Consider the following 70,740-nt stretch of genomic DNA (forward strand, 5'->3'; position numbering starts at 1 on the left):
TTACGCACAATGTGGGTTTTCAGTAGTGTGAGTAAAAGAGAAGCAGCTTACAGGGTTTCTGTACATTGGAAGTACGGAGAAGCAGTTTACAGGAGTTCTGCATCCTGAGTGTAGGAAACACTTTACGGGAGTTCTGTAGCATGGGAGTAGTCTTACGCACTATGCGTGTTTTCAGTAGTCTGAGTAAAAGAGAAGCAGCTTACAGGATTTCTGTACATTGGAAGTAGGGAGACACAGTTCACAGGAGTTCTGCATCCTGAGTGTAGGAAACACTTTACGGGAGTTCTGTAGCATGGGAGTAGTCTTACGCACTATGCGGGTTTTCAGTAGTCTGAGTAAAAGAGAAGCAGCTTACAGGATTTCTGTACATTGGAAGTAGTGAGAGGCAGTTTACAGGAGTTCTGCATCCTGAGTGTAGGAAACACTTTATGGGAGTTCTGTAGCATGAGAGTACTCTTACGCACCATGCGGGTTTTCAGTAGTCTGAGTAAAACAGAAGCAGCTTACAGGATTTCTGTACAATGGAAGTAGTGAGAGGCAGTTTACAGGAGTTCTGCATCCTGAGTGTAGGAAACACTTTACGGGAGTTCTGTAGCATGGGAGTAGTCTTACGCACCATGCGGGTTTTCAGTAGTCTGAGTAAAACAGAAGCAGCTTACAGGATTTCTGTACAATGGAAGTAGGGAGAGGCAGTTTACAGGAGTTCTGCATCCTGAGTGTAGGAAACACTTTACGGGAGTTCTGTAGCATGGGAGTAGTCTTACACACTATGCGGGTTTTCAGTAGTGTGAGTAAAAGAGAAGCAGCTTACAGGATTTCTGTACATTGGAAGTAGTGAGAGGCAGTTTACAGGAGTTCTGCATCCTGAGTGTAGGAAACACTTTACGGGAGTTCTGTAGCATGGGAGTAGTCTTACGCACTATGCGGGTTTTCAGTAGTCTGAGTGAAAGAGAAGCAGCTTACAGGATTTCTGTACAATGGAAGTAGTGAGAGGCAGTTTACAGGAGTTCTGCATCCTGAGTGTAGGAAACACTTTACGGGAGTTCTGTAGCATGGGAGTAGTCTTACGCACTATGCGGGTTTTCAGTAGTCTGAGTAAAAGAGAAGCAGCTTACAGGATTTCTGTACATTGGAAGTAGGGAGAGGCAGTTTACAGGAGTTCTGCATCCTGAGTGTAGGAAACACTTTACGGGAGTTCTGTAGCATGGGAGTAGTCTTACGCACCATGCGGGTTTTCAGTAGTCTGAGTAAAAGAGAAGCAGCTTACTGGATTTCTGTACTATGGAAGTAGTGAGAGGCAATTTACAGGAGTTCTGCATCCTGAGTGTAGGAAACACTTTACAGGAGTTCTGTAGCATGGGATTAGTCTTACGCACTATGCGGGTTTTCAGTAGTCTGAGTAAAAGAGAGGCAGCTTACAGGATTTCTGTACAATGGAAGTAGTGAGAGGCAGTTTACAGGAGTTCTGCATCCTGAGTGTAGGAAACACTTTACGGGAGTTCTGTAGCATGGGAGTAGTCTTACGCACTATGCGGGTTTTCAGTAGTCTGAGTAAAAGAGAAGCAGCTTACAGGATTTCTGTACATTGGAAGTAGGGAGAGGCAGTTTACAGGAGTTCTGCATCCTGAGTGTAGGAAACACTTTCCGGGAGTTCTGTAGCATGGGAGTAGTCTTACGCACCATGCGGGTTTTCAGTAGTCTGAGTAAAACAGAAGCAGCTTACAGGATTTCTGTACAATGGAAGTAGTGAGAGGCAGTTTACAGGAGTTCTGCATCCTGAGTGTAGGAAACACTTTACGGGAGTTCTGTAGCATGGGAGTAGTCTTACGCACAATGTGGGTTTTCAGTAGTGTGAGTAAAAGAGAAGCAGCTTACAGGGTTTCTGTACATTGGAAGTACGGAGAGGCAGTTTACAGGAGTTCTGCATCCTGAGTGTAGGAAACACTTTACGGGAGTTCTGTAGCATGGGAGTAGTCTTACGCACTATGCGGGTTTTCAGTAGTCTGAGTAAAAGAGAAGCAGCTTACAGGATTTCTGTACCTTGGAAGTAGTGAGAGGCAGTTTACAGCAGTTCTGCATCCTGAGTGTAGGAAACACTTTACAGGAGTTCTGTAGCATGGGAGTAGTCTTACGCACTATGCGGGTTTTCAGTAGTCTGAGTAAAAGAGAAGCAGCTTACAGGATTTCTGTACATTGGAAGTAGTGAGAGGCAGTTTACAGGAGTTCTGCATCCTGAGTGTAGGAAACACTTTACGGGAGTTCTGTACCATGGGAGTAGTCTTACGCACAATGTGGGTTTTCAGTAGTGTGAGTAAAAGAGAAGCAGCTTACAGGGTTTCTGTACATTGGAAGTACGGAGAAGCAGTTTACAGGAGTTCTGCATCCTGAGTGTAGGAAACACTTTACGGGAGTTCTGTAGGATGGGAGTAGTCTTACGCACCATGCGGGTTTTCAGTAGTCTGAGTAAAACAGAAGCAGCTTACAGGATTTCTATACAATGGAAGTAGTGAGAGGCAGTTTACAGGAGTTCTGCATCCTGAGTGTAGGAAACACTTTACGGGAGTTCTGTAGCATGGGAGTAGTCTTACGCACAATGTGGGTTTTCAGTAGTGTGAGTAAAAGAGAAGCAGCTTACAGGGTTACTGTACATTGGAAGTAGTGAGAGGCAGTTTACAGGAGTTCTGCATCCTGAGTGTAGGAAACACTTTACGGGAGTTCTGTAGCATGGGAGTAGACTTACGCACTATGCGTGTTTTCAGTAGTGTGAGTAAAAGAGAAGCAGCTTACAGGACTTCTGTACATTGGAAGTAGGGAGAGGCAGTTTACAGGAGTTCTGCATCCTGAGTTTAGGAAACACTTTACGGGAGTTGTGTAGCATGGGAGTAGTCTTACGCACTATGCGGGTTTTCAGTAGTCTGAGTAAAAGAGAAGCAGCTTACAGGATTTCTGTACATTGGAAGTAGTGAGAGGCAGTTTACAGGAGTTCTGCATCATGAGTGTAGGAAACACTTTACGGGAGTTCTGTAGCATGGGAGTAGTCTTACGCACAATGTGGGTTTTCAGTAGTGTGAGTAAAAGAGAAGCAGCTTACAGGGTTTCTGTACATTGGAAGTACGGAGAAGCAGTTTACAGGAGTTCTGCATCCTGAGTGTAGGAAACACTTTACGGGAGTTCTGTAGCATGGGAGTAGTCTTACGCACAATGCGGGTTTTCAGTAGTCTGAGTAAAAGAGAAGCAGCTTACAGGATTTCTGTACAATGGAAGTAGTGAGAGGCAGTTTACAGGAGTTCTGCATCCTGAGTGTTGGAAACACTTTACGGGAATTCTGTAGCATGGGAGTAGTCTTACGCACAATGTGGGTTTTCAGTAGTGTGAGTAAAAGAGAAGCAGCTTACAGGATTTCTGTACATTGGAAATACGGAGAAGCAGTTTACAGGAGTTCTGCATCCTGAGTGTAGGAAACACTTTACGGGAGTTCTGTAGCATGGGAGTAGTCTTACGCACTATGCGTGTTTTCAGTAGTCTGAGTAAAAGAGAAGCAGCTTACAGGATTTCTGTACATTGGAAGTAGTGAGAGGCAGTTTACAGGAGTTCTGCATCCTGAGTGTAGGAAACACTTTACGGGAGTTCTGTAGCATGGGAGTAGTCTTACGCACTATGCGGGTTTTCAGTAGTCTGAGTAAAAGAGAAGCAGCTTACAGGATTTCTGTACATTGGAAGTAGTGAGAGGCAGTTTACAGGAGTTCTGCATCCTGAGTGTAGGAAACACTTTACGGGAGTTCTGTAGCATGGGAGTAGTCTTACGCACCATGCGGGTTTTCAGTAGTCTGAGTAAAACAGAAGCAGCTTACAGGATTACTGTACATTGGAAGTAGTGAGAGGCAGTTTACAGGAGTTCTGCATCCTGAGTGGAGGAAACACTTTACGGGAGTTCTGTAGCATGGGAGTAATCTTACGCACTATGCGGGTTTTCAGTAGTCTGCGTAAAACAGAAGCAGCTTACAGGATTTCTGTACATTGGAAGTAGTGAGAGGCAGTTTACAGGAGTTCTGCATCCTGAGTGTAGGAAACACTTTACGGGAGTTCTGTAGCATGGGAGTAGTCTTACGCACTATGCGGGTTTTCAGTAGTCTGAGTGAAAGAGAAGCAGCTTACAGGATTTCTGTACAATGGAAGTAGTGAGAGGCAGTTTACAGGAGTTCTGCATCCTGAGTGTAGGAAACACTTTACGGGAGTTCTGTAGCATGGGAGTAGTCTTACGCACTATGCGGGTTTTCAGTAGTCTGAGTAAAAGAGAAGCAGCTTACAGGATTTCTGTACAATATAAGTAGTGAGAGGCAGTTTACAGGACTTCTGCATCCTGAGTGTAGGAAACACTTTACGGGAGTTCTGTAGCATGGGAGTAGTCTTACGCACCATGCGGGTTTTCAGTAGTCTGAGTAAAAGAGAAGCAGCTTACTGGATTTCTGTACAATGGAAGTAGTGAGAGGCAGTTTACAGGAGTTCTGCATCCTGAGTGTAGGAAACACTTTACAGGAGTTTTGTAGCATGGGAGTAGTCTTACGCACTATGCGTGTTTTCAGTAGTCTGAGTAAAAGAGAAGCAGCTTACAGGATTTCTGTACATTGGAAGTAGTGAGAGGCAGTTTACAGGAGTTCTGCATCCTTAGTGTAGGAAACACTTTACGGGAGTTCTGTAGCATGGGAGTAGTCATACGCACAATGCGGGTTTTCAGTAGTGTGAGTAAAAGAGAAGCAGCTTACAGGGTTTCTGTACATTGGAAGTAGTGAGAGGCAGTTTACAGGAGTTCAGCATCCTGAGTGTTGGAAACACTTTATGGGAGTTCTGTAGCATGGGAGTAGTCTTACAGACTATGCGGGTTTTCAGTAGTGTGAGTAAAAGAGAAGCAGCTTACAGGATTTCTGTACATTGGAAGTAGTGAGAGGCAGTTTACAGGAGTTCTGCATCCTGAATGTAGGAAACACTTTACGGGAGTTCTGTAGCATGGGAGTAGTCTTACGCACTATGCGGGTTTTCAGTAGTCTGAGTGAAAGAGAAGCAGCTTACAGGATTTCTGTACAATGGAAGTAGTGAGAGGCAGTTTACAGGAGTTCTGCAACCTGAGTGTAGGAAACACTTTACGGGAGTTCTGTAGCATGGGAGTATTCTTACGCACCATGCGGGTTTTCAGTAGTCTGAGTGAAAGAGAAGCAGCTTACAGGATTTCTGTACAATGGAAGTAGTGAGAGGCAGTTTACAGGAGTTCTGCATCCTGAGTGTAGGAAACACTTTACGGGAGTTCTGTAGCATGGAAGTAGTCATACGCACAATGCGGGTTTTCAGTAGTGTGAGTAAAAGAGAAGCAGCTTACAGGATTTCTGTACAATGGAAGTAGTGAGAGGCAGTTTACAGGAGTTCTGCATCCTGAGTGTAGGAAACACTTTACGGGAGTTCTGTAGCATGGGAGTAGTCTTACGCACTATGCGGGTTTTCAGTAGTCTGAGTAAAAGAGAAGCAGCTTACAGGATTTCTGTACATTGGAAGTAGTGAGAGGCAGTTTACAGCAGTTCTGCATCCTGAGTGTAGGAAACACTTTACGGGAGTTCTGTAGTATGGGAGTAGTCTTACGCACTATGCGGGTTTTCAGTAGTCTGAGTGAAAGAGAAACAGCTTACAGGATTTCTGTACATTGGAAGTAGTGAGAGGCAGTTTACAGGAGTTCTGCATCCTGAGTGTAGGAAACACTTTACGGGAGTTCTGTAGCATGGGAGTAGTCTTACGCACCATGTGGGTTTTCAGTAGTGTGAGTAAAAGAGAAGCAGCTTACAGGGTTTCTGTACATTGGAAGTACGGAGAAGCAGTTTACAGGAGTTCTGCATCCTGAGTGTAGGAAACACTTTACGGGAGTTCTGTAGCATGGGAGTAGTCTTACGCACCATGCGGGTTTTCAGTAGTCTGAGTAAAAGAGAAGCAGCTTACAGGGTTTCTGTACATTGGAAGTACGGAGAAGCAGTTTACAGGAGTTCTGCATCCTGAGTGTAGGAAACACTTTACGGGAGTTCTGTAGCATGGGAGTAGTCTTACGCACTATGCGGGTTTTCAGTAGTCTGAGTAAAACAGAAGCAGCTTACAGGATTTCTGTACAATGGAAGTAGTGAGAGGCAGTTTACAGGAGTTCTGCATCCTGAGTGTAGGAAACACTTTACGGGAGTTCTGTAGCATGGGAGTAGTCTTACGCACTATGCGGGTTTTCAGTAGTCTGAGTAAAACAGAAGCGGCTTACAGGATTTCTGTACAATGGAAGTAGTGAGAGGCAGTTTACAGGAGTTCTGCATCCTGAGTGTAGGAAACACTTTACGGGAGTTCTGTAGCATGGGAGTAGTCTTACGCACAATGTGGGTTTTCAGTAGTGTGAGTAAAAGAGAAGCAGCTTACAGGGTTTCTGTACATTGGAAGTACGGAGAAGCAGTTTACAGGAGTTCTGCATCCTGAGTGTAGGAAACACTTTACGGGAGTTCTGTAGCATGGGAGTAGTCTTACGCACTATGCGTGTTTTCAGTAGTCTGAGTAAAAGAGAAGCAGCTTACAGGATTTCTGTACATTGGAAGTAGGGAGACACAGTTCACAGGAGTTCTGCATCCTGAGTGTAGGAAACACTTTACGGGAGTTCTGTAGCATGGGAGTAGTCTTACGCACTATGCGGGTTTTCAGTAGTCTGAGTAAAAGAGAAGCAGCTTACAGGATTTCTGTACATTGGAAGTAGTGAGAGGCAGTTTACAGGAGTTCTGCATCCTGAGTGTAGGAAACACTTTATGGGAGTTCTGTAGCATGAGAGTACTCTTACGCACCATGCGGGTTTTCAGTAGTCTGAGTAAAACAGAAGCAGCTTACAGGATTTCTGTACAATGGAAGTAGTGAGAGGCAGTTTACAGGAGTTCTGCATCCTGAGTGTAGGAAACACTTTACGGGAGTTCTGTAGCATGGGAGTAGTCTTACGCACCATGCGGGTTTTCAGTAGTCTGAGTAAAACAGAAGCAGCTTACAGGATTTCTGTACATTGGAAGTAGTGAGAGGCAGTTTACAGGAGTTCTGCATCCTGAGTGTAGGAAACACTTTACGGGAGTTCTGTAGCATGGGAGTAGTCTTACACACTATGCGGGTTTTCAGTAGTGTGAGTAAAAGAGAAGCAGCTTACAGGATTTCTGTACATTGGAAGTAGTGTGAGGCAGTTTACAGGAGTTCTGCATCCTGAGTGTAGGAAACACTTTACGGGAGTTCTGTAGCATGGGAGTAGTCTTACGCACTATGCGGGTTTTCAGTAGTCTGAGTGAAAGAGAAGCAGCTTACAGGATTTCTGTACAATGGAAGTAGTGAGAGGCAGTTTACAGGAGTTCTGCATCCTGAGTGTAGGAAACACTTTACGGGAGTTCTGTAGCATGGGAGTAGTCTTACGCACTATGCGGGTTTTCAGTAGTCTGAGTAAAAGAGAAGCAGCTTACAGGATTTCTGTACATTGGAAGTAGTGAGAGGCAGTTTACAGGAGTTCTGCATCCTGAGTGTAGGAAACACTTTACGGGAGTTCTGTAGCATGGGAGTAGTCTTACGCACCATGCGGGTTTTCAGTAGTCTGAGTAAAAGAGAAGCAGCTTACTGGATTTCTGTACTATGGAAGTAGTGAGAGGCAATTTACAGGAGTTCTGCATCCTGAGTGTAGGAAACACTTTACAGGAGTTCTGTAGCATGGGATTAGTCTTACGCACTATGCGGGTTTTCAGTAGTCTGAGAAAAAGAGAGGCAGCTTACAGGATTTCTGTACAATGGAAGTAGTGAGAGGCAGTTTACAGGAGTTCTGCATCCTGAGTGTAGGAAACACTTTACGGGAGTTCTGTAGCATGGGAGTAGTCTTACGCACTATGCGGGTTTTCAGTAGTCTGAGTAAAAGAGAAGCAGCTTACAGGATTTCTGTACAATATAAGTAGTGAGAGGCAGTTTACAGGACTTCTGCATCCTGAGTGTAGGAAACACTTTACGGGAGTTCTGTAGCATGGGAGTAGTCTTACGCACCATGCGGGTTTTCAGTAGTCTGAGTAAAAGAGAAGCAGCTTACTGGATTTCTGTACAATGGAAGTAGTGAGAGGCAGTTTACAGGAGTTCTGCATCCTGAGTGTAGGAAACACTTTACAGGAGTTTTGTAGCATGGGAGTAGTCTTACGCACTATGCGTGTTTTCAGTAGTCTGAGTAAAAGAGAAGCAGCTTACAGGATTTCTGTACATTGGAAGTAGTGAGAGGCAGTTTACAGGAGTTCTGCATCCTTAGTGTAGGAAACACTTTACGGGAGTTCTGTAGCATGGGAGTAGTCATACGCACAATGCGGGTTTTCAGTAGTGTGAGTAAAAGAGAAGCAGCTTACAGGGTTTCTGTACATTGGAAGTAGTGAGAGGCAGTTTACAGGAGTTCAGCATCCTGAGTGTTGGAAACACTTTATGGGAGTTCTGTAGCATGGGAGTAGTCTTACAGACTATGCGGGTTTTCAGTAGTGTGAGTAAAAGAGAAGCAGCTTACAGGATTTCTGTACATTGGAAGTAGTGAGAGGCAGTTTACAGGAGTTCTGCATCCTGAATGTAGGAAACACTTTACGGGAGTTCTGTAGCATGGGAGTAGTCTTACGCACTATGCGGGTTTTCAGTAGTCTGAGTGAAAGAGAAGCAGCTTACAGGATTTCTGTACAATGGAAGTAGTGAGAGGCAGTTTACAGGAGTTCTGCAACCTGAGTGTAGGAAACACTTTACGGGAGTTCTGTAGCATGGGAGTAGTCTTACGCACCATGCGGGTTTTCAGTAGTCTGAGTGAAAGAGAAGCAGCTTACAGGATTTCTGTACAATGGAAGTAGTGAGAGGCAGTTTACAGGAGTTCTGCATCCTGAGTGTAGGAAACACTTTACGGGAGTTCTGTAGCATGGAAGTAGTCATACGCACAATGCGGGTTTTCAGTAGTGCGAGTAAAAGAGAAGCAGCTTACAGGATTTCTGTACAATGGAAGTAGTGAGAGGCAGTTTACAGGAGTTCTGCATCCTGAGTGTAGGAAACACTTTACGGGAGTTCTGTAGCATGGGAGTAGTCTTACGCACTATGCGGGTTTTCAGTAGTCTGAGTAAAAGAGAAGCAGCTTACAGGATTTCTGTACATTGGAAGTAGTGAGAGGCAGTTTACAGGAGTTCTGCATCCTGAGTGTAGGAAACACTTTACGGGAGTTCTGTAGCATGGGAGTAGTCTTACGCACTATGCGGGTTTTCAGTAGTCTGAGTGAAAGAGAAGCAGCTTACAGGTTTCTGTACATTGAAAGTACGGAGAAGCAGTTTACAGGAGTTCTGCATCCTGAGTGTAGGAAACACTTTACGGGAGTTCTGTAGCATGGGAGTAGTCTTACGCACCATGCGGGTTTTCAGTAGTCTGAGTAAAAGAGAAGCAGCTTACAGGGTTTCTGTACATTGGAAGTACGGAGAAGCAGTTTACAGGAGTTCTGCATCCTGAGTGTAGGAAACACTTTACGGGAGTTCTGTAGCATGGGAGTAGTCTTACGCACTATGCGGGTTTTCAGTAGTCTGAGTAAAACAGAAGCAGCTTACAGGATTTCTGTACAATGGAAGTAGTGAGAGGCAGTTTACAGGAGTTCTGCATCCTGAGTGTAGGAAACACTTTACGGGAGTTCTGTAGCATGGGAGTAGTCTTACGCACTATGCGGGTTTTCAGTAGTCTGAGTAAAACAGAAGCGGCTTACAGGATTTCTGTACAATGGAAGTAGTGAGAGGCAGTTTACAGGAGTTCTGCATCCTGAGTGTAGGAAACACTTTACGGGAGTTCTGTAGCATGGGAGTAGTCTTACGCACAATGTGGGTTTTCAGTAGTGTGAGTAAAAGAGAAGCAGCTTACAGGGTTTCTGTACATTGGAAGTACGGAGAAGCAGTTTACAGGAGTTCTGCATCCTGAGTGTAGGAAACACTTTACGGGAGTTCTGTAGCATGGGAGTAGTCTTACGCACTATGCGTGTTTTCAGTAGTCTGAGTAAAAGAGAAGCAGCTTACAGGATTTCTGTACATTGGAAGTAGGGAGACACAGTTCACAGGAGTTCTGCATCCTGAGTGTAGGAAACACTTTACGGGAGTTCTGTAGCATGGGAGTAGTCTTACGCACTATGCGGGTTTTCAGTAGTCTGAGTAAAAGAGAAGCAGCTTACAGGATTTCTGTACATTGGAAGTAGTGAGAGGCAGTTTACAGGAGTTCTGCATCCTGAGTGTAGGAAACACTTTATGGGAGTTCTGTAGCATGAGAGTACTCTTACGCACCATGCGGGTTTTCAGTAGTCTGAGTAAAACAGAAGCAGCTTACAGGATTTCTGTACAATGGAAGTAGTGAGAGGCAGTTTACAGGAGTTCTGCATCCTGAGTGTAGGAAACACTTTACGGGAGTTCTGTAGCATGGGAGTAGTCTTACGCACCATGCGGGTTTTCAGTAGTCTGAGTAAAACAGAAGCAGCTTACAGGATTTCTGTACAATGGAAGTAGGGAGAGGCAGTTTACAGGAGTTCTGCATCCTGAGTGTAGGAAACACTTTACGGGAGTTCTGTAGCATGGGAGTAGTCTTACACACTATGCGGGTTTTCAGTAGTGTGAGTAAAAGAGAAGCAGCTTACAGGATTTCTGTACATTGGAAGTAGTGAGAGGCAGTTTACAGGAGTTCTGCATCCTGAGTGTAGGAAACACTTTACGGGAGTTCTGTAGCATGGGAGTAGTCTTACGCACTATGCGGGTTTTCAGTAGTCTGAGTGAAAGAGAAGCAGCTTACAGGATTTCTGTACAATGGAAGTAGTGAGAGGCAGTTTACAGGAGTTCTGCATCCTGAGTGTAGGAAACACTTTACGGGAGTTCTGTAGCATGGGAGTAGTCTTACGCACTATGCGGGTTTTCAGTAGTCTGAGTAAAAGAGAAGCAGCTTACAGGATTTCTGTACATTGGAAGTAGGGAGAGGCAGTTTACAGGAGTTCTGCATCCTGAGTGTAGGAAACACTTTACGGGAGTTCTGTAGCATGGGAGTAGTCTTACGCACTATGCGGGTTTTCAGTAGTCTGAGTAAAAGAGAAGCAGCTTACTGGATTTCTGTACTATGGAAGTAGTGAGAGGCAATTTACAGGAGTTCTGCATCCTGAGTGTAGGAAACACTTTACAGGAGTTCTGTAGCATGGGATTAGTCTTACGCACTATGCGGGTTTTCAGTAGTCTGAGTAAAAGAGAGGCAGCTTACAGGATTTCTGTACAATGGAAGTAGTGAGAGGCAGTTTACAGGAGTTCTGCATCCTGAGTGTAGGAAACACTTTACGGGAGTTCTGTAGCATGGGAGTAGTCTTACGCACTATGCGGGTTTTCAGTAGTCTGAGTAAAAGAGAAGCAGCTTACAGGATTTCTGTACAATATAAGTAGTGAGAGGCAGTTTACAGGACTTCTGCATCCTGAGTGTAGGAAACACTTTACGGGAGTTCTGTAGCATGGGAGTAGTCTTACGCACCATGCGGGTTTTCAGTAGTCTGAGTAAAAGAGAAGCAGCTTACTGGATTTCTGTACAATGGAAGTAGTGAGAGGCAGTTTACAGGAGTTCTGCATCCTGAGTGTAGGAAACACTTTACAGGAGTTTTGTAGCATGGGAGTAGTCTTACGCACTATGCGTGTTTTCAGTAGTCTGAGTAAAAGAGAAGCAGCTTACAGGATTTCTGTACATTGGAAGTAGTGAGAGGCAGTTTACAGGAGTTCTGCATCCTTAGTGTAGGAAACACTTTACGGGAGTTCTGTAGCATGGGAGTAGTCATACGCACAATGCAGGTTTTCAGTAGTGTGAGTAAAAGAGAAGCAGCTTACAGGGTTTCTGTACATTGGAAGTAGTGAGAGGCAGTTTACAGGAGTTCAGCATCCTGAGTGTTGGAAACACTTTATGGGAGTTCTGTAGCATGGGAGTAGTCTTACAGACTATGCGGGTTTTCAGTAGTGTGAGTAAAAGAGAAGCAGCTTACAGGATTTCTGTACATTGGAAGTAGTGAGAGGCAGTTTACAGGAGTTCTGCATCCTGAATGTAGGAAACACTTTACGGGAGTTCTGTAGCATGGTAGTAGTCTTACGCACTATGCGGGTTTTCAGTAGTCTGAGTGAAAGAGAAGCAGCTTACAGGATTTCTGTACAATGGAAGTAGTGAGAGGCAGTTTACAGGAGTTCTGCAACCTGAGTGTAGGAAACACTTTACGGGAGTTCTGTAGCATGGGAGTAGTCTTACGCACCATGCGGGTTTTCAGTAGTCTGAGTGAAAGAGAAGCAGCTTACAGGATTTCTGTACAATGGAAGTAGTGAGAGGCAGTTTACAGGAGTTCTGCATCCTGAGTGTAGGAAACACTTTACGGGAGTTCTGTAGCATGGAAGTAGTCATACGCACAATGCGGGTTTTCAGTAGTGTGAATAAAAGAGAAGCAGCTTACAGGATTTCTGTACAATGGAAGTAGTGAGAGGCAGTTTACAGGAGTTCTGCATCCTGAGTGTAGGAAACACTTTACGGGAGTTCTGTAGCATGGGAGTAGTCTTACGCACTATGCGGGTTTTCAGTAGTCTGAGTAAAAGAGAAGCAGCTTACAGGATTTCTGTACATTGGAAGTAGTGAGAGGCAGTTTACAGCAGTTCTGCATCCTGAGTGTAGGAAACACTTTACGGGAGTTCTGTAGCATGGGAGTAGTCTTACGCACTATGCGGGTTTTCAGTAGTCTGAGTGAAAGAGAAACAGCTTACAGGATTTCTGTACATTGGAAGTAGTGAGAGGCAGTTTACAGGAGTTCTGCATCCTGAGTGTAGGAAACACTTTACGGGAGTTCTGTAGCATGGGAGTAGTCTTACGCACCATGTGGGTTTTCAGTAGTGTGAGTAAAAGAGAAGCAGCTTACAGGTTTCTGTACATTGGAAGTACGGAGAAGCAGTTTACAGGAGTTCTGCATCCTGAGTGTAGGAAACACTTTACGGGAGTTCTGTAGCATGGGAGTAGTCTTACGCACCATGCGGGTTTTCAGTAGTCTGAGTAAAAGAGAAGCAGCTTACAGGGTTTCTGTACATTGGAAGTACGGAGAAGCAGTTTACAGGAGTTCTGCATCCTGAGTGTAGGAAACACTTTACGGGAGTTCTGTAGCATGGGAGTAGTCTTACGCACTATGCGGGTTTTCAGTAGTCTGAGTAAAACAGAAGCAGCTTACAGGATTTCTGTACAATGGAAGTAGTGAGAGGCAGTTTACAGGAGTTCTGCATCCTGAGTGTAGGAAACACTTTACGGGAGTTCTGTAGCATGGGAGTAGTCTTACGCACTATGCGGGTTTTCAGTAGTCTGAGTAAAAGAGAAGCACCTTACAGGATTTCTGTACATTGGAAGTAGTGAGAGGCATTTTACAGGAGTTCTGCATCCTGAGTGTAGGAAACACTTTACGGGAGTTCTGTAGCATGGGAGTAGTCTTACGCACAATGTGGGTTTTCAGTAGTGTGAGTAAAAGAGAAGCAGCTTACAGGGTTTCTGTACATTGGAAGTACGGAGAAGCAGTTTACAGGAGTTCTGCATCCTGAGTGTAGGAAACACTTTACGGGAGTTCTGTAGCATGGGAGTAGTCTTACGCACTATGCGTGTTTTCAGTAGTCTGAGTAAAAGAGAAGCAGCTTACAGGATTTCTGTACATTGGAAGTAGGGAGACACAGTTCACAGGAGTTCTGCATCCTGAGTGTAGGAAACACTTTACGGGAGTTCTGTAGCATGGGAGTAGTCTTACGCACTATGCGGGTTTTCAGTAGTCTGAGTAAAAGAGAAGCAGCTTACAGGATTTCTGTACATTGGAAGTAGTGAGAGGCAGTTTACAGGAGTTCTGCATCCTGAGTGTAGGAAACACTTTATGGGAGTTCTGTAGCATGAGAGTACTCTTACGCACCATGCGGGTTTTCAGTAGTCTGAGTAAAACAGAAGCAGCTTACAGGATTTCTGTACAATGGAAGTAGTGAGAGGCAGTTTACAGGAGTTCTGCATCCTGAGTGTAGGAAACACTTTACGGGAGTTCTGTAGCATGGGAGTAGTCTTACGCACCATGCGGGTTTTCAGTAGTCTGAGTAAAACAGAAGCAGCTTACAGGATTTCTGTACATTGGAAGTAGTGAGAGGCAGTTTACAGGAGTTCTGCATCCTGAGTGTAGGAAACACTTTACGGGAGTTCTGTAGCATGGGAGTAGTCTTACACACTATGCGGGTTTTCAGTAGTGTGAGTAAAAGAGAAGCAGCTTACAGGATTTCTGTACATTGGAAGTAGTGAGAGGCAGTTTACAGGAGTTCTGCATCCTGAGTGTAGGAAACACTTTACGGGAGTTCTGTAGCATGGGAGTAGTCTTACGCACTATGCGGGTTTTCAGTAGTCTGAGTGAAAGAGAAGCAGCTTACAGGATTTCTGTACAATGGAAGTAGTGAGAGGCAGTTTACAGGAGTTCTGCATCCTGAGTGTAGGAAACACTTTACGGGAGTTCTGTAGCATGGGAGTAGTCTTACGCACTATGCGGGTTTTCAGTAGTCTGAGTAAAAGAGAAGCAGCTTACAGGATTTCTGTACATTGGAAGTAGGGAGAGGCAGTTTACAGGAGTTCTGCATCCTGAGTGTAGGAAACACTTTACGGGAGTTCTGTAGCATGGGAGTAGTCTTACGCACCATGCGGGTTTTCAGTAGTCTGAGTAAAAGAGAAGCAGCTTACTGGATTTCTGTACTATGGAAGTAGTGAGAGGCAATTTACAGGAGTTCTGCATCCTGAGTGTAGGAAACACTTTACAGGAGTTCTGTAGCATGGGATTAGTCTTACGCACTATGCGGGTTTTCAGTAGTCTGAGTAAAAGAGAGGCAGCTTACAGGATTTCTGTACATTGGAAGTAGTGAGAGGCAGTTTACAGGAGTTCTGCATCCTGAGTGTAGGAAACACTTTACGGGAGTTCTGTAGCATGGGAGTAGTCTTACAGACTATGCGGGTTTTCAGTAGTATGAGTAAAAGAGAAGCAGCTTACAGGATTTCTGTACAATATAAGTAGTGAGAGGCAGTTTACAGGAGTTCTGCATCCTGAGTGTAGGAAACACTTTACGGGAGTTCTGTAGCATGGGAGTAGTCTTACGCACCATGCGGGTTTTCAGTAGTCTGAGTAAAAGAGAAGCAGCTTACTGGATTTCTGTACAATGGAAGTAGTGAGAGGCAGTTTACAGGAGTTCTGCATCCTGAGTGTAGGAAACACTTTACAGGAGTTCTGTAGCATGGGATTAGTCTTACGCACTATGCGGGTTTTCAGTAGTCTGAGTGAAAGAGAAGCAGCTTACAGGATTTCTGTACATTGGAAGTAGTGAGAGGCAGTTTACAGGAGTTCTGCATCCTGAGTGTAGGAAACACTTTACGGGAGTTCTGTAGCATGGGAGTAGTCTTACAGACAATGCGGGTTTTCAGTAGTGTGAGTAAAAGAGAAGCAGCTTACAGGATTTCTGTACAATGGAAGTAGTGAGAGGCAGTTTACAGGAGTTCTGCATCCTGAGTGTAGGAAACACTTTACGGGAGTTCTGTAGCATGGGAGTAGTCTTACGCACCATGCGGGTTTTCAGTAGTCTGAGTAAAAGAGAAGCAGCTTACAGGATTTCTGTACATTGGAAGTAGTGAGAGGCAGTTTACAGCAGTTCTGCATCCTGAGTGTAGGAAACACTTTACGGGAGTTCTGTAGCATGGGAGTAGTCTTACGCACTATGCGGGTTTTCAGTAGTCTGAGTCAAAGAGAAGCAGCTTACAGGATTTCTGTACAATGGAAGTAGTGAGAGGCAGTTTACAGGACTTCTGCATCCTGAGTGTAGGAAACACTTTACGGGAGTTCTGTAGCATGGGAGTAGTCTTACGCACCATGCGGGTTTTCAGTAGTCTGAGTAAAAGAGAAGCAGCTTACAGGATTTCTGTACAATATAAGTAGTGAGAGGCAGTTTACAGGAGTTCTGCATCCTGAGTGTAGGAAACACTTTACGGGAGTTCTGTAGCATGGGAGTAGTCTTACGCACTATGCGTGTTTTCAGTAGTCTGAGTAAAAGAGAAGCAGCTTACAGGATTTCTGTACATTGGAAGTAGTGAGAGGCAGTTTACAGGAGTTCTGCATCCTTAGTGTAGGAAACACTTTACGGGAGTTCTGTAGCATGGGAGTAGTCATACGCACAATGCGGGTTTTCAGTAGTGTGAGTAAAAGAGAAGCAGCTTACAGGGTTTCTGTACTTTGGAAGTAGGGAGAGGCAGTTTACAGGAGTTCTGCATCCTGAGTGTAGGAAACACTTTACGGGAGTTCTGTAGCATGGGAGTAGTCTTACGCACTATGCGGGTTTTCAGTAGTGTGAGTAAAAGAGAAGCAGCTTACAGGATTTCTGTACATTGGAAGTAGTGAGAGGCAGTTTACAGGAGTTCTGCATCCTGAATGTAGGAAACACTTTACGGGAGTTCTGTAGCATGGGAGTAGTCTTACGCACTATGCGGGTTTTCAGTAGTCTGAGTGAAAGAGAAGCAGCTTACAGGATTTCTGTACAATGGAAGTAGTGAGAGGCAGTTTACAGGAGTTCCGCAACCTGAGTGTAGGAAACACTTTACGGTAGTTCTGTAGCATGGGAGTAGTCTTACGCACCATGCAGGTTTTCAGTAGTCTGAGTGAAACAGAAGCAGCTTACAGGATTTCTGTACAATGGAAGTAGTGAGAGGCAGTTTAAAGGAGTTCTGCATCCTGAGTGTAGGAAACACTTTACGGGAGTTCTGTAGCATGGGAGTAGTCATACGCACAATGCGGGTTTTCAGTAGTGTGAGTAAAAGAGAAGCAGCTTACAGGATTTCTGTACATTGGAAGTAGTGAGAGGCAGTTTACAGGAGTTCTGCATCCTGAGTGTAGGAAACACTTTACGGGAGTTCTGAAGCATGGGAGTAGTCTTACACACTATGCGTGTTTTCAGTAGTCTGAGTAAAAGAGAAGCAGCTTACAGGATTTCGGTACATTGGAAGTAGTGAGAGGCAGTTTACAGGAGTTCTGCATCCTGAGTGTAGGAAACACTTTACGGGAGTTCTGTAGCATGGGAGTAGTCTTACACACTATGCGGGTTTTCAGTAGTGTGAGTAAAAGAGAAGCAGCTTACAGGGTTTCTGTACATTGGAAGTACGGAGAGGCAGTTTACAGGAGTTCTGCATCCTGAGTGTAGGAAACACTTTACGGGAGTTCTGTAGCATGGGAGTAGTCTTACGCACCATGCGGGTTTTCAGTAGTCTGAGTAAAAGAGAAGCAGCTTACAGGATTTCTGTACAATGGAAGTAGTGAGAGGCAGTTTACAGGAGTTCTGCATCCTGAGTGTAGGAAACACTTTACGGGAGTTCTGTAGCATGGGAGTAGTCTTACGCACTATGCGGGTTTTCAGTAGTCTGAGTAAAACAGAAGCAGCTTACAGGATTTCTGTACAATGGAAGTAGTGAGAGGCAGTTTACAGGAGTTCTGCATCCTGAGTGTAGGAAACACTTTACGGGAGTTCTGTAGCATGGGAGTAGTCTTACGCACTATGCGGGTTTTCAGTAGTGTGAGTAACAGAGACGCAGCTTACAGGATTTCTGTACATTGGAAGTAGTGAGAGGCAGTTTACAGGAGTTCTGCATCCTGAGTGTTGGAAATACTTTACGGGAGTTCTGTAGCAAGGGAGTAGTCTTACGCACAGTGTGGGTTTTCAGTAGTGTGAGTAAAAGAGAAGCAGCTTACAGGGTTTCTGTACATTGGAAGTACGGAGAAGCAGTTTACAGGAGTTCTGCATCCTGAGTGTAGGAAACACTTTACGGGAGTTCTGTAGCATGGGAGTAGTCTTACGCACCATGCGGGTTTTCAGTAGTCTGAGTAAAACAGAAGCAGCTTACAGGATTTCTGTACAATGGAAGTAGTGAGAGGCAGTTTACAGGAGTTCTGCATCCTGAGTGTAGGAAACACTTTACGGGAGTTCTGTAGCATGGGAGTAGTCTTACGCACAATGTGGGTTTTCAGTAGTGTGAGTAAAAGAGAAGCAGCTTACAGGGTTTCTGTACATTGGAAGTACGGAGAAGCAGTTTACAGGAGTTCTGCATCCTGAGTGTAGGAAACACTTTACGGGAGTTCTGTAGCATGGGAGTAGTCTTACGCACTAGGCGTGTTTTCAGTAGTCTGAGTAAAAGAGAAGCAGCTTACAGGATTTCTGTACATTGGAAGTAGGTAGAGGCAGTTTACAGGAGTTCTGCATCCTGAGTGTAGGAAACACTTTACGGGAGTTCTGTAGCATGGGAGTAGTCTTACGCACCATGCAGGTTTTCAGTAGTCTGAGTGAAACAGAAGCAGCTTACAGGATTTCTGTACAATGGAAGTAGTGAGAGGCAGTTTAAAGGAGTTCTGCATCCTGAGTGTAGGAAACACTTTACGGGAGTTCTGTAGCATGGGAGTAGTCATACGCACAATGCGGGTTTTCAGTAGTGTGAGTAAAAGAGAAGCAGCTTACAGGATTTCTGTACATTGGAAGTAGTGAGAGGCAGTTTACAGGAGTTCTGCATCCTGAGTGTAGGAAACACTTTACGGGAGTTCTGAAGCATGGGAGTAGTCTTACACACTATGCGTGTTTTCAGTAGTCTGAGTAAAAGAGAAGCAGCTTACAGGATTTCGGTACATTGGAAGTAGTGAGAGGCAGTTTACAGGAGTTCTGCATCCTGAGTGTAGGAAACACTTTACGGGAGTTCTGTAGCATGGGAGTAGTCTTACACACTATGCGGGTTTTCAGTAGTGTGAGTAAAAGAGAAGCAGCTTACAGGGTTTCTGTACATTGGAAGTACGGAGAGGCAGTTTACAGGAGTTCTGCATCCTGAGTGTAGGAAACACTTTACGGGAGTTCTGTAGCATGGGAGTAGTCTTACGCACCATGCGGGTTTTCAGTAGTCTGAGTAAAAGAGAAGCAGCTTACAGGATTTCTGTACAATGGAAGTAGTGAGAGGCAGTTTACAGGAGTTCTGCATCCTGAGTGTAGGAAACACTTTACGGGAGTTCTGTAGCATGGGAGTAGTCTTACGCACTATGCGGGTTTTCAGTAGTCTGAGTAAAACAGAAGCAGCTTACAGGATTTCTGTACAATGGAAGTAGTGAGAGGCAGTTTACAGGAGTTCTGCATCCTGAGTGTAGGAAACACTTTACGGGAGTTCTGTAGCATGGGAGTAGTCTTACGCACTATGCGGGTTTTCAGTAGTGTGAGTAACAGAGACGCAGCTTACAGGATTTCTGTACATTGGAAGTAGTGAGAGGCAGTTTACAGGAGTTCTGCATCCTGAGTGTTGGAAATACTTTACGGGAGTTCTGTAGCAAGGGAGTAGTCTTACGCACAATGTGGGTTTTCAGTAGTGTGAGTAAAAGAGAAGCAGCTTACAGGGTTTCTGTACATTGGAAGTACGGAGAAGCAGTTTACAGGAGTTCTGCATCCTGAGTGTAGGAAACACTTTACGGGAGTTCTGTAGCATGGGAGTAGTCTTACGCACCATGCGGGTTTTCAGTAGTCTGAGTAAAACAGAAGCAGCTTACAGGATTTCTGTACAATGGAAGTAGTGAGAGGCAGTTTACAGGAGTTCTGCATCCTGAGTGTAGGAAACACTTTACGGGAGTTCTGTAGCATGGGAGTAGTCTTACGCACAATGTGGGTTTTCAGTAGTGTGAGTAAAAGAGAAGCAGCTTACAGGGTTTCTGTACATTGGAAGTACGGAGAAGCAGTTTACAGGAGTTCTGCATCCTGAGTGTAGGAAACACTTTACGGGAGTTCTGTAGCATGGGAGTAGTCTTACGCACTAGGCGTGTTTTCAGTAGTCTGAGTAAAAGAGAAGCAGCTTACAGGATTTCTGTACATTGGAAGTAGGTAGAGGCAGTTTACAGGAGTTCTGCATCCTGAGTGTAGGAAACACTTTACGGGAGTTCTGTAGCATGGGAGTAGTCTTACGCACTATGCGGGTTTTCAGTAGTGTGAGTAAAAGAGAAGCAGCTTACAGGATTTCTGTACATTGGAAGTAGTGAGAGGCAGTTTACAGGAGTTCTGCATCCTGAGTGTAGGAAACACTTTATGGGAGTTCTGTAGCATGGGAGTAGTCTTACGCACCATGCGGATTTTCAGTAGTCTGAGTAAAACAGAAGCAGCTTACAGGATTTCTGTACATTGGAAGTAGGTAGAGGCAGTTTACAGGAGTTCTGCATCCTGAGTGTAGGAAACACTTTACGGGAGTTCTGTAGCATGGGAGTAGTCTTACGCACTAGGCGTGTTTTCAGTAGTCTGAGTAAAAGAGAAGCAGCTTACAGGATTTCTGTACATTGGAAGTAGGTAGAGGCAGTTTACAGGAGTTCTGCATCCTGAGTGTAGGAAACACTTTACGGGAGTTCTGTAGCATGGGAGTAGTCTTACGCACTATGCGGGTTTTCAGTAGTGTGAGTAAAAGAGAAGCAGCTTACAGGATTTCTGTACATTGGAAGTAGTGAGAGGCAGTTTACAGGAGTTCTGCATCCTGAGTGTAGGAAACACTTTATGGGAGTTCTGTAGCATGGGAGTAGTCTTACGCACCATGCGGATTTTCAGTAGTCTGAGTAAAACAGAAGCAGCTTACAGGATTTCTGTACAATGGAAGTAGTGAGAGGCAGTTTACAGGAGTTCTGCATCCTGAGTGTAGGAAACACTTTACGGGAGTTCTGTAGCATGGGAGTAGTCTTACGCACCATGCGGGTTTTCAGTAGTCTGAGTAAAACAGAAGCAGCTTACAGGATTTCTGTACATTGGAAGTAGTGAGAGGCAGTTTACAGGAGTTCTGCATCCTGAGTGTAGGAAACACTTTACGGGAGTTCTGTAGCATGGGAGTAGTCTTACGCACTATGCGGGTTTTCAGTAGTCTGAGTGAAAGAGAAGCAGCTTACAGGATTTCTGTACATTGGAAGTAGTGAGAGGCAGTTTACAGGAGTTCTGCATCCTGAGTGTAGGAAACACTTTACGGGAGTTCTGTAGCATGGGAGTAGTCTTACGCACTATGCGGGTTTTCAGTAGTCGGAGTGAAAGAGAAGCAGCTTACAGGATTTCTGTACATTGGAAGTAGTGAGAGGCAGTTTACAGGAGTTCTGCATCCTTAGTGTACGAAACACTTTACGGGAGTTCTGTAGCATGGGAGTAGTCATACGCACAATGCGGGTTTTCAGTAGTGTGAGTAAAAGAGAAGCAGCTTACAGGATTTCTGTACATTGGAAGTAGTGAGAGGCAGTTTACAGGAGTTCTGCATCCTGAGTGTAGGAAACACTTTACGGGAGTTCTGTAGCATGGGAGTAGTCTTACGCACTATGCGTGTTTTCAGTAGTCTGAGTAAAAGAGAAGCAGCTTACAGGATTTCGGTACATTGGAAGTAGTGAGAGGCAGTTTACAGGAGTTCTGTATCCTGAGTGTAGGAAACACTTTACGGGAGTTCTGTAGCATGGGAGTAGTCTTACGCACTATGCTGGTTTTCAGTAGTGTGAGTAAAAGAGAAGCAGCTTACAGGATTTCTGTACAATGGAAGTAGTGAGAGGCAGTTTACAGGAGTTCTGCATCCTGAGTGTAGGAAACACTTTACGGGAGTTCTGTAGCATGGGAGTAGTCTTACGCACCCTGCGGGTTTTCAGTAGTCTGAGTAAAACAGAAGCAGCTTACAGGATTTCTGTACAATGGAAGTAGTGAGAGGCAGTTTACAGGAGTTCTGCATCCTGAGTGTAGGAAACACTTTACGGGAGTTCTGTAGCATGGGAGTAGTCTTACGCACCATGCGGGTTTTCAGTAGTCTGAGTAAAACAGAAGCAGCTTACAGGATTTCTGTACATTGGAAGTAGTGAGAGGCAGTTTACAGGAGTTCTGCATCCTGAGTGGAGGAAACACTTTACGGGAGTTCTGTAGCATGGGAGTAGTCTTACACACTATGCGGGTTTTCAGTAGTGTGAGTAAAAGAGAAGCAGCTTACAGGATTTCTGTACATTCGAAGTAGTGAGAGGCAGTTTACAGGAGTTCTGCATCCTGAGTGTAGGAAACACTTTACGGGAGTTCTGTAGCATGGGAGTAGTCTTACGCACTATGCGGGTTTTCAGTAGTCTGAGTGAAAGAGAAGCAGCTTACAGGATTTCTGTACAATGGAAGTAGTGAGAGGCAGTTTACAGGAGTTCTGCATCCTGAGTGTAGGAAACACTTTACGGGAGTTCTGTAGCATGGGAGTAGTCTTACGCACAATGCGGGTTTTCAGTAGTGTGAGTAAAAGAGAAGCAGCTTACAGGGTTTCTGTACATTGGAAGTAGTGAGAGGCAGTTTACAGGAGTTCTGCATCCTGAGTGTAGGAAACACTTTACGGGAGTTCTGTAGCATGGGAGTAGTCTTACGCACTATGCGGGTTTTCAGTAGTCTGAGTGAAAGAGAAGCAGCTTACAGGATTTCTGTACCATGGAAGTAGTGAGAGGCAGTTTACAGGAGTTCTGCATCCTGAGTGTAGGAAACACTTTACGGGAGTTCTGTAGCATGGGAGTAGTCTTACGCACTATGCGGGTTTTCAGTAGTGTGAGTAAAAGTGAAGCAGCTTACAGGATTTCTGTACATTGGAAGTAGTGAGAGGCAGTTTACAGGAGTTCTGCATCCTGAGTGTAGGAAACACTTTACGGGAGTTCTGTAGCATGGGAGTAGTCTTACGCACTATGCGGGTTTTCAGTAGTCTGAGTAAAAGAGAAGCAGCTTACAGGATTTCTGTACATTGGAAGTAGTGAGAGGCAGTTTACAGGAGTTCTGCATCCTGAGTGTAGGAAACACTTTACGGGAGTTCTGTAGCATGGGAGTAGTCTTACGCACCATGCGGGTTTTCAGCAGTCTGAGTAAAAGAGAAGCAGCTTACAGGATTTCTGTACAAAGGAAGTAGTGAGAGGCAGTTTACAGGAGTTCTGCATCCTGAGTGTAGGAAACACTTTACGGGAGTTCTGTAGCATGGGAGTAGTCTTACGCACAATGTGGGTTTTCAGTAGTGTGAGTAAAAGAGAAGCAGCTTACAGGGTTTCTGTACATTGGAAGTAGTGAGAGGCAGTTTACAGGAGTTCTGCATCCTGAGTGTAGGAAACACTTTACGGGAGTTCTGTAGCATGGGAGTAGTCTTACGCACTATGCGGGTTTTCAGTAGTCTGAGTAAAAGAGAAGCAGCTTACAGGATTACTGTACATTGGAAGTAGGGAGAGGCAGTTTACAGGAGTTCTGCATCCTGAGTGTAGGAAACACTTTATGGGAGTTCTGTAGCATGGGAGTAGTCTTACGCACTATGCGGGTTTTCAGTAGTCTGAGTAAAAGAGAAGCAGCTTACAGGGTTTCTGTACATTGGAAGTACGGAGAGGCAGTTTACAGGAGTTCTGCATCCTGAGTGTAGGAAACACTTTACGGGAGTTCTGTAGCATGGGAGTAGTCTTACGCACCATGCGGGTTTTCAGTAGTCTGAGTAAAACAGAAGCAGCTTACAGGATTTCTGTACAATGGAAGTAGTGAGAGGCAGTTTACAGGAGTTCTGCATCCTGAGTGTAGGAAACACTTTACGGGAGTTCTGTAGCATGGGAGTAGTCTTACGCACTATGCGGGTTTTCAGTAGTCTGAGTGAAAGAGAAGCAGCTTACAGGATTTCTGTACAATGGAAGTAGTGAGAGGCAGTTTACAGGAGTTCTGCATCCTGAGTGTAGGAAACACTTTACGGGAGTTCTGTAGCATGGGAGTAGTCTTACGCACCATGCGGGTTTTCAGTAGTCTGAGTAAAAGAGAAGCAGCTTACAGGATTTCTGTACAATGGAAGTAGTGAGAGGCAGTTTACAGGAGTTCTGCATCCTGAGTGTAGGAAACACTTTACGGGAGTTCTGTAGCATGGGAGTAGTCTTACGCACTATGCGGGTTTTCAGTAGTCTGAGTAAAAGAGAAGCAGCTTACAGGATTTCTGTACCTTGGAAGTAGTGAGAGGCAGTTTACAGCAGTTCTGCATCCTGAGTGTAGGAAACACTTTACGGGAGTTCTGTACCATGGGAGTAGTCTTACGCACAATGTGGGTTTTCAGTAGTGTGAGTAAAAGAGAAGCAGCTTACAGGGTTTCTGTACATTGGAAGTACGGAGAAGCAGTTTACAGGAGTTCTGCATCCTGAGTGTAGGAAACACTTTACGGGAGTTCTGTAGGATGGGAGTAGTCTTACGCACCATGCGGGTTTTCAGTAGTCTGAGTAAAACAGAAGCAGCTTACAGGATTTCTATACAATGGAAGTAGTGAGAGGCAGTTTACAGGAGTTCTGCATCCTGAGTGTAGGAAACACTTTACGGGAGTTCTGTAGCATGGGAGTAGTCTTACGCACAATGTGGGTTTTCAGTAGTGTGAGTAAAAGAGAAGCAGCTTACAGGGTTTCTGTACATTGGAAGTACGGAGAAGCAGTTTACAGGAGTTCTGCATCCTGAGTGTAGGAAACACTTTACGGGAGTTCTGTAGCATGGGAGTAGTCTTACGCACTATGCGTGTTTTCAGTAGTGTGAGTAAAAGAGAAGCAGCTTACAGGACTTCTGTACATTAGAAGTAGGGAGAGGCAGTTTACAGGAGTTCTGCATCCTGAGTGTAGGAAACACTTTACGGGAGTTGTGTAGCATGGGAGTAGTCTTACGCACTATGCGGGTTTTCAGTAGTGTGAGTAAAAGAGAAGCAGCTTACAGGATTTCTGTACATTGGAAGTAGTGAGAGGCAGTTTACAGGAGTTCTGCATCCTGAGTGTAGGAAACACTTTACGGGAGTTCTGTAGCATGGGAGTAGTCTTACGCACCATGCGGGTTTTCAGTAGTCTGAGTAAAACAGAAGCAGCTTACAGGATTTCTGTACAATGGAAGTAGTGAGAGGCAGTTTACAGGAGTTCTGCATCCTGAGTGCAGAAAACACTTTACGGGAGTTCTGTAGCATGGGAGTAGTCTTACGCACTATGCGGGTTTTCAGTAGTGTGAGTAAAAGAGAAACAGCTTACAGGGTTTCTGTACATTGGAAGTACGGAGAGGCAGTTTACAGGAGTTCTGCATCCTGAGTGTAGGAAACACTTTACGGGAGTTCTGTAGCATGGGAGTAGTCTTACGCACTATGCGGGTTTTCAGTAGTCTGAGTGAAAGAGAAGCAGCTTACAGGATTTCTGTACAATGGAAGTAGTGAGAGGCAGTTTACAGGAGTTCTGCATCCTGAGTGTAGGAAACACTTTACGGGAGTTCTGTAGCATGGGAGTAGTCTTACGCACCATGCGGGTTTTCAGTAGTCTGAGTAAAAGAGAAGCAGCTTACAGGATTTCTGTACAATGGAAGTAGTGAGAGGCAGTTTACAGGAGTTCTGCATCCTGAGTGTAGGAAACACTTTACGGGAGTTCTGTAGCATGGGAGTAGTCTTAAGCACAATGTGGGTTTTCAGTAGTGTGAGTAAAAGAGAAGCAGCTTACATTTTTTCTGTACAATGGAAGTACGGAGAAGCAGTTTACAGGAGTTCTGCATCCTGAGTGTAGGAAACACTTTATGGGAGTTCTGTAGCATGGGAGTAGTCTTACGCACTATGCGTGTTTTCAGTAGTCTGAGTAAAAGAGAAGCAGCTTACAGGATTTCTGTACATTGGAAGTAGGGAGAGGCAGTTTACAGGAGTTCTGCATCCTGAGTGTAGGAAACACTTTACGGGAGTTCTGTAGCATGGGAGTAGTCTTACGCACTATGCGGGTTTTCAGTAGTGTGAGTAAAAGAGAAGCAGCTTACAGGATTTCTGTACAATATAAGTAGTGAGAGGCAGTTTACAGGAGTTCTGCATCCTGAGTGTAGGAAACACTTTACGGGAGTTCTGTAGCATGGGAGTAGTCTTACGCACCATGCGGGTTTTCAGTAGTCTGAGTGAAAGAGAAGCAGCTTACAGGATTTCTGTACAATGGAAGTAGTGAGAGGCAGTTTACAGGAGTTCTGCATCCTGAGTGTAGGAAACACTTTACGGGAGTTCTGTAGCATGGGAGTAGTCTTACGCACTATGCGGGTTTTCAGTAGTGTGAGTAAAAGAGAAGCAGCTTAAAGGATTTCTGTACAATATAAGTAGTGAGAGGCAGTTTACAGGAGTTCTGCATCCTGAGTGTAGGAAACACTTTACGGGAGTTGTGTAGCATGGGAGTAGTCTTACGCACCATGCGGGTTTTCAGTAGTCTGAGTGAAAGAGAAGCAGCTTACAGGATTTCTGTACAATGGAAGTAGTGAGAGGCAGTTTACAGGAGTTCTGCATCCTGAGTGTAGGAAACACTTTACGGGAGTTCTGTAGCATGGGAGTAGTCTTACGCACTATGCGGGTTTTCAGTAGTCTGAGTGAAAGAGAAGCAGCTTACAGGATTTCTGTACAATGGAAGAAGTGAGAGGCAGTTTACAGGAGTTCTGCATCCTGAGTGTAGGAAACACTTTACGGGAGTTGTGTAGCATGGGAGTAGTCTTACGCACTATGCGGGTTTTCAGTAGTCTGAGTAAAAGAGAAGCAGCTTACAGGATTTCTGTACATTGGAAGTAGTGAGAGGCAGTTTACAGGAGTTCTGCATCCTGAGTGTAGGAAACACTTTACGGGAGTTCTGTAGCATGGGAGTAGTCTTACGCACAATGTGGGTTTTCAGTAGTGTGAGTAAAAGAGAAGCAGCTTACATTTTTTCTGTACAATGGAAGTACGGAGAAGCAGTTTACAGGAGTTCTGCATCCTGAGTGTAGGAAACACTTTATGGGAGTTCTGTAGCATGGGAGTAGTCTTACGCACTATGCGTGTTTTCAGTAGTCTGAGTAAAAGAGAAGCAGCTTACAGGATTTCTGTACATTGGAAGTAGGGAGAGGCAGTTTACAGGAGTTCTGCATCCTGAGTGTAGGAAACACTTTACGGGAGTTCTGTAGCATGGGAGTAGTCTTACGCACTATGCGGGTTTTCAGTAGTGTGAGTAAAAGAGAAGCAGCTTACAGGATTTCTGTACAATATAAGTAGTGAGAGGCAGTTTACAGGAGTTCTGCATCCTGAGTGTAGGAAACACTTTACGGGAGTTGTGTAGCATGGGAGTAGTCTTATGCACCATGCGGGTTTTCAGTAGTCTGAGTGAAAGAGAAGCTGCTTACAGGATTTCTGTACAATGGAAGTAGTGAGAGGCAGTTTACAGGAGTTCTGCATCCTGAGTGTAGGAAACACTTTACGGGAGTTCTGTAGCATGGGAGTAGTCTTACGCACTATGCGGGTTTTCAGTAGTCTGAGTGAAAGAGAAGCAGCTTACAGGATTTCTGTACAATGGAAGAAGTGAGAGGCAGTTTACAGGAGTTCTGGATCCTGAGTGTAGGAAACACTTTACGGGAGTTGTGTAGCATGGGAGTAGTCTTACGCACTATGCGGGTTTTCAGTAGTCTGAGTAAAAGAGAAGCAGCTTACAGGATTTCTGTACATTGGAAGTAGTGAGAGGCAGTTTACAGGAGTTCTGCATCCTGAGTGTAGGAAACACTTTACGGGAGTTCTGTAGCATGGGAGTAGTCTTACGCACTATGCGGGTTTTCAGTAGTCTGAGTAAAAGAGAAGCAGCTTACAGGATTTCTGTACAATATAAGTAGTGAGAGGCAGTTTACAGGAGTTCTGCATCCTGAGTGTAGGAAACACTTTACGGGAGTTCTGTAGCATGGGAGTAGTCTTACGCACCATGCGGGTTTTCAGTAGTCTGAGTAAAAGTGAAGCAGCTTACAGGATTTCTTTACAATGGAAGTAGTGAGAGGCAGTTTACAGGAGTTCTGCATCCTGAGTGTAGGAAACACTTTACGGGAGTTCTGTAGCATGGGAGTAGTCTTACGCACAATGTGGGTTTTCAGTAGTGTGAGTAAAAGAGAAGCAGCTTACATTTTTTCTGTACAATGGAAGTACGGAGAAGCAGTTTACAGGAGTTCTGCATCCTGAGTGTAGGAAACACTTTACGGGAGTTCTGTAGCATGGGAGTAGTCTTACGCACTATGCGGGTTTTCAGTAGTCTGAGTAAAAGAGAAGCAGCTTACAGGATTTCTGTACAATATAAGTAGTGAGAGGCAGTTTACAGGAGTTCTGCATCCTGAGTGTAGGAAACACTTTACGGGAGTTCTGTAGCATGGGAGTAGTCTTACGCACCATGCGGGTTTTCAGTAGTCTGAGTAAAAGTGAAGCAGCTTACAGGATTTCTTTACAATGGAAGTAGTGAGAGGCAGTTTACAGGAGTTCTGCATCCTGAGTGTAGGAAACACTTTACGGGAGTTCTGTAGCATGGGAGTAGTCTTACGCACAATGTGGGTTTTCAGTAGTGTGAGTAAAAGAGAAGCAGCTTACATTTTTTCTGTACAATGGAAGTACGGAGAAGCAGTTTACAGGAGTTCTGCATCCTGAGTGTAGGAAACACTTTATGGGAGTTCTGTAGCATGGGAGTAGTCTTACGCACTATGCGTGTTTTCAGTAGTCTGAGTAAAAGAGAAGCAGCTTACAGGATTTCTGTACATTGGAAGTAGGGAGAGGCAGTTTACAGGAGTTCTGCATCCTGAGTGTAGGAAACACTTTACGGGAGTTCTGTGGCATGGGAGTAGTCTTACGCACTATGCGGGTTTTCAGTAGTGTGAGTAAAAGAGAAGCAGCTTAAAGGATTTCTGTACAATATAAGTAGTGAGAGGCAGTTTACAGGAGTTCTGCATCCTGAGTGTAGGAAACACTTTACGGGAGTTGTGTAGCATGGGAGTAGTCTTACGCACCATGCGGGTTTTCAGTAGTCTGAGGGAAAGAGAAGCAGCTTACAGGATTTCTGTACAATGGAAGTAGTGAGAGGCAGTTTACAGGAGTTCTGCATCCTGAGTGTAGGAAACACTTTACGGGAGTTCTGTAGCATGGGAGTAGTCTTACGCACTATGCGGGTTTTCAGTAGTCTGAGTGAAAGAGAAGCAGCTTACAGGATTTCTGTACAATGGAAGAAGTGAGAGGCAGTTTACAGGAGTTCTGCATCCTGAGTGTAGGAAACACTTTACGGGAGTTGTGTAGCATGGGAGTAGTCTTACGCACTATGCGGGTTTTCAGTAGTCTGAGTAAAAGAGAAGCAGCTTACAGGATTTCTGTACATTGGAAGTAGTGAGAGGCAGTTTACAGGAGTTCTGCATCCTGAGTGTAGGAAACACTTTACGGGAGTTCTGTAGCATGGGAGTAGTCTTACGCACTATGCGGGTTTTCAGTAGTCTGAGTAAAAGAGAAGCAGCTTACAGGATTTCTGTACAATATAAGTAGTGAGAGGCAGTTTACAGGAGTTCTGCATCCTGAGTGTAGGAAACACTTTACGGGAGTTCTGTAGCATGGGAGTAGTCTTACGCACCATGCGGGTTTTCAGTAGTCTGAGTAAAAGTGAAGCAGCTTACAGGATTTCTTTACAATGGAAGTAGTGAGAGGCAGTTTACAGGAGTTCTGCATCCTGAGTGTAGGAAACACTTTACGGGAGTTCTGTAGCATGGGAGTAGTCTTACGCACAATGTGGGTTTTCAGTAGTGTGAGTAAAAGAGAAGCAGCTTACATTTTTTCTGTACAATGGAAGTACGGAGAAGCAGTTTACAGGAGTTCTGCATCCTGAGTGTAGGAAACACTTTACGTGAGTTCTGTAGCATGGGAGTAGTCTTACGCACTATGCGTGTTTTCAGTAGTCTGAGTAAAAGAGAAGCAGCTTACAGGATTTCTGTGCATTGGAAGTAGTGAGAGGCAGTTTACAGGAGTTCTGCATCCTGAGTGTAGGAAACACTTTACGGGAGTTCTGTAGCATGGGAGTAGTCTTACGCACCATGCGGGTTTTCAGTAGTCTGAGTAAAAGAGAAGCAGCTTACAGGATTTCTGTACAATATAAGTAGTGAGAGGCAGTTTACAGGAGTTCTGCATCCTGAGTGTAGGAAACACTTTACGGGAGTTCTGTAGCATGGGAGTAGTCTTACGCACCATGCGGGTTTTCAGTAGTCTGAGTGAAAGAGAAGCAGCTTACAGGATTTCTGTACAATGGAAGCAGTGAGAGGCAGTTTACAGGAGTTCTGCATCCTGAGTGTAGGAAACACTTTACGGGAGTTCTGTAGCATGGGAGTAGTCTTACGCACCATGCGGGTTTTCAGTAGTCTGAGTAAAAGAGAAGCAGCTTACAGGATTTCTGTACAATGGAAGTAGTGAGAGGCAGTTTACAGGAGTTCTGCATCCTGAGTGTAGGAAACACTTTACGGGAGTTCTGTAGCATGGGAGTAGTCTTACGCACTATGCGGGTTTTCAGTAGTGTGAGTAAAAGAGAAGGAGCTTACAGGATTTCTGTACATTGGAAGTAGTGAGAGGCAGTTTACAGGAGTTCTGCATCCTGAGTGTAGGAAACACTTTACGGGAGTTCTGTAGCATGGGAGTAGTCTTACGCACCATGCGGGTTTTCAGTAGTCTGAGTAAAACAGAAGCAGCTTACAGGGTTTCTGTACATTGGAAGTAGTGAGAGGCTGTTTACAGGAGTTCTGCATCCTGAGTGTAGGAAACACTTTACGGGAGTTCTGTAGCATGGGAGCAGTCTTACGCACTATGCAGGTTTTCAGTAGTCTGAGTGAAAGAGAAGCAGCTTACAGGGTTTCTGTACATTGGAAGTACGGAGAAGCAGTTTACAGGAGTTCTGCATCCTGAGTGTAGGAAACACTTTACGGGAGTTCTGTAGCATGGGAGTAGTCTTACGCACAATGTGGGTTTTCAGTAGTGTGAGTAAAAGAGAAGCAGCTTACAGGGTTTCTGTACATTGGAAGTACGGAGAAGCAGTTTACAGGAGTTCTGCATCCTGAGTGTAGGAAACACTTTACGGGAGTTGTGTAGCATGGGAGTAGTCTTACGCACTATGCGGGTTTTCAGTAGTCTGAGTAAAAGAGAAGCAGCTTACAGGATTTCTGTACAATATAAGTAGTGAAAGGCAGTTTACAGGAGTTCTGCATCCTGAGTGTAGGAAACACTTTACGGGAGTTCTGTAGCATGGGAGTAGTCTTACGCACAATGCGGGTTTTCAGTAGTCTGAGTGAAAGAGAAGCAGCTTACAGGATTTCTATACAATGGAAGTAGTGAGAGGCAGTTTACAGGAGTTCTGCATCCTGAGTGTAGGAAACACTTTACGGGAGTTCTGTAGCATGGGAGTAGTCTTACGCACAATGCGGGTTTTCAGTAGTGTGAGTAAAAGAGAAGCAGCTTACAGGGTTTCTGTACATTGGAAGTACGGAGAGGCAGTTTACAGGAGTTCTGCATCCTGAGTGTAGGAAACACTTTACGGGAGTTCTGTAGCATGGGAGTAGTCTTACGCACTATGCGGGTTTTCAGCAGTCTGAGTGAAAGAGAAGCAGCTTACAGGATTTCTGTACAATGGAAGTAGTGAGAGGCAGTTTACAGGAGTTCTGCATCCTGAGTGTAGGAAACACTTTACGGGAGTTCTGTAGCATGGGAGTAGTCTTACGCACAATGTGGGTTTTCAGTAGTGTGAGTAAAAGAGAAGCAGCTTACAGGATTTCTGTACATTGGAAGTAGTGAGAGGCAGTTTACAGGAGTTCTGCATCCTGAGTGTAGGAAACACTTTACGGGAGTTGTGTAGCATGGGAGTAGTCTTACGCACTATGCGGGTTTTCAGTAGTGTGAGTAAAAGAGAAGCAGCTTACAGGATTTCTGTACATTGGAAGTAGTGAGAGGCAGTTTACAGGAGTTCTGCATCCTGAGTGTAGGAAACACTTTACGGGAGTTGTGTAGCATGGGAGTAGTCTTACGCACTATGCGGGTTTTCAGTAGTCTGAGTAAAACAGAAGCAGCTTACAGGATTTCTGTACAATATAAGTAGTGAGAGGCAGTTTACAGGAGTTCTGCATCCTGAGTGTAGGAAACACTTTACGGGAGTTCTGTAGCATGGGAGTAGTCTTACGCACAATGTGGGTTTTCAGTAGTGTGAGTAAAAGAGAAGCAGCTTACAGGGTTTCTGTACATTGGAAGAACGGAGAAGCAGTTTACAAGAGTTCTGCATCCTGAGTGTAGGAAACACTTTACGGGAGTTCTGTAGCATGGGAGTAGTCTTACGCACTATGCGGGTTTTCAGTAGTGTGAGTAAAAGAGAAGCAGCTTACAGGATTTCTGTACATTGGAAGTAGTGAGAGGCAGTTTACAGGAGTTCTGCATCCTGAGTGTAGGAAACACTTTACGGGAGTTGTGTAGCATGGGAGTAGTCTTACGCACTATGCGGGTTTTCAATAGTCTGAGTAAAAGAGAAGCAGCTTACAGGATTTCTGTACAATATAAGTAGTGAGAGGCAGTTTACAGGAGTTCTGCATCCTGAGTGTAGGAAACACTTTACGGGAGTTCTGTAGCATGGGAGTAGTCTTACGCACCATGCGGGTTTTCAGTAGTCTGAGTGAAAGAGAAGCAGCTTACAGGATTTCTGTACAATGGAAGTAGTGAGAGGCAGTTTACAGGAGTTCTGCATCCTGAGTGTAGGAAACACTTTACGGGAGTTCTGTAGCATGGGAGTAGTCTTACGCACCATGCGGGTTTTCAGTAGTCTGAGTAAAACAGAAGCAGCTTACAGGATTTCTGTACAATGGAAGTAGTGAGAGGCAGTTTACAGGAGTTCTGCATCCTGAGTGTAGGAAACACTTTACGGGAGTTGTGTAGCATGGGAGTAGTCTTACGCACTATGCGGGTTTTCAGTAGTCTGAGTAAAAGAGAAGCAGCTTACAGGATTTCTGTACATTGGAAGTAGTGAGAGGCAGTTTACAGGAGTTCTGCATCCTGAGTGTAGGAAACACTTTACGGGAGTTCTGTAGCATGGGAGTAGTCTTACGCACCATGCGGGTTTTCAATAGTCTGAGTAAAAGTGAAGCAGCTGACAGGATTTCTGTACAATGGAAGTAGTGAGAGGCAGTTTACAGGAGTTCTGCATCCTGAGTGTAGGAAACACTTTACGGGAGTTCTGTAGCATGGGAGTAGTCTTACGCACAATGTGGGTTTTCAGTAGTGTGAGTAAAAGAGAAGCAGCTTACATTTTTTCTGTACATTGGAAGTACGGAGAAGCAGTTTACAGGAGTTCTGCATCCTGAGTGTAGGAAACACTTTACGGGAGTTCTGTAGCATGGGAGTAGTCTTACGCACTATGCGTGTTTTCAGTAGTCTGAGTAAAAGAGAAGCAGCTTACAGGATTTCTGTACATTGGAAGTAGGGAGAGGCAGTTTACAGGAGTTCTGCATCCTGAGTGTAGGAAACACTTTACGGGAGTTCTGTAGCATGGGAGTAGTCTTACGCACTATGCGGGTTTTCAGTAGTCTGAGTAAAAGAGAAGCAGCTTACAGGATTTCTGTACATTGGAAGTAGTGAGAGGCAGTTTACAGGAGTTCTGCATCCTGAGTGTAGGAAACACTTTACGGGAGTTCTGTAGCATGGGAGTAGTCTTACGCACCATGCGGGTTTTCAGTAGTCTGAGTGAAAGAGAAGCAGCTTACTGGATTTCTGTACAATGGAAGTAGTGAGAGGCAGTTTACAGGAGTTCTGCATCCTGAGTGTAGGAAACACTTTACGGGAGTTGTGTAGCATGGGAGTAGTCTTACGCACTATGCGGGTTTTCAGTAGTCTGAGTAAAAGAGAAGCAGCTTACAGGATTTCTGTACATTGGAAGTAGTGAGAGGCAGTTTACAGGAGTTCTGCATCCTGAGTGTAGGAAACACTTTACGGGAGTTCTGTAGCATGGGAGTAGTCTTACGCACCATGCGGGTTTTCAGTAGTCTGAGTAAAAGAGAAGCAGCTTACAGGATTTCTGTGCAATATAAGTAGTGAGAGGCAGTTTACAGGAGTTCTGCATCCTTTGTGTAGGAAACACTTTACGGGAGTTCTGTAGCATGGGAGTAGTCTTACACACTATGCGGGTTTTCAGTAGTGTGAGTAAAAGAGAAGCAGCTTACAGGATTTCTGTACAATATAAGTAGTGAGAGGCACTTTACAGGAGTTCTGCATCCTGAGTGTAGGAAACACTTTACGGGAGTTCTGTAGCATGGGAGTAGTCTTACGCACTATGCGGGTTTTCAGTAGTCTGAGTGAAAGAGAAGCAGCTTACAGGATTTCTGTACAATGGAAGTAGTGAGAGGCAGTTTACAGGAGTTCTGCATCCTGAGTGTAGGAAACACTTTACGGGAGTTCTATAGCATGGGAGTAGTCTTACGCACTATGAGGGTTTTCAGTAGTCTGAGTGAAAGAGAAGCAGCTTACAGGATTTCTGTACATTGGAAGTAGTGAGAGGCAGTTTACAGGAGTTCTGCATCCTGAGTGTAGGAAACACTTTACGGGAGTTCTGTAGCATGGGAGTAGTCTTACGCACAATGTGGGTTTTCAGTAGTCTGAGTAAAAGAGAAGCAGCTTACAGGGTTTCTGTACATTGGAAGTACGGAGTAGCAGTTTACAGGAGTTCTGCATCCTGAGTGTAGGAAACACTTTACGGGAGTTCTGTAGCATGGGAGTAGTCTTACGCACTATGCGTGTTTTCAGTAGTCTGAGTAAAAGAGAAGCAGCTTACAGGATTTCTGTACATTGGAAGTAGGGAGAGGCAGTTTACAGGAGTTCTGCATCCTGAGTGTAGGAAACACTTTACGGGAGTTCTGTAGCATGGGAGTAGTCTTACGCACTATGCGGGTTTTCAGTAGTCTGAGTAAAAGAGAAGCAGCTTACAGGATTTCTGTACATTGGAAGTAGTGAGAGGCAGTTTACAGGAGTTCTGCATCCTGAGTGTAGGAAACACTTTACGGGAGTTCTGTAGCATGGGAGTAGTCTTACGCACCATGCGGGTTTTCAGTAGTCTGAGTGAAAGAGAAGCAGGTTACTGGATTTCTGTACAATGGAAGTAGTGAGAGGCAGTTTACAGGAGTTCTGCATCCTGAGTGTAGGAAACACTTTTCGGGAGTTGTGTAGCATGGGAGTAGTCTTACGCACTATGCGGGTTTTCAGTAGTCTGAGTAAAAGAGAAGCAGCTTACAGGATTTCTGTGCAATATAAGTAGTGAGAGGCAGTTTACAGGAGTTCTGCATCCTGAGTGTAGGAAACACTTTACGGGAGTTCTGTAGCATGGGAGTAGTCTTACGCACTATGCGGGTTTTCAGTAGTCTGAGTGAAAGAGAAGCAGCTTACAGGATTTCTGTACAATGGAAGTAGTGAGAGGCAGTTTACAGGAGTTCTGCATCCTGAGTGTAGGAAACACTTTACGGGAGTTCTATAGCATGGGAGTAGTCTTACGCACTATGCGGGTTTTCAGTAGTCTGAGTGAAAGAGAAGCAGCTTACAGGATTTCTGTACATTGGAAGTAGTGAGAGGCAGTTTACAGGAGTTCTGCATCCTGAGTGTAGGAAACACTTTACGGGAGTTCTGTAGCATGGGAGTAGTCTTACGCACAATGTGGGTTTTCAGTAGTGTGAGTAAAAGAGAAGCAGCTTACAGGGTTTCTGTACATTGGAAGTACGGAGAAGCAGTTTACAGGAGTTCTGCATCCTGAGTGTAGGAAACACTTTACGGGAGTTCTGTAGCATGGGAGTAGTCTTACGCACTATGCGTGTTTTCAGTAGTCTGAGTAAAAGAGAAGCAGCTTACAGGATTTCTGTACATTGGAAGTAGGGAGAGGCAGTTTACAGGAGTTCTGCATCCTGAGTGTAGGAAACACTTTACGGGAGTTCTGTAGCATGGGAGTAGTCTTACGCACTATGCGGGTTTTCAGTAGTCTGAGTGAAAGAGAAGCAGCTTACAGGATTTCTGTACATTGGAAGTAGTGAGAGGCAGTTTACAGGAGTTCTGCATCCTGAGTGTAGGAAACACTTTACGGGAGTTCTGTAGCATGGGAGTAGTCTTACGCACCATGCGGGTTTTTAGTAGTGTGAGTAAAAGAGAAACAGCTTACAGGGTTTCTGTACATTGGAAGTACGGAGAGGCAGTTTACAGGAGTTCTGCATCCTGAGTGTAGGAAACACTTTACGGGAGTTCTGTAGCATGGGAGTAGTCTTACGCACTATGCGGGTTTTCAGTAGTCTGAGTAAAAGAGAAGCAGCTTACAGGATTTCTGTACATTGGAAGTAGTGAGAGGCAGTTTACAGGAGTTCTGCATCCTGAGTGTAGGAAACACTTTACGGGAGTTCTGTAGCATGGGAGTAGTCTTACGCACTATGCGGGTTTTCAGTAGTGTGTGTAAAAGAGAAGCAGCTTACAGGATTTCTGTACATTGGAAGTAGTGAGAGGCAGTTTACAGGAGTTCTGCATCCTGAGTGTAGGAAACACTTTACGGGAGTTCTGTAGCATGGGAGTAGTCTTACGCACTATGCGTGTTTACAGTAGTCTGAGTAAAAGAGAAGCAGCTTACAGGATTTCTGTACATTGGAAGTAGGGAGAGGCAGTTTACAGGAGTTCTGCATCCTGAGTGTAGGAAACACTTTACGGGAGTTCTGTAGCATGGGAGTAGTCTTACGCACTATGCGGGTTTTCAGTAGTCTGAGTAAAAGAGAAGCAGCTTACAGGATTTCTGTACATTGGAAGTAGTGAGAGGCAGTTTACAGGAGTTCTGCATCCTGAGTGTAGGAAACACTTTACGGGAGTTGTGTAGCATGGGAGTAGTCTTACGCACTATGCGGGTTTTCAGTAGTCTGAGTAAAAGAGAAGCAGCTTACAGGATTTCTGTACAATGGAAGTAGTGAGAGGCAGTTTACAGGAGTTCTGCATCCTGAGTGTAGGAAACACTTTACGGGAGTTCTGTAGCATGGGAGTAGTCTTACGCACAATGTGGGTTTTCAGTAGTGTGAGTAAAAGAGAAACAGCTTACAGGGTTTCTGTACATTGGAAGTAGTGAGAGGCAGTTTACAGGAGTTCTGCATCCTGAGTGTAGGAAACACTTTACAGGAGTTCTGTAGCATGGGGGTAGTCTTACGCACTATGCGGGTTTTCAGTAGTCTGAGTGAAATAGAAGCAGCTTACAGGATTTCTGTACAATGGAAGTAGTGAGAGGCAGTTTACAGGAGTTCTGCATCCTGAGTGTAGGAAACACTTTACGGGAGTTCTGTAGCATGGGAGTAGTCTTACGCACCATGCGGGTTTTCAGTAGTCTGAGTAAAAGTGAAGCAGCTTACAGGATTTCTGTACAATATAAGTAGTGAAACGCAGTTTACAGGAGTTCTGCATCCTGAGTGTAGGAAACACTTTACGGGAGTTCTGTAGCATGGGAGTAGTCTTACGCACTATGCGGGTTTTCAGTAGTCTGAGTAAAACAGAAGCAGCTTACTGGATTTCTGTACAATGGAAGTAGTGAGAGGCAGTTTACAGGAGTTCTGCATCCTGAGTGTAGGAAACACTTTACGGGAGTTCTGTAGCATGGGAGTAGTCTTACGCACTATGCGGGTTTTCAGTAGTGTGAGTAAAAGAGAAGCAGCTTACAGGATTTCTGTACAATATAAGTAGTGAGAGGCAGTTTACAGGAGTTCTGCATCCTGAGTGTAGGAAACACTTTACGGGAGTTCTGTAGCATGGGAGTAGTCTTACGCACCATGCGGGTTTTCAGTAGTCTGAGTGAAAGAGAAGCAGCTTACAGGATTTCTGTACATTGGAAGTAGTGAGAGGCAGTTTACAGGAGTTCTGCATCCTGAGTGTAGGAAACACTTTACGGGAGTTCTGTAGCATGGGAGTAGTCTTACGCACTATGCGGGTTTTCAGTAGTCTGAGTGAAAGAGAAGCAGCTTACAGGATTTCTGTACAATGGAAGAAGTGAGAGGCAGTTTACAGGAGTTCTGCATCCTGAGTGTAGGAAACACTTTACGGGAGTTGTGTAGCATGGGAGTAGTCTTACGCACTATGCGGGTTTTCAGTAGTGTTAGTAAAAGAGAAGCAGCTTACAGGATTTCTGTACATTGGAAGTAGTGAGAGGCAGTTTACAGGAGTTCTGCATCCTGAGTGTAGGAAACACTTTACGGGAGTTCTGTAGCATGGGAGTAGTCTTACGCACCATGCGGGTTTTCAGTAGTCTGAGTAAAAGAGAAGCAGCTTACAGGATTTCTGTGCAATATAAGTAGTGAGAGGCAGTTTACAGGAGTTCTGCATCCTTTGTGTAGGAAACACTTTACGGGAGTTCTGTAGCATGGGAGTAGTCTTACACACTATGCGGGTTTTCAGTAGTGTGAGTAAAAGAGAAGCAGCTTACAGGATTTCTGTACAATATAAGTAGTGAGAGGCACTTTACAGGAGTTCTGCATCCTGAGTGTAGGAAACACTTTACGGGAGTTCTGTAGCATGGGAGTAGTCTTACGCACTATGCGGGTTTTCAGTAGTCTGAGTGAAAGAGAAGCAGCTTACAGGATTTCTGTACAATGGAAGTAGTGAGAGGCAGTTTACAGGAGTTCTGCATCCTGAGTGTAGGAAACACTTTACGGGAGTTCTATAGCATGGGAGTAGTCTTACGCACTATGAGGGTTTTCAGTAGTCTGAGTGAAAGAGAAGCAGCTTACAGGATTTCTGTACATTGGAAGTAGTGAGAGGCAGTTTACAGGAGTTCTGCATCCTGAGTGTAGGAAACACTTTACGGGAGTTCTGTAGCATGGGAGTAGTCTTACGCACAATGTGGGTTTTCAGTAGTCTGAGTAAAAGAGAAGCAGCTTACAGGGTTTCTGTACATTGGAAGTACGGAGTAGCAGTTTACAGGAGTTCTGCATCCTGAGTGTAGGAAACACTTTACGGGAGTTCTGTAGCATGGGAGTAGTCTTACGCACTATGCGTGTTTTCAGTAGTCTGAGTAAAAGAGAAGCAGCTTACAGGATTTCTGTACATTGGAAGTAGGGAGAGGCAGTTTACAGGAGTTCTGCATCCTGAGTGTAGGAAACACTTTACGGGAGTTCTGTAGCATGGGAGTAGTCTTACGCACTATGCGGGTTTTCAGTAGTCTGAGTAAAAGAGAAGCAGCTTACAGGATTTCTGTACATTGGAAGTAGTGAGAGGCAGTTTACAGGAGTTCTGCATCCTGAGTGTAGGAAACACTTTACGGGAGTTCTGTAGCATGGGAGTAGTCTTACGCACCATGCGGGTTTTCAGTAGTCTGAGTGAAAGAGAAGCAGGTTACTGGATTTCTGTACAATGGAAGTAGTGAGAGGCAGTTTACAGGAGTTCTGCATCCTGAGTGTAGGAAACACTTTTCGGGAGTTGTGTAGCATGGGAGTAGTCTTACGCACTATGCGGGTTTTCAGTAGTCTGAGTAAAAGAGAAGCAGCTTACAGGATTTCTGTGCAATATAAGTAGTGAGAGGCAGTTTACAGGAGTTCTGCATCCTGAGTGTAGGAAACACTTTACGGGAGTTCTGTAGCATGGGAGTAGTCTTACGCACTATGCGGGTTTTCAGTAGTCTGAGTGAAAGAGAAGCAGCTTACAGGATTTCTGTACAATGGAAGTAGTGAGAGGCAGTTTACAGGAGTTCTGCATCCTGAGTGTAGGAAACACTTTACGGGAGTTCTATAGCATGGGAGTAGTCTTACGCACTATGCGGGTTTTCAGTAGTCTGAGTGAAAGAGAAGCAGCTTACAGGATTTCTGTACATTGGAAGTAGTGAGAGGCAGTTTACAGGAGTTCTGCATCCTGAGTGTAGGAAACACTTTACGGGAGTTCTGTAGCATGGGAGTAGTCTTACGCACAATGTGGGTTTTCAGTAGTGTGAGTAAAAGAGAAGCAGCTTACAGGGTTTCTGTACATTGGAAGTACGGAGAAGCAGTTTACAGGAGTTCTGCATCCTGAGTGTAGGAAACACTTTACGGGAGTTCTGTAGCATGGGAGTAGTCTTACGCACTATGCGTGTTTTCAGTAGTCTGAGTAAAAGAGAAGCAGCTTACAGGATTTCTGTACATTGGAAGTAGGGAGAGGCAGTTTACAGGAGTTCTGCATCCTGAGTGTAGGAAACACTTTACGGGAGTTCTGTAGCATGGGAGTAGTCTTACGCACTATGCGGGTTTTCAGTAGTCTGAGTGAAAGAGAAGCAGCTTACAGGATTTCTGTACATTGGAAGTAGTGAGAGGCAGTTTACAGGAGTTCTGCATCCTGAGTGTAGGAAACACTTTACGGGAGTTCTGTAGCATGGGAGTAGTCTTACGCACCATGCGGGTTTTTAGTAGTGTGAGTAAAAGAGAAACAGCTTACAGGGTTTCTGTACATTGGAAGTACGGAGAGGCAGTTTACAGGAGTTCTGCATCCTGAGTGTAGGAAACACTTTACGGGAGTTCTGTAGCATGGGAGTAGTCTTACGCACTATGCGGGTTTTCAGTAGTCTGAGTAAAAGAGAAGCAGCTTACAGGATTTCTGTACATTGGAAGTAGTGAGAGGCAGTTTACAGGAGTTCTGCATCCTGAGTGTAGGAAACACTTTACGGGAGTTCTGTAGCATGGGAGTAGTCTTACGCACTATGCGGGTTTTCAGTAGTGTGTGTAAAAGAGAAGCAGCTTACAGGATTTCTGTACATTGGAAGTAGTGAGAGGCAGTTTACAGGAGTTCTGCATCCTGAGTGTAGGAAACACTTTACGGGAGTTCTGTAGCATGGGAGTAGTCTTACGCACTATGCGTGTTTACAGTAGTCTGAGTAAAAGAGAAGCAGCTTACAGGATTTCTGTACATTGGAAGTAGGGAGAGGCAGTTTACAGGAGTTCTGCATCCTGAGTGTAGGAAACACTTTACGGGAGTTCTGTAGCATGGGAGTAGTCTTACGCACTATGCGGGTTTTCAGTAGTCTGAGTAAAAGAGAAGCAGCTTACAGGATTTCTGTACATTGGAAGTAGTGAGAGGCAGTTTACAGGAGTTCTGCATCCTGAGTGTAGGAAACACTTTACGGGAGTTGTGTAGCATGGGAGTAGTCTTACGCACTATGCGGGTTTTCAGTAGTCTGAGTAAAAGAGAAGCAGCTTACAGGATTTCTGTACAATGGAAGTAGTGAGAGGCAGTTTACAGGAGTTCTGCATCCTGAGTGTAGGAAACACTTTACGGGAGTTCTGTAGCATGGGAGTAGTCTTACGCACAATGTGGGTTTTCAGTAGTGTGAGTAAAAGAGAAACAGCTTACAGGGTTTCTGTACATTGGAAGTAGTGAGAGGCAGTTTACAGGAGTTCTGCATCCTGAGTGTAGGAAACACTTTACAGGAGTTCTGTAGCATGGGGGTAGTCTTACGCACTATGCGGGTTTTCAGTAGTCTGAGTGAAATAGAAGCAGCTTACAGGATTTCTGTACAATGGAAGTAGTGAGAGGCAGTTTACAGGAGTTCTGCATCCTGAGTGTAGGAAACACTTTACGGGAGTTCTGTAGCATGGGAGTAGTCTTACGCACCATGCGGGTTTTCAGTAGTCTGAGTAAAAGTGAAGCAGCTTACAGGATTTCTGTACAATATAAGTAGTGAAACGCAGTTTACAGGAGTTCTGCATCCTGAGTGTAGGAAACACTTTACGGGAGTTCTGTAGCATGGGAGTAGTCTTACGCACTATGCGGGTTTTCAGTAGTCTGAGTAAAACAGAAGCAGCTTACTGGATTTCTGTACAATGGAAGTAGTGAGAGGCAGTTTACAGGAGTTCTGCATCCTGAGTGTAGGAAACACTTTACGGGAGTTCTGTAGCATGGGAGTAGTCTTACGCACTATGCGGGTTTTCAGTAGTGTGAGTAAAAGAGAAGCAGCTTACAGGATTTCTGTACAATATAAGTAGTGAGAGGCAGTTTACAGGAGTTCTGCATCCTGAGTGTAGGAAACACTTTACGGGAGTTCTGTAGCATGGGAGTAGTCTTACGCACCATGCGGGTTTTCAGTAGTCTGAGTGAAAGAGAAGCAGCTTACAGGATTTCTGTACATTGGAAGTAGTGAGAGGCAGTTTACAGGAGTTCTGCATCCTGAGTGTAGGAAACACTTTACGGGAGTTCTGTAGCATGGGAGTAGTCTTACGCACTATGCGGGTTTTCAGTAGTCTGAGTGAAAGAGAAGCAGCTTACAGGATTTCTGTACAATGGAAGAAGTGAGAGGCAGTTTACAGGAGTTCTGCATCCTGAGTGTAGGAAACACTTTACGGGAGTTGTGTAGCATGGGAGTAGTCTTACGCACTATGCGGGTTTTCAGTAGTGTTAGTAAAAGAGAAGCAGCTTACAGGATTTCTGTACATTGGAAGTAGTGAGAGGCAGTTTACAGGAGTTCTGCATCCTGAGTGTAGGAAACACTTTACGGGAGTTCTGTAGCATGGGAGTAGTCTTACGCACCATGCGGGTTTTCAGTAGTCTGAGTAAAAGAGAAGCAGCTTACAGGATTTCTGTGCAATATAAGTAGTGAGAGGCAGTTTACAGGAGTTCTGCATCCTTTGTGTAGGAAACACTTTACGGGAGTTCTGTAGCATGGGAGTAGTCTTACACACTATGCGGGTTTTCAGTAGTGTGAGTAAAAGAGAAGCAGCTTACAGGATTTCTGTACAATATAAGTAGTGAGAGGCACTTTACAGGAGTTCTGCATCCTGAGTGTAGGAAACACTTTACGGGAGTTCTGTAGCATGGGAGTAGTCTTACGCACTATGCGGGTTTTCAGTAGTCTGAGTGAAAGAGAAGCAGCTTACAGGATTTCTGTACAATGGAAGTAGTGAGAGGCAGTTTACAGGAGTTCTGCATCCTGAGTGTAGGAAACACTTTACGGGAGTTCTATAGCATGGGAGTAGTCTTACGCACTATGAGGGTTTTCAGTAGTCTGAGTGAAAGAGAAGCAGCTTACAGGATTTCTGTACATTGGAAGTAGTGAGAGGCAGTTTACAGGAGTTCTGCATCCTGAGTGTAGGAAACACTTTACGGGAGTTCTGTAGCATGGGAGTAGTCTTACGCACAATGTGGGTTTTCAGTAGTCTGAGTAAAAGAGAAGCAGCTTACAGGGTTTCTGTACATTGGAAGTACGGAGTAGCAGTTTACAGGAGTTCTGCATCCTGAGTGTAGGAAACACTTTACGGGAGTTCTGTAGCATGGGAGTAGTCTTACGCACTATGCGTGTTTTCAGTAGTCTGAGTAAAAGAGAAGCAGCTTACAGGATTTCTGTACATTGGAAGTAGGGAGAGGCAGTTTACAGGAGTTCTGCATCCTGAGTGTAGGAAACACTTTACGGGAGTTCTGTAGCATGGGAGTAGTCTTACGCACTATGCGGGTTTTCAGTAGTCTGAGTAAAAGAGAAGCAGCTTACAGGATTTCTGTACATTGGAAGTAGTGAGAGGCAGTTTACAGGAGTTCTGCATCCTGAGTGTAGGAAACACTTTACGGGAGTTCTGTAGCATGGGAGTAGTCTTACGCACCATGCGGGTTTTCAGTAGTCTGAGTGAAAGAGAAGCAGGTTACTGGATTTCTGTACAATGGAAGTAGTGAGAGGCAGTTTACAGGAGTTCTGCATCCTGAGTGTAGGAAACACTTTTCGGGAGTTGTGTAGCATGGGAGTAGTCTTACGCACTATGCGGGTTTTCAGTAGTCTGAGTAAAAGAGAAGCAGCTTACAGGATTTCTGTGCAATATAAGTAGTGAGAGGCAGTTTACAGGAGTTCTGCATCCTGAGTGTAGGAAACACTTTACGGGAGTTCTGTAGCATGGGAGTAGTCTTACGCACTATGCGGGTTTTCAGTAGTCTGAGTGAAAGAGAAGCAGCTTACAGGATTTCTGTACAATGGAAGTAGTGAGAGGCAGTTTACAGGAGTTCTGCATCCTGAGTGTAGGAAACACTTTACGGGAGTTCTATAGCATGGGAGTAGTCTTACGCACTATGCGGGTTTTCAGTAGTCTGAGTGAAAGAGAAGCAGCTTACAGGATTTCTGTACATTGGAAGTAGTGAGAGGCAGTTTACAGGAGTTCTGCATCCTGAGTGTAGGAAACACTTTACGGGAGTTCTGTAGCATGGGAGTAGTCTTACGCACAATGTGGGTTTTCAGTAGTGTGAGTAAAAGAGAAGCAGCTTACAGGGTTTCTGTACATTGGAAGTACGGAGAAGCAGTTTACAGGAGTTCTGCATCCTGAGTGTAGGAAACACTTTACGGGAGTTCTGTAGCATGGGAGTAGTCTTACGCACTATGCGTGTTTTCAGTAGTCTGAGTAAAAGAGAAGCAGCTTACAGGATTTCTGTACATTGGAAGTAGGGAGAGGCAGTTTACAGGAGTTCTGCATCCTGAGTGTAGGAAACACTTTACGGGAGTTCTGTAGCATGGGAGTAGTCTTACGCACTATGCGGGTTTTCAGTAGTCTGAGTGAAAGAGAAGCAGCTTACAGGATTTCTGTACATTGGAAGTAGTGAGAGGCAGTTTACAGGAGTTCTGCATCCTGAGTGTAGGAAACACTTTACGGGAGTTCTGTAGCATGGGAGTAGTCTTACGCACCATGCGGGTTTTTAGTAGTGTGAGTAAAAGAGAAACAGCTTACAGGGTTTCTGTACATTGGAAGTACGGAGAGGCAGTTTACAGGAGTTCTGCATCCTGAGTGTAGGAAACACTTTACGGGAGTTCTGTAGCATGGGAGTAGTCTTACGCACTATGCGGGTTTTCAGTAGTCTGAGTAAAAGAGAAGCAGCTTACAGGATTTCTGTACATTGGAAGTAGTGAGAGGCAGTTTACAGGAGTTCTGCATCCTGAGTGTAGGAAACACTTTACGGGAGTTCTGTAGCATGGGAGTAGTCTTACGCACTATGCGGGTTTTCAGTAGTGTGTGTAAAAGAGAAGCAGCTTACAGGATTTCTGTACATTGGAAGTAGTGAGAGGCAGTTTACAGGAGTTCTGCATCCTGAGTGTAGGAAACACTTTACGGGAGTTCTGTAGCATGGGAGTAGTCTTACGCACTATGCGTGTTTACAGTAGTCTGAGTAAAAGAGAAGCAGCTTACAGGATTTCTGTACATTGGAAGTAGGGAGAGGCAGTTTACAGGAGTTCTGCATCCTGAGTGTAGGAAACACTTTACGGGAGTTCTGTAGCATGGGAGTAGTCTTACAGACTATGCGGGTTTTCAGTAGTCTGAGTAAAAGAGAAGCAGCTTACAGGATTTCTGTACATTGGAAGTAGTGAGAGGCAGTTTACAGGAGTTCTGCATCCTGAGTGTAGGAAACACTTTACGGGAGTTGTGTAGCATGGGAGTAGTCTTACGCACTATGCGGGTTTTCAGTAGTCTGAGTAAAAGAGAAGCAGCTTACAGGATTTCTGTACAATGGAAGTAGTGAGAGGCAGTTTACAGGAGTTCTGCATCCTGAGTGTAGGAAACACTTTACGGGAGTTCTGTAGCATGGGAGTAGTCTTACGCACAATGTGGGTTTTCAGTAGTGTGAGTAAAAGAGAAACAGCTTACAGGGTTTCTGTACATTGGAAGTAGTGAGAGGCAGTTTACAGGAGTTCTGCATCCTGAGTGTAGGAAACACTTTACAGGAGTTCTGTAGCATGGGGGTAGTCTTACGCACTATGCGGGTTTTCAGTAGTCTGAGTGAAATAGAAGCAGCTTACAGGATTTCTGTACAATGGAAGTAGTGAGAGGCAGTTTACAGGAGTTCTGCATCCTGAGTGTAGGAAACACTTTACGGGAGTTCTGTAGCATGGGAGTAGTCTTACGCACCATGCGGGTTTTCAGTAGTCTGAGTAAAAGTGAAGCAGCTTACAGGATTTCTGTACAATATAAGTAGTGAAACGCAGTTTACAGGAGTTCTGCATCCTGAGTGTAGGAAACACTTTACGGGAGTTCTGTAGCATGGGAGTAGTCTTACGCACTATGCGGGTTTTCAGTAGTCTGAGTAAAACAGAAGCAGCTTACTGGATTTCTGTACAATGGAAGTAGTGAGAGGCAGTTTACAGGAGTTCTGCATCCTGAGTGTAGGAAACACTTTACGGGAGTTCTGTAGCATGGGAGTAGTCTTACGCACTATGCGGGTTTTCAGTAGTGTGAGTAAAAGAGAAGCAGCTTACAGGATTTCTGTACAATATAAGTAGTGAGAGGCAGTTTACAGGAGTTCTGCATCCTGAGTGTAGGAAACACTTTACGGGAGTTCTGTAGCATGGGAGTAGTCTTACGCACCATGCGGGTTTTCAGTAGTCTGAGTGAAAGAGAAGCAGCTTACAGGATTTCTGTACATTGGAAGTAGTGAGAGGCAGTTTACAGGAGTTCTGCATCCTGAGTGTAGGAAACACTTTACGGGAGTTCTGTAGCATGGGAGTAGTCTTACGCACTATGCGGGTTTTCAGTAGTCTGAGTGAAAGAGAAGCAGCTTACAGGATTTCTGTACAATGGAAGAAGTGAGAGGCAGTTTACAGGAGTTCTGCATCCTGAGTGTAGGAAACACTTTACGGGAGTTGTGTAGCATGGGAGTAGTCTTACGCACTATGCGGGTTTTCAGTAGTGTTAGTAAAAGAGAAGCAGCTTACAGGATTTCTGTACATTGGAAGTAGTGAGAGGCAGTTTACAGGAGTTCTGCATCCTGAGTGTAGGAAACACTTTACGGGAGTTCTGTAGCATGGGAGTAGTCTTACGCACTATGCGGGTTTTCAGTAGTCTGAGTAAAAGAGAAGCAGCTTACAGGATTTCTGTACAATATAAGTAGTGAGAGGCAGTTTACAGGAGTTCTGCATCCTGAGTGTAGGAAACACTTTACGGGAGTTCTGTAGCATAGGAGTAGTCTTACGCACCATGCGGGTTTTCAGTAGTCTGAGTAAAAGTGAAGCAGCTTACAGGATTTCTTTACAATGGAAGTAGTGAGAGGCAGTTTACAGGAGTTCTGCATCCTGAGTGTAGGAAACACTTTACGGGAGTTCTGTAGCATGGGAGTAGTCTTACGCACAATGTGGTTTTTCAGTAGTGTGAGTAAAAGAGAAGCAGCTTACATTTTTTCTGTACAATGGAAGTACGGAGAAGCAGTTTACAGGAGTTCTGCATCCTGAGTGTAGGAAACACTTTACGGGAGTTCTGTAGCATGGGAGTAGTCTTACGCACCATGCGGGTTTTCAGTAGTCTGAGTAAAAGTGAAGCAGCTTACAGGATTTCTGTACAATGGAAGAAGTGAGAGGCAGTTTACAGGAGTTCTGCATCCTGAGTGTAGGAAACACTTTACGGGAGTTCTGTAGCATGGGAGTAGTCTTACGCACCATGCGGGTTTTCAGTAGTCTGAGTAAAAGAGAAGCAGCTTACAGGATTTCTGTACAATGGAAGTAGTGAGAGGCAGTTTACAGGAGTTCTGCATCCTGAGTGTAGGAAACACTTTACGGGAGTTCTGTAGCATGGGAGTAGTCTTATGCACTATGCGGGTTTTCAGTAGTCTGAGTAAAAGAGAAGCAGCTTACAGGATTTCTGTACATTGGAAGTAGTGAGAGGCAGTTTACAGGAGTTCTGCATCCTGAGTGTAGGAAACACTTTACGGGAGTTGTGTAGCATGGGAGTAGTCTTACGCACTATGCGGGTTTTCAGTAGTCTGAGTAAAAGAGAAGCAGCTTACAGGATTTCTGTACAATGGAAGTAGTGAGAGGCAGTTTACAGGAGTTCTGCATCCTGAGTGTAGGAAACACTTTACGGGAGTTCTGTAGCATGGGAGTAGTCTTACGCACAATGTGGGTTTTCAGTAGTGTGAGTAAAAGAGAAACAGCTTACAGGGTTTCTGTACATTGGAAGTAGTGAGAGGCAGTTTACAGGAGTTCTGCATCCTGAGTGTAGGAAACACTTTACAGGAGTTCTGTAGCATGGGGGTAGTCTTACGCACTATGCGGGTTTTCAGTAGTCTGAGTGAAATAGAAGCAGCTTACAGGATTTCTGTACAATGGAAGTAGTGAGAGGCAGTTTACAGGAGTTCTGCATCCTGAGTGTAGGAAACACTTTACGGGAGTTCTGTAGCATGGGAGTAGTCTTACGCACCATGCGGGTTTTCAGTAGTCTGAGTAAAAGTGAAGCAGCTTACAGGATTTCTGTACAATATAAGTAGTGAAACGCAGTTTACAGGAGTTCTGCATCCTGAGTGTAGGAAACACTTTACGGGAGTTCTGTAGCATGGGAGTAGTCTTACGCACTATGCGGGTTTTCAGTAGTCTGAGTAAAACAGAAGCAGCTTACTGGATTTCTGTACAATGGAAGTAGTGAGAGGCAGTTTACAGGAGTTCTGCATCCTGAGTGTAGGAAACACTTTACGGGAGTTCTGTAGCATGGGAGTAGTCTTACGCACTATGCGGGTTTTCAGTAGTGTGAGTAAAAGAGAAGCAGCTTACAGGATTTCTGTACAATATAAGTAGTGAGAGGCAGTTTACAGGAGTTCTGCATCCTGAGTGTAGGAAACACTTTACGGGAGTTCTGTAGCATGGGAGTAGTCTTACGCACCATGCGGGTTTTCAGTAGTCTGAGTGAAAGAGAAGCAGCTTACAGGATTTCTGTACAATGGAAGTAGTGAGAGGCAGTTTACAGGAGTTCTGCATCCTGAGTGTAGGAAACACTTTACGGGAGTTCTGTAGCATGGGAGTAGTCTTACGCACTATGCGGGTTTTCAGTAGTCTGAGTGAAAGAGAAGCAGCTTACAGGATTTCTGTACAATGGAAGAAGTGAGAGGCAGTTTACAGGAGTTCTGCATCCTGAGTGTAGGAAACACTTTACGGGAGTTGTGTAGCATGGGAGTAGTCTTACGCACTATGCGGGTTTTCAGTAGTGTTAGTAAAAGAGAAGCAGCTTACAGGATTTCTGTACAATGGAAGTAGTGAGAGGCAGTTTACAGGAGTTCTGCATCCTGAGTGTTGGAAACACTTTACGGGAGTTCTGTAGCATGGGAGTAGTCTTACGCACTATGCGGGTTTTCAGTAGTCTGAGTAAAAGAGAAGCAGCTTACAGGATTTCTGTACAATATAAGTAGTGAGAGGCAGTTTACAGGAGTTCTGCATCCTGAGTGTAGGAAACACTTTACGGGAGTTCTGTAGCATAGGAGTAGTCTTACGCACCATGCGGGTTTTCAGTAGTCTGAGTAAAAGTGAAGCAGCTTACAGGATTTCTTTACAATGGAAGTAGTGAGAGGCAGTTTACAGGAGTTCTGCATCCTGAGTGTAGGAAACACTTTACGGGAGTTCTGTAGCATGGGAGTAGTCTTACGCACAATGTGGTTTTTCAGTAGTGTGAGTAAAAGAGAAGCAGCTTACATTTTTTCTGTACAATGGAAGTACGGAGAAGCAGTTTACAGGAGTTCTGCATCCTGAGTGTAGGAAACACTTTACGGGAGTTCTGTAGCATGGGAGTAGTCTTACGCACAATGCGGGTTTTCAGTAGTCTGAGTGAAAGAGAAGCAGCTTACAGGATTTCTGTACAATGGAAGTAGTGAGAGGCAGTTTACAGGAGTTCTGCATCCTGAGTGTAGGAAACACTTTACGGGAGTTCTGTAGCATGGGAGTAGTCTTACGCACAATGCGGGTATTCAGTAGTGTGAGTAAAAGAGAAGCAGCTTACAGGGTTTCTGTACATTGGAAGTACGGAGAGGCAGTTTACAGGAGTTCTGCATCCTGAGTGTAGGAAACACTTTACGGGAGTTCTGTAGCATGGGAGTAGTCTTACGCACTATGCGGGTTTTCAGCAGTCTGAGTGAAAGAGAAGCAGCTTACAGGATTTCTGTACAATGGAAGTAGTGAGAGGCAGTTTACAGGAGTTCTGCATCCTGAGTGTAGGAAACACTTTACGGGAGTTCTGTAGCATGGGAGTAGTCTTACGCACTATGCGGGTTTTCAGTAGTGTGTGTAAAAGAGAAGCAGCTTACAGGATTTCTGTACATTGGAAGTAGTGAGAGGCAGTTTACAGGAGTTCTGCATCCTGAGTGTAGGAAACACTTTACGGGAGTTCTGTAGCATGGGAGTAGTCTTACGCACCATGCGGGTTTTCAGTAGTCTGAGTAAAAGAGAAGCAGCTTACAGGATTTCTGTACATTGGAAGTAGTGAGAGGCAGTTTACAGGAGTTCTGCATCCTGAGTGTAGGAAACACTTTACGGGAGTTCTGTAGCATGGGAGTAGTCTTACGCACCATGCGGGTTTTCAGTAGTCTGAGTAAAACTGAAGCAGCTTACAGGATTTCTGTACAAAGGAAGTAGTGAGAGGCAGTTTACAGGAGTTCTGCATCCTGAGTGTAGGAAACACTTTACGGGAGTTCTGTAGCATGGGAGTAGTCTTACGCACTATGCAGGTTTTCAGTAGTGTGAGTAAAAGAGAAGCAGCTTACAGGGTTTCTGTACATGGGAAGTACGGAGAAGCAGTTTACAGGAGTTCTGCATCCTGAGTGTAGGAAACACTTTACGGGAGTTCTGTACCATGGGAGTAGTCTTACGCACAATGTGGGTTTTCAGTAGTGTGAGTAAAAGAGAAGCAGCTTACAGGGTTTCTGTACATTGGAAGAACGGAGAAGCAGTTTACAAGAGTTCTGCATCCTGAGTGTAGGAAACACTTTACGGGAGTTCTGTAGCATGGGAGTAGTCTTACGCACTATGCGGGTTTTCAGTAGTGTGAGTAAAAGAGAAGCAGCTTACAGGATTTCTGTACATTGGAAGTAGTGAGAGGCAGTTTACAGGAGTTCTGCATCCTGAGTGTAGGAAACACTTTACGGGAGTTGTGTAGCATGGGAGTAGTCTTACGCACTATGCGGGTTTTCAGTAGTCTGAGTAAAAGAGAAGCAGCTTACAGGATTTCTGTACAATATAAGTAGTGAGAGGCAGTTTACAGGAGTTCTGCATCCTGAGTGTAGGAAACACTTTACGGGAGTTCTGTAGCATGGGAGTAGTCTTACGCACCATGCGGGTTTTCAGTAGTCTGAGTGAAAGAGAAGCAGCTTACAGGATTTCTGTACAATGGAAGTAGTGAGAGGCAGTTTACAGGAGTTCTGCATCCTGAGTGTAGGAAACACTTTACGGGAGTTCTGTAGCATGGGAGTAGTCTTACGCACCATGCGGGTTTTCAGTAGTCTGAGTAAAACAGAAGCAGCTTACAGGATTTCTGTACAATGGAAGTTGTGAGAGGCAGTTTACAGGAGTTCTGCATCCTGAGTGTAGGAAACACTTTACGGGAGTTGTGTAGCATGGGAGTAGTCTTACGCACTATGCGGGTTTTCAGTAGTCTGAGTAAAAGAGAAGCAGCTTACAGGATTTCTGTACATTGGAAGTAGTGAGAGGCAGTTTACAGGAGTTCTGCATCCTGAGTGTAGGAAACACTTTACGGGAGTTCTGTAGCATGGGAGTAGTCTTACGCACCATGCGGGTTTTCAATAGTCTGAGTAAAAGTGAAGCAGCTGACAGGATTTCTGTACAATGGAAGTAGTGAGAGGCACTTTACAGGAGTTCTGCATCCTGAGTGTAGGAAACACTTTACGGGAGTTCTGTAGCATGGGAGTAGTCTTACGCACAATGTGGGTTTTCAGTAGTGTGAGTAAAAGAGAAGCAGCTTACATTTTTTCTGTACATTGGAAGTACGGAGAAGCAGTTTACAGGAGTTCTGCATCCTGAGTGTAGGAAACACTTTACGGGAGTTCTGTAGCATGGGAGTAGTCTTACGCACTATGCGTGTTTTCAGTAGTCTGAGTAAAAGAGAAGCAGCTTACAGGATTTCTGTACATTGGAAGTAGGGAGAGGCAGTTTACAGGAGTTCTGCATCCTGAGTGTAGGAAACACTTTACGGGAGTTCTGTAGCATGGGAGTAGTCTTACGCACTATGCGGGTTTTCAGTAGTCTGAGTAAAAGAGAAGCAGCTTACAGGATTTCTGTACATTGGAAGTAGTGAGAGGCAGTTTACAGGAGTTCTGCATCCTGAGTGTAGGAAACACTTTACGGGAGTTCTGTAGCATGGGAGTAGTCTTACGCACCATGCGGGTTTTCAGTAGTCTGAGTGAAAGAGAAGCAGCTTACTGGATTTCTGTACAATGGAAGTAGTGAGTGGCAGTTTACAGGAGTTCTGCATCCTGAGTGTAGGAAACACTTTACGGGAGTTGTGTAGCATGGGAGTAGTCTTACGCACTATGCGGGTTTTCAGTAGTCTGAGTAAAAGAGAAGCAGCTTACAGGATTTCTGTACATTGGAAGTAGTGAGAGGCAGTTTACAGGAGTTCTGCATCCTGAGTGTAGGAAACACTTTACGGGAGTTCTGTAGCATGGGAGTAGTCTTACGCACCATGCGGGTTTTCAGTAGTCTGAGTAAAAGAGAAGCAGCTTACAGGATTTCTGTGCAATATAAGTAGTGAGAGGCAGTTTACAGGAGTTCTGCATCCTTTGTGTAGGAAACACTTTACGGGAGTTCTGTAGCATGGGAGTAGTCTTACACACTATGCGGGTTTTCAGTAGTGTGAGTAAAAGAGAAGCAGCTTACAGGATTTCTGTACAATATAAGTAGTGAGAGGCACTTTACAGGAGTTCTGCATCCTGAGTGTAGGAAACACTTTACGGGAGTTCTGTAGCATGGGAGTAGTCTTACGCACTATGCGGGTTTTCAGTAGTCTGAGTGAAAGAGAAGCAGCTTACAGGATTTCTGTACAATGGAAGTAGTGAGAGGCAGTTTACAGGAGTTCTGCATCCTGAGTGTAGGAAACACTTTACGGGAGTTCTATAGCATGGGAGTAGTCTTACGCACTATGCGGGTTTTCAGTAGTCTGAGTGAAAGAGAAGCAGCTTACAGGATTTCTGTACATTGGAAGTAGTGAGAGGCAGTTTACAGGAGTTCTGCATCCTGAGTGTAGGAAACACTTTACGGGAGTTCTGTAGCATGGGAGTAGTCTTACGCACAATGTGGGTTTTCAGTAGTCTGAGTAAAAGAGAAGCAGCTTACAGGGTTTCTGTACATTGGAAGTACGGAGTAGCAGTTTACAGGAGTTCTGCATCCTGAGTGTAGGAAACACTTTACGGGAGTTCTGTAGCATGGGAGTAGTCTTACGCACTATGCGTGTTTTCAGTAGTCTGAGTAAAAGAGAAGCAGCTTACAGGATTTCTGTACATTGGAAGTAGGGAGAGGCAGTTTACAGGAGTTCTGCATCCTGAGTGTAGGAAACACTTTACGGGAGTTCTGTAGCATGGGAGTAGTCTTACGCACTATGCGGGTTTTCAGTAGTCTGAGTAAAAGAGAAGCAGCTTACAGGATTTCTGTACATTGGAAGTAGTGAGAGGCAGTTTACAGGAGTTCTGCATCCTGAGTGTAGGAAACACTTTACGGGAGTTCTGTAGCATGGGAGTAGTCTTACGCACCATGCGGGTTTTCAGTAGTCTGAGTGAAAGAGAAGCAGGTTACTGGATTTCTGTACAATGGAAGTAGTGAGAGGCAGTTTACAGGAGTTCTGCATCCTGAGTGTAGGAAACACTTTTCGGGAGTTGTGTAGCATGGGAGTAGTCTTACGCACTATGCGGGTTTTCAGTAGTCTGAGTAAAAGAGAAGCAGCTTACAGGATTTCTGTACATTGGAAGTAGTGAGAGGCAGTTTACAGGAGTTCTGCATCCTGAGTGTAGGAAACACTTTACGGGAGTTCTGTAGCATGGGAGTAGTCTTACGCACCATGCGGGTTTTCAGTAGTCTGAGTAAAAGAGAAGCAGCTTACAGGATTTCTGTGCAATATAAGTAGTGAGAGGCAGTTTTCAGGAGTTCTGCATCCTGAGTGTAGGAAACACTTTACGGGAGTTCTGTAGCATGGGAGTAGTCTTACACACTATGCGGGTTTTCAGTAGTGTGAGTAAAAGAGAAGCAGCTTACAGGATTTCTGTACAATATAAGTAGTGAGAGGCACTTTACAGGAGTTCTGCATCCTGAGTGTAGGAAACACTTTACGGGAGTTCTGTAGCATGGGAGTAGTCTTACGCACTATGCGGGTTTTCAGTAGTCTGAGTGAAAGAGAAGCAGCTTACAGGATTTCTGTACAATGGAAGTAGTGAGAGGCAGTTTACAGGAGTTCTGCATCCTGAGTGTAGGAAACACTTTACGGGAGTTCTATAGCATGGGAGTAGTCTTACGCACTATGCGGGTTTTCAGTAGTCTGAGTGAAAGAGAAGCAGCTTACAGGATTTCTGTACATTGGAAGTAGTGAGAGGCAGTTTACAGGAGTTCTGCATCCTGAGTGTAGGAAACACTTTACGGGAGTTCTGTAGCATGGGAGTAGTCTTACGCACAATGTGGGTTTTCAGTAGTGTGAGTAAAAGAGAAGCAGCTTACAGGGTTTCTGTACATTGGAAGTACGGAGAAGCAGTTTACAGGAGTTCTGCATCCTGAGTGTAGGAAACACTTTACGGGAGTTCTGTAGCATGGGAGTAGTCTTACGCACTATGCGTGTTTTCAGTAGTCTGAGTAAAAGAGAAGCAGCTTACAGGATTTCTGTACATTGGAAGTAGGGAGAGGCAGTTTACAGGAGTTCTGCATCCTGAGTGTAGGAAACACTTTACGGGAGTTCTGTAGCATGGGAGTAGTCTTACGCACTATGCGGGTTTTCAGTAGTGTGAGTAAAAGAGAAGCAGCTTACAGGATTTCTGTACATTGGAAGTAGTGAGAGGCAGTTTACAGGAGTTCTGCATCCTGAGTGTAGGAAACACTTTACGGGAGTTCTGTAGCATGGGAGTAGTCTTACGCACCATGCGGGTTTTCAGTAGTGTGAGTAAAAGAGAAACAGCTTACAGGGTTTCTGTACATTGGAAGTACGGAGAGGCAGTTTACAGGAGTTCTGCATCCTGAGTGTAGGAAACACTTTACGGGAGTTCTGTAGCATGGGAGTAGTCTTACGCACTATGCGGGTTTTCAGTAGTCTGAGTAAAAGAGAAGCAGCTTACAGGATTTCTGTACATTGGAAGTAGTGAGAGGCAGTTTACAGGAGTTCTGCATCCTGAGTGTAGGAAACACTTTACGGGAGTTCTGTAGCATGGGAGTAGTCTTACGCACAATGAGTGTTTCCAGTAGTGTGAGTAAAAGAGAAGCAGCTTACAGGGTTTCTGTACATTGGAAGTACGGAGAAGCAGTTTACAGGAGTTCTGCATCCTGAGTGTAGGAAACACTTTACGGGAGTTCTGTAGCATGGGAGTAGTCTTACGCACTATGCGTGTTTACAGTAGTCTGAGTAAAAGAGAAGCAGCTTACAGGATTTCTGTACATTGGAAGTAGGGAGAGGCAGTTTACAGGAGTTCTGCATCCTGAGTGTAGGAAACACTTTACGGGAGTTCTGTAGCATGGGAGTAGTCTTACGCACTATGCGGGTTTTCAGTAGTCTGAGTAAAAGAGAAGCAGCTTACAGGATTTCTGTACATTGGAAGTAGTGAGAGGCAGTTTACAGGAGTTCTGCATCCTGAGTGTAGGAAACACTTTACGGGAGTTGTGTAGCATGGGAGTAGTCTTACGCACTATGCGGGTTTTCAGTAGTCTGAGTAAAAGAGAAGCAGCTTACAGGATTTCTGTACAATGGAAGTAGTGAGAGGCAGTTTACAGGAGTTCTGCATCCTGAGTGTAGGAAACACTTTACGGGAGTTCTGTAGCATGGGAGTAGTCTTACGCACAATGTGGGTTTTCAGTAGTGTGAGTAAAAGAGAAACAGCTTACAGGGTTTCTGTACATTGGAAGTAGTGAGAGGCAGTTTACAGGAGTTCTGCATCCTGAGTGTAGGAAACACTTTACGGGAGTTCTGTAGCATGGGGGTAGTCTTACGCACTATGCGGGTTTTCAGTAGTCTGAGTGAAATAGAAGCAGCTTACAGGATTTCTGTACAATGGAAGTAGTGAGAGGCAGTTTACAGGAGTTCTGCATCCTGAGTGTAGGAAACACTTTACGGGAGTTCTGTAGCATGGGAGTAGTCTTACGCACCATGCGGGTTTTCAGTAGTCTGAGTAAAAGTGAAGCAGCTTACAGGATTTCTGTACAATATAAGTAGTGAAACGCAGTTTACAGGAGTTCTGCATCCTGAGTGTAGGAAACACTTTACGGGAGTTCTGTAGCATGGGAGTAGTCTTACGCACTATGCGGGTTTTCAGTAGTCTGAGTAAAACAGAAGCAGCTTACTGGATTTCTGTACAATGGAAGTAGTGAGAGGCAGTTTACAGGAGTTCTGCATCCTGAGTGTAGGAAACACTTTACGGGAGTTCTGTAGCATGGGAGTAGTCTTACGCACTATGCGGGTTTTCAGTAGTGTGAGTAAAAGAGAAGCAGCTTACAGGATTTCTGTACAATATAAGTAGTGAGAGGCAGTTTACAGGAGTTCTGCATCCTGAGTGTAGGAAACACTTTACGGGAGTTCTGTAGCATGGGAGTAGTCTTACGCACCATGCGGGTTTTCAGTAGTCTGAGTGAAAGAGAAGCAGCTTACAGGATTTCTGTACAATGGAAGTAGTGAGAGGCAGTTTACAGGAGTTCTGCATCCTGAGTGTAGGAAACACTTTACGGGAGTTCTGTAGCATGGGAGTAGTCTTACGCACTATGCGGGTTTTCAGTAGTCTGAGTGAAAGAGAAGCAGCTTACAGGATTTCTGTACAATGGAAGAAGTGAGAGGCAGTTTACAGGAGTTCTGCATCCTGAGTGTAGGAAACACTTTACGGGAGTTGTGTAGCATGGGAGTAGTCTTACGCACTATGCGGGTTTTCAGTAGTGTTAGTAAAAGAGAAGCAGCTTACAGGATTTCTGTACATTGGAAGTAGTGAGAGGCAGTTTACAGGAGTTCTGCATCCTGAGTGTAGGAAACACTTTACGGGAGTTCTGTAGCATGGGAGTAGTCTTACGCACTATGCGGGTTTTCAGTAGTCTGAGTAAAAGAGAAGCAGCTTACAGGATTTCTGTACAATATAAGTAGTGAGAGGCAGTTTACAGGAGTTCTGCATCCTGAGTGTAGGAAACACTTTACGGGAGTTCTGTAGCATAGGAGTAGTCTTACGCACCATGCGGGTTTTCAGTAGTCTGAGTAAAAGTGAAGCAGCTTACAGGATTTCTTTACAATGGAAGTAGTGAGAGGCAGTTTACAGGAGTTCTGCATCCTGAGTGTAGGAAACACTTTACGGGAGTTCTGTAGCATGGGAGTAGTCTTACGCACAATGTGGGTTTTCAGTAGTGTGAGTAAAAGAGAAGCAGCTTACATTTTTTCTGTACAATGGAAGTACGGAGAAGCAGTTTACAGGAGTTCTGCATCCTGAGTGTAGGAAACACTTTACGGGAGTTCTGTAGCATGGGAGTAGTCTTACGCACTATCCGTGTTTTCAGTAGTCTGAGTAAAAGAGAAGCAGCTTACAGGATTTCTGTACTTTGGAAGTAGGGAGAGGCAGTTTACAGGAGTTCTGCATCCTGAGTGTAGGAAACACTTTACGGGAGTTCTGTAGCATGGGAGTAGTCTTACGCACTATGCGGGTTTTCAGTAGTGTGAGTAAAAGAGAAGCAGCTTACAGGATTTCTGTACAATATCAGTAGTGAGAGGCAGTTTACAGGAGTTCTGCATCCTGAGTGTAGGAAACACTTTACGGGAGTTGTGTAGCATGGGAGTAGTCTTACGCACTATGCGGGTTTTCAGTAGTCTGAGTAAAAGAGAAGCAGCTTACAGGATTTCTGTACAATGGAAGTAGTGAGAGGCAGTTTACAGGAGTTCTGCATCCTGAGTGTAGGAAACACTTTACGGGAGTTCTGTAGCATGGGAGTAGTCTTACGCACAATGTGGGTTTTCAGTAGTGTGAGTAAAAGAGAAACAGCTTACAGGGTTTCTGTACATTGGAAGTAGTGAGAGGCAGTTTACAGGAGTTCTGCATCCTGAGTGTAGGAAACACTTTACGGGAGTTCTGTAGCATGGGGGTAGTCTTACGCACTATGCGGGTTTTCAGTAGTCTGAGTGAAATAGAAGCAGCTTACAGGATTTCTGTACAATGGAAGTAGTGAGAGGCAGTTTACAGGAGTTCTGCATCCTGAGTGTAGGAAACACTTTACGGGAGTTCTGTAGCATGGGAGTAGTCTTACGCACCATGCGGGTTTTCAGTAGTCTGAGTAAAAGTGAAGCAGCTTACAGGATTTCTGTACAATATAAGTAGTGAAACGCAGTTTACAGGAGTTCTGCATCCTGAGTGTAGGAAACACTTTACGGGAGTTCTGTAGCATGGGAGTAGTCTTACGCACTATGCGGGTTTTCAGTAGTCTGAGTAAAACAGAAGCAGCTTACTGGATTTCTGTACAATGGAAGTAGTGAGAGGCAGTTTACAGGAGTTCTGCATCCTGAGTGTAGGAAACACTTTACGGGAGTTCTGTAGCATGGGAGTAGTCTTACGCACTATGCGGGTTTTCAGTAGTGTGAGTAAAAGAGAAGCAGCTTACAGGATTTCTGTACAATATAAGTAGTGAGAGGCAGTTTACAGGAGTTCTGCATCCTGAGTGTAGGAAACACTTTACGGGAGTTCTGTAGCATGGGAGTAGTCTTACGCACCATGCGGGTTTTCAGTAGTCTGAGTGAAAGAGAAGCAGCTTACAGGATTTCTGTACAATGGAAGTAGTGAGAGGCAGTTTACAGGAGTTCTGCATCCTGAGTGTAGGAAACACTTTACGGGAGTTCTGTAGCATGGGAGTAGTCTTACGCACTATGCGGGTTTTCAGTAGTCTGAGTGAAAGAGAAGCAGCTTACAGGATTTCTGTACAATGGAAGAAGTGAGAGGCAGTTTACAGGAGTTCTGCATCCTGAGTGTAGGAAACACTTTACGGGAGTTGTGTAGCATGGGAGTAGTCTTACGCACTATGCGGGTTTTCAGTAGTGTTAGTAAAAGAGAAGCAGCTTACAGGATTTCTGTACATTGGAAGTAGTGAGAGGCAGTTTACAGGAGTTCTGCATCCTGAGTGTAGGAAACACTTTACGGGAGTTCTGTAGCATGGGAGTAGTCTTACGCACTATGCGGGTTTTCAGTAGTCTGAGTAAAAGAGAAGCAGCTTACAGGATTTCTGTACAATATAAGTAGTGAGAGGCAGTTTACAGGAGTTCTGCATCCTGAGTGTAGGAAACACTTTACGGGAGTTCTGTAGCATAGGAGTAGTCTTACGCACCATGCGGGTTTTCAGTAGTCTGAGTAAAAGTGAAGCAGCTTACAGGATTTCTTTACAATGGAAGTAGTGAGAGGCAGTTTACAGGAGTTCTGCATCCTGAGTGTAGGAAACACTTTACGGGAGTTCTGTAGCATGGGAGTAGTCTTACGCACAATGTGGGTTTTCAGTAGTGTGAGTAAAAGAGAAGCAGCTTACATTTTTTCTGTACAATGGAAGTACGGAGAAGCAGTTTACAGGAGTTCTGCATCCTGAGTGTAGGAAACACTTTACGGGAGTTCTGTAGCATGGGAGTAGTCTTACGCACTATCCGTGTTTTCAGTAGTCTGAGTAAAAGAGAAGCAGCTTACAGGATTTCTGTACTTTGGAAGTAGGGAGAGGCAGTTTACAGGAGTTCTGCATCCTGAGTGTAGGAAACACTTTACGGGAGTTCTGTAGCATGGGAGTAGTCTTACGCACTATGCGGGTTTTCAGTAGTGTGAGTAAAAGAGAAGCAGCTTACAGGATTTCTGTACAATATCAGTAGTGAGAGGCAGTTTACAGGAGTTCTGCATCCTGAGTGTAGGAAACACTTTACGGGAGTTCTGTAGCATGGGAGTAGTCTTACGCACCATGCGGGTTTTCAGTAGTCTGAGTGAAAGAGAAGCAGCTTACAGGATTTCTGTACAATGGAAGTAGTGAGAGGCAGTTTACAGGAGTTCTGCATCCTGAGTGTAGGAAACACTTTACGGGAGTTCTGTACCATGGGAGTAGTCTTACGCACAATGTGGGTTTTCAGTAGTGTGAGTAAAAGAGAAGCAGCTTACAGGGTTTCTGTACAATGGAAGTACGGAGAAGCAGTTTACAGGAGTTCTGCATCCTGAGTGTAGGAAACACTTTACGGGAGTTCTGTAGCATGGGAGTAGTCTTACGCACCATGCGGGTTTTCAGTAGTCTGAGTAAAAGAGAAGCAGCTTACAGGATTTCTGTGCAATATAAGTAGTGAGAGGCAGTTTACAGGAGTTCTGCATCCTGAGTGTAGGAAACACTTTACGGGAGTTCTGTAGCATGGGAGTAGTCTTATGCACTATGCGGGTTTTCAGTAGTCTGAGTAAAAGAGAAGCAGCTTACAGGATTTCTGTACAATATAAGTAGTGAAAGGCAGTTTACAGGAGTTCTGCATCCTGAGTGTAGGAAACACTTTACGGGAGTTCTGTAGCATGGGAGTAGTCTTACGCACAATGCGGGTTTTCAGTAGTCTGAGTGAAAGAGAAGCAGCTTACAGGATTTCTGTACAATGGAAGTAGTGAGAGGCAGTTTACAGGAGTTCTGCATCCTGAGTGTAGGAAACACTTTACGGGAGTTCTGTAGCATGGGAGTAGTCTTACGCACAATGCGGGTATTCAGTAGTGTGAGTAAAAGAGAAGCAGCTTACAGGGTTTCTGTACATTGGAAGTACGGAGAGGCAGTTTACAGGAGTTCTGCATCCTGAGTGTAGGAAACACTTTACGGGAGTTCTGTAGCATGGGAGTAGTCTTACGCACTATGCGGGTTTTCAGCAGTCTGAGTGAAAGAGAAGCAGCTTACAGGATTTCTGTACAATGGAAGTAGTGAGAGGCAGTTTACAGGAGTTCTGCATCCTGAGTGTAGGAAACACTTTACGGGAGTTCTGTAGCATGGGAGTAGTCTTACGCACTATGCGGGTTTTCAGTAGTGTGTGTAAAAGAGAAGCAGCTTACAGGATTTCTGTACATTGGAAGTAGTGAGAGGCAGTTTACAGGAGTTCTGCATCCTGAGTGTAGGAAACACTTTACGGGAGTTCTGTAGCATGGGAGTAGTCTTACGCACCATGCGGGTTTTCAGTAGTCTGAGTAAAAGAGAAGCAGCTTACAGGATTTCTGTACATTGGAAGTAGTGAGAGGCAGTTTACAGGAGTTCTGCATCCTGAGTGTAGGAAACACTTTACGGGAGTTCTGTAGCATGGGAGTAGTCTTACGCACCATGCGGGTTTTCAGTAGTCTGAGTAAAACTGAAGCAGCTTACAGGATTTCTGTACAAAGGAAGTAGTGAGAGGCAGTTTACAGGAGTTCTGCATCCTGAGTGTAGGAAACACTTTACGGGAGTTCTGTAGCATGGGAGTAGTCTTACGCACTATGCAGGTTTTCAGTAGTGTGAGTAAAAGAGAAGCAGCTTACAGGGTTTCTGTTAATTGGAAGTACGGAGAAGCAGTTTACAGGAGTTCTGCATCCTGAGTGTAGGAAACACTTTACGGGAGTTCTGTACCATGGGAGTAGTCTTACGCACAATGTGGGTTTTCAGTAGTGTGAGTAAAAGAGAAGCAGCTTACAGGGTTTCTGTACATTGGAAGTACGGAGAAGCAGTTTACAGGAGTTCTGCATCCTGAGTGTAGGAAACACTTTACGGGAGTTCTGTAGCATGGGAGTAGTCTTACGCACCATGCGGGTTTTCAGTAGTCTGAGTAAAAGAGAAGCAGCTTACATTTTTTCTGTACAATGGAAGTACGGAGAAGCAGTTTACAGGAGTTCTGCATCCTGAGTGTAGGAAACACTTTACGGGAGTTCTGTAGCATGGCAGTAGTCTTACGCACAATGTGGGTTTTCAGTAGTGTGAGTAAAAGAGAAGCAGCTTACAGGGTTTCTGTACATTGGAAGTACGGAGAAGCAGTTTACAGGAGTTCTGCATCCTGAGTGTAGGAAACACTTTACGGGAGTTCTGTAGCATGGGAGTAGTCTTACGCACTATGCGTGTTTTCAGTAGTCTGAGTAAAAGAGAAGCAGCTTACAGGATTTCTGTACATTGGAAGTAGGGAGAGGCAGTTTACAGGAGTTCTGCATCCTGAGTGTAGGAAACACTTTACGGGAGTTCTGTAGCATGGGAGTAGTCTTACGCACTATGCGGGTTTTCAGTAGTCTGAGTAAAAGAGAAGCAGCTTACAGGATTTCTGTACATTGGAAGTAGTGAGAGGCAGTTTACAGGAGTTCTGCATCCTGAGTGTAGGAAACACTTTATGGGAGTTCTGTAGCATGGGAGTAGTCTTACGCACCATGCGGATTTTCAGTAGTCTGAGTAAAACAGAAGCAGCTTACAGGATTTCTGTACATTGGAAGTAGTGAGAGGCAGTTTACAGGAGTTCTGCATCCTGAGTGGAGGAAACACTTTACGGGAGTTCTGTAGCATGGGAGTAGTCTTACGCACCATGCGGGTTTTCAGTAGTGTGAGTAAAAGAGAAGCAGCTTACAGGATTTCTGTACATTGGAAGTAGGGAGAGGCAGTTTACAGGAGTTCTGCATCCTGAGTGTAGGAAACACTTTACGGGAGTTCTGTAGCATGGGAGTAGTCTTACGCACTATGCGTGTTTTCAGTAGTCTGAGTAAAAGAGAAGCAGCTTACAGGATTTCTGTACATTGGAAGTAGGGAGAGGCAGTTTACAGGAGTTCTGCATCCTGAGTGTAGGAAACACTTTACGGGAGTTCTGTAGCATGGGAGTAGTCTTACGCACCCTGCGGGTTTTCAGTAGTCTGAGTAAAACAGAAGCAGCTTACAGGATTTCTGTACAATGGAAGTAGTGAGAGGCAGTTTACAGGAGTTCTGCATCCTGAGTGTAGGAAACACTTTACGGGAGTTCTGTAGCATGGGAGTAGTCTTACGCACCATGCGGGTTTTCAGTAGTGTGAGTAAAAGAGAAGCAGCTTACAGGATTTCTGTACATTGGAAGTAGTGAGAGGCAGTTTACAGCAGTTCTGCATCCTGAGTGTAGGAAACACTTTACGGGAGTTCTGTAGCATGGGAGTAGTCTTACACACTATGCGGGTTTTCAGTAGTGTGAGTAAAAGAGAAGCAGCTTACAGGATTTCTGTACATTGGAAGTAGTGAGAGGCAGTTTACAGGAGTTCTGCATCCTGAGTGTAGGAAACACTTTACGGGAGTTCTGTAGCATGGGAGTAGTCTTACGCACTATGCGGGTTTTCAGTAGTCTGAGTGAAAGAGAAGCAGCTTACAGGATTTCTGTACAATGGAAGTAGTGAGAGGCAGTTTACAGGAGTTCTGCATCCTGAGTGTAGGAAACACTTTACGGGAGTTCTGTAGCATGGGAGTAGTCTTACGCACTATGCGGGTTTTCAGTAGTCTGAGTAAAAGAGAAGCAGCTTACAGGATTTCTGTACATTGGAAGTAGTGAGAGGCAGTTTACAGGAGTTCTGCATCCTGAGTGTAGGAAACACTTTATGGGAGTTCTGTAGCATGGGAGTAGTCTTACGCACCATGCGGATTTTCAGTAGTCTGAGTAAAACAGAAGCAGCTTACAGGATTTCTGTACATTGGAAGTAGTGAGAGGCAGTTTACAGGAGTTCTGCATCCTGAGTGGAGGAAACACTTTACGGGAGTTCTGTAGCATGGGAGTAGTCTTACGCACCATGCGGGTTTTCAGTAGTGTGAGTAAAAGAGAAGCAGCTTACAGGATTTCTGTACATTGGAAGTAGGGAGAGGCAGTTTACAGGAGTTCTGCATCCTGAGTGTAGGAAACACTTTACGGGAGTTCTGTAGCATGGGAGTAGTCTTACGCACTATGCGGGTTTTCAGTAGTCTGAGTAAAAGAGAAGCAGCTTACAGGATTTCTGTACATTGGAAGTAGGGAGAGGCAGTTTACAGGAGTTCTGCATCCTGAGTGTAGGAAACACTTTACGGGAGTTCTGTAGCATGGGAGTAGTCTTACGCACTATGCGGGTTTTCAGTAGTGTGAGTAAAAGAGAAGCAGCTTACAGGATTTCTGTACAATATAAGTAGTGAGAGGCAGTTTACAGGAGTTCTGCATCCTGAGTGTAGGAAACACTTTACGGGAGTTCTGTAGCATAGGAGTAGTCTTACGCACCATGCGGGTTTTCAGTAGTCTGAGTAAAAGTGAAGCAGCTTACAGGATTTCTTTACAATGGAAGTAGTGAGAGGCAGTTTACAGGAGTTCTGCATCCTGAGTGTAGGAAACACTTTACGGGAGTTCTGTAGCATGGGAGTAGTCTTACGCACAATGTGGGTTTTCAGTAGTGTGAGTAAAAGAGAAGCAGCTTACATTTTTTCTGTACAATGGAAGTACGGAGAAGCAGTTTACAGGAGTTCTGCATCCTGAGTGTAGGAAACACTTTACGGGAGTTCTGTAGCATGGGAGTAGTCTTACGCACAATGTGTGTTTCCAGTAGTGTGAGTAAAAGAGAAGCAGCTTACAGGGTTTCTGTACATTGGAAGTACGGAGAAGCAGTTTACAGGAGTTCTGCATCCTGAGTGTAGGAAACACTTTACGGGAGTTCTGTAGCATGGGAGTAGTCTTACGCACTATGCGGGTTTTCAGTAGTCTGAGTAAAAGAGAAGCAGCTTACAGGATTTCTGTACATTGGAAGTAGGGAGAGGCAGTTTACAGGAGTTCTGCATCCTGAGTGTAGGAAACACTTTACGGGAGTTGTGTAGCATGGGAGTAGTCTTACGCACTATGCGGGTTTTCAGTAGTCTGAGTAAAAGAGAAGCAGCTTACAGGATTTCTGTACAATGGAAGTAGTGAGAGGCAGTTTACAGGAGTTCTGCATCCTGAGTGTAGGAAACACTTTACGGGAGTTCTGTAGCATGGGAGTAGTCTTACGCACAATGTGGGTTTTCAGTAGTGTGAGTAAAAGAGAAACAGCTTACAGGGTTTCTGTACATTGGAAGTAGTGAGAGGCAGTTTACAGGAGTTCTGCATCCTGAGTGTAGGAAACACTTTACGGGAGTTCTGTAGCATGGGGGTAGTCTTACGCACTATGCGGGTTTTCAGTAGTCTGAGTGAAATAGAAGCAGCTTACAGGATTTCTGTACAATGGAAGTAGTGAGAGGCAGTTTACAGGAGTTCTGCATCCTGAGTGTAGGAAACACTTTACGGGAGTTCTGTAGCATGGGAGTAGTCTTACGCACCATGCGGGTTTTCAGTAGTCTGAGTAAAAGTGAAGCAGCTTACAGGATTTCTGTACAATATAAGTAGTGAAACGCAGTTTACAGGAGTTCTGCATCCTGAGTGTAGGAAACACTTTACGGGAGTTCTGTAGCATGGGAGTAGTCTTACGCACCATGCGGGTTTTCAGTAGTCTGAGTGAAAGAGAAGCAGCTTACAGGATTTCTGTACAATGGAAGAAGTGAGAGGCAGTTTACAGGAGTTCTGCATCCTGAGTGTAGGAAACACTTTACGGGAGTTGTGTAGCATGGGAGTAGTCTTACGCACTATGCGGGTTTTCAGTAGTGTTAGTAAAAGAGAAGCAGCTTACAGGATTTCTGTACATTGGAAGTAGTGAGAGGCAGTTTACAGGAGTTCTGCATCCTGAGTGTAGGAAACACTTTACGGGAGTTCTGTAGCATGGGAGTAGTCTTACGCACTATGCGGGTTTTCAGTAGTCTGAGTAAAAGAGAAGCAGCTTACAGGATTTCTGTACAATATAAGTAGTGAGAGGCAGTTTACAGGAGTTCTGCATCCTGAGTGTAGGAAACACTTTACGGGAGTTCTGTAGCATAGGAGTAGTCTTACGCACCATGCGGGTTTTCAGTAGTCTGAGTAAAAGTGAAGCAGCTTACAGGATTTCTTTACAATGGAAGTAGTGAGAGGCAGTTTACAGGAGTTCTGCATCCTGAGTGTAGGAAACACTTTACGGGAGTTCTGTAGCATGGGAGTAGTCTTACGCACAATGTGGGTTTTCAGTAGTGTGAGTAAAAGAGAAGCAGCTTACATTTTTTCTGTACAATGGAAGTACGGAGAAGCAGTTTACAGGAGTTCTGCATCCTGAGTGTAGGAAACACTTTACGGGAGTTCTGTAGCATGGGAGTAGTCTTACGCACTATCCGTGTTTTCAGTAGTCTGAGTAAAAGAGAAGCAGCTTACAGGATTTCTGTACTTTGGAAGCAGGGAGAGGCAGTTTACAGGAGTTCTGCATCCTGAGTGTAGGAAACACTTTACGGGAGTTCTGTAGCATGGGAGTAGTCTTACGCACTATGCGGGTTTTCAGTAGTGTGAGTAAAAGAGAAGCAGCTTACAGGATTTCTGTACAATATCAGTAGTGAGAGGCAGTTTACAGGAGTTCTGCATCCTGAGTGTAGGAAACACTTTACGGGAGTTCTGTAGCATGGGAGTAGTCTTACGCACCATGCGGGTTTTCAGTAGTCTGAGTGAAAGAGAAGCAGCTTACAGGATTTCTGTACAATGGAAGTAGTGAGAGGCAGTTTACAGGAGTTCTGCATCCTGAGTGTAGGAAACACTTTACGGGAGTTCTGTACCATGGGAGTAGTCTTACGCACAATGTGGGTTTTCAGTAGTGTGAGTAAAAGAGAAGCAGCTTACAGGGTTTCTGTACAATGGAAGTACGGAGAAGCAGTTTACAGGAGTTCTGCATCCTGAGTGTAGGAAACACTTTACGGGAGTTCTGTAGCATGGGAGTAGTCTTACGCACAATGTGGGTTTTCAGTAGTGTGAGTAAAAGAGAAGCAGCTTACAGGGTTTCTGTACATTGGAAGTACGGAGAAGCAGTTTACAGGAGTTCTGCATCCTGAGTGTAGGAAACACTTTACGGGAGTTCTGTAGCATGGGAGTAGTCTTACGCACCATGCGGGTTTTCAGAAGTCTGAGTAAAACAGAAGCACCTTACAGGATTTCTGTACAATGGAAGTAGTGAGAGGCAGTTTACAGGAGTTCTGCATCCTGAGTGTAGGAAACACTTTACGGCAGTTCTGTAGCATGGGAGTAGTCTTACGCACTATGAGGGTTTTCCGTAGTCTGAGTGAAAGAGAAGCAGCTTACAGGATTTCTGTACATTGGAAGTAGGGAGAGGCAGTTTACAGGAGTTCTGCATCCTGAGTGTAGGAAACACTTTACGGGAGTTGTGTAGCATGGGAGTAGTCTTACGCACCATGCGGGTTTTCAGTAGTGTGAGTAAAAGAGAAGCAGCTTACAGGATTTCTGTACAATGGAAGTAGTGAGAGGCAGTTTACAGGAGTTCTGCATCCTGAGTGTAGGAAACACTTTACGGGAGTTCTGTAGCATGGGAGTAGTCTTACGCACTATGCGGGTTTTCAGTAGTGTGAGTAAAAGTGAAGCAGCTTACAGGATGTCTGTACATTGGAAGTAGGGAGAGGCAGTTTACAGGAGTTCTGCATCCTGAGTGTAGGAAACACTTTACGGGAGTTCTGTAGCATGGGAGTAGTCTTACGCACAATGTGGGTTTTCAGTAGTGTGAGTAAAAGAGAAGCAGCTTACAGGGTTTCTGTACATTGGAAGTACGGAGAAGCAGTTTACAGGAGTTCTGCATCCTGAGTGTAGGAAACACTTTACGGGAGTTCTGTAGGATGGGAGTAGTCTTACGCACCATGCGGGTTTTCAGTAGTCTGAGTAAAACAGAAGCAGCTTACAGGATTTCTGTACAATGGAAGTAGTGAGAGGCAGTTTACAGGAGTTCTGCATCCTGAGTGTAGGAAACACTTTACGGGAGTTCTGTAGCATGGGAGTAGTCTTACGCACAATGTGGGTTTTCAGTAGTGTGAGTAAAAGAGAAGCAGCTTACAGGGTTTCTGTACATTGGAAGTACGGAGAAGCAGTTTACAGGAGTTCTGCATCCTGAGTGTAGGAAACACTTTACGGGAGTTCTGTAGCATGGGAGTAGTCTTACGCACTATGCGTGTTTTCAGTAGTCTGAGTAAAAGAGAAGCAGCTTACAGGATTTCTGTACATTGGAAGTAGGGAGAGGCAGTTTACAGGAGTTCTGCATCCTGAGTGTAGGAAACACTTTACGGGAGTTGTGTAGCATGGGAGTAGTCTTACGCACTATGCGGGTTTTCAGTAGTCTGAGTAAAAGAGAAGCAGCTTACAGGATTTCTGTACATTGGAAGTAGTGAGAGGCAGTTTACAGGAGTTCTGCATCCTGAGTGTAGGAAACACTTTATGGGAGTTCTGTAGCATGGGAGTAGTCTTACGCACCATGCGGATTTTCAGTAGTCTGAGTAAAACAGAAGCAGCTTACAGGATTTCTGTACAATGGAAGTAGTGAGAGGCAGTTTACAGGAGTTCTGCATCCTGAGTGTAGGAAACACTTTACGGGAGTTCTGTAGCATGGGAGTAGTCTTACGCACCATGCGGGTTTTCAGTAGTCTGAGTAAAACAGAAGCAGCTTACAGGGTTTCTGTACATTGGAAGTAGTGAGAGGCAGTTTACAGGAGTTCTGCATCCTGAGTGGAGGAAACACTTTACGGGAGTTCTGTAGCATGGGAGTAGTCTTACGCACTATGCGGGTTTTCAGTAGTCTGAGTGAAAGAGAAGCAGCTTACAGGATTTCTGTACATTGGAAGTAGTGAGAGGCAGTTTACAGGAGTTCTGCATCCTGAGTGTAGGAAACACTTTACGGGAGTTCTGTAGCATGGGAGTAGTCTTACGCACTATGCGGGTTTTCAGTAGTCTGAGTGAAAGAGAAGCAGCTTACAGGATTTCTGTACATTGGAAGTAGTGAGAGGCAGTTTACAGGAGTTCTGCATCCTGAGTGTAGGAAACACTTTACGGGAGTTCTGTAGCATGGGAGTTGTCTTACAGACTATGCGGGTTTTCAGTAGTCTGAGTAAAAGAGAAGCAGCTTACAGGATTTCTGTACATTGGAAGTAGTGAGAGGCAGTTTACAGGAGTTCTGCATCCTGAATGTAGGAAACACTTTACGGGAGTTCTGTAGCATGGGAGTAGTCTTACGCACTATGCGTGTTTTCAGTAGTGTGAGTAAAAGAGAAGCAGCTTACAGGATTTCTGTACATTGGAAGTAGGGAGAGGCAGTTTACAGGAGTTCTGCATCCTGAGTGTAGGAAACACTTTACGGGAGTTCTGTAGCATGGGAGTAGTCTTACGCACCCTGCGGGTTTTCAGTAGTCTGAGTAAATCAGAAGCAGCTTACAGGATTTCTGTACAATGGAAGTAGTGAGAGGCAGTTTAGAGGAGTTGTGCATCCTGAGTGTAGGAAACACTTTACGGGATTTCTGTAGCATGGGAGTAGTCTTACGCACCATGCGGGTTTTCAGTAGTCTGAGTAAAACAGAAGCAGCTTACAGGATTTCTGTACATTGGAAGTACGGAGAAGCAGTTTACAGCAGTTCTGCATCCTGAGTGTAGGAAACACTTTACGGGAGTTCTGTAGCATGGGAGTAGTCTTACGCACTATGCGGGTTTTCAGTAGTCTGAGTAAAAGAGAAGCAGCTTACAGGATTACTGTACATTGGAAGTAGGGAGAGGCAGTTTACAGGAGTTCTGCATCCTGAGTGTAGGAAACACTTTACGGGAGTTCTGTAGCATGGGAGTAGTCTTACGCACCATGCGGGTTTTCAGTAGTCTGAGTAAAACAGAAGCAGCTTACAGGATTTCTGTACATTGGAAGTAGTGAGAGGCAGTTTACAGGAGTTCTGCATCCTGAGTGTAGGAAACACTTTACGGGAGTTCTGTAGCATGGGAGTAGTCTTACGCACTATGCGGGTTTTCAGTAGTCTGAGTAAAAGAGAAGCAGCTTACAGGATTTCTGTACATTGGAAGTAGTGAGAGGCAGTTTACAGGAGTTCTGCATCCTGAGTGTAGGAAACACTTTACGGGAGTTCTGTAGCATGGGAGTAGTCTTACGCACCATGCGGGTTTTCAGTAGTCTGAGTAAAACAGAAGCAGCTTACAGGATTTCTGTACAAAGGAAGTAGTGAGAGGCAGTTTACAGGAGTTCTGCATCCTGAGTGTAGGAAACACTTTACGGGAGTTCTGTAGCATGGGAGTAGTCTTACGCACAATGTGGGTTTTCAGTAGTGTGAGTAAAAGAGAAGCAGCTTACAGGGTTTCTGTACATTGGAAGTACGGAGAAGCAGTTTACAGGAGTTCTGCATCCTGAGTGTAGGAAACACTTTACGGGAGTTCTGTACCATGGGAGTAGTCTTACGCACAATGTGGGTTTTCAGTAGTGTGAGTAAAAGAGAAGCAGCTTACAGGGTTTCTGTACATTGGAAGTACGGAGAAGCAGTTTACAGGAGTTCTGCATCCTGAGTGTAGGAAACACTTTACGGGAGTTCTGTAGGATGGGAGTAGTCTTACGCACCATGCGGGTTTTCAGTAGTCTGAGTAAAAGAGAAGCAGCTTACAGGACTTCTGTACATTGGAAGTAGGGAGAGGCAGTTTACAGGAGTTCTGCATCCTGAGTGTAGGAAACACTTTACGGGAGTTGTGTAGCATGGGAGTAGTCTTACGCACCATGCGGGTTTTCAGTAGTCTGAGTAAAACAGAAGCAGCTTACAGGATTTCTTTACATTGGAAGTACGGAGAGGCAGTTTACAGGAGTTCTGCATCCTGAGTGTAGGAAACACTTTACGGGAGTTCTGTAGCATGGGAGTAGTCTTACGCACCATGCGGGTTTTCAGTAGTCTGAGTAAAACAGAAGCAGCTTACAGGATTTCTGTACAATGGAAGTAGTGAGAGGCAGTTTACAGGAGTTCTGCATCCTGAGTGCAGGAAACACTTTACGGGAGTTCTGTAGCATGGGAATAGTCTTATGCACAATGCGGGTTTTCAGTAGTGTGAGTAAAAGAGAAACAGCTTACAGGGTTTCTGT

Source organism: Oryctolagus cuniculus, chromosome 19 (assembly GCF_964237555.1).
Source record: "Oryctolagus cuniculus chromosome 19, mOryCun1.1, whole genome shotgun sequence".
NCBI classification, from domain to species: domain Eukaryota; kingdom Metazoa; phylum Chordata; class Mammalia; order Lagomorpha; family Leporidae; genus Oryctolagus; species Oryctolagus cuniculus.